The sequence below is a fragment of the Alosa sapidissima genome, chromosome 17, assembly GCF_018492685.1.
Source record: "Alosa sapidissima isolate fAloSap1 chromosome 17, fAloSap1.pri, whole genome shotgun sequence".
Taxonomy (NCBI): domain Eukaryota; kingdom Metazoa; phylum Chordata; class Actinopteri; order Clupeiformes; family Clupeidae; genus Alosa; species Alosa sapidissima.
This window is the reverse complement of record NC_055973.1, coordinates 29,853,871-29,925,959: the sequence shown is the minus strand read 5'-3', so window position 1 is coordinate 29,925,959 and position 72,089 is coordinate 29,853,871. Positions and strand designations below refer to the sequence as shown.

Below are 72,089 nucleotides of genomic sequence, written 5' to 3'. Positions count from 1 at the left end.
GTCAGGCGAATTGTAAGTGATAAATATATCGCAAAGGAACTGAAAGGGAAAAGCCAAGCCACTGCAATGAAAATTGTAACTTTTCTTGGAGACATTTTGGTATGATAGTGTAAGGGGGTACATATTGCTGCATATCTGTCATATCCCATTATAGCAAGTGTCATCAGTTCAACAATAATAGAAGTGTGCAAACAAAATATCTGAATAAAACAGTTGACCAAAGAGATTGTGTGTGACTGTGTAGAAAGTTTAGTCATAATATGTGGCAATAAAGATGTGCTGCCGTATATTCCATTAAATGCTAAATTACAAATGAAAATGTACATAGGTTGATGTAGGGTTCTTTTCTTATACACTATTGCAAGTAAGCAAGTATTTAAGACAATAGTTACAATGTATGTTAGAAGAAAAATTGTGAAATACAAATATTTATGTTGGTTCATTGCTTCATAATTAGTAAGTGTGATGGATGTAAAAGATTTATTCTCCATCATTCCCTGCAATTAAGCAATGACATTCATTAGTGATAATTGTATGAGAGTTCTGTAAAACACCATTGTACAAGTCACATTGGTCATTTAATTTCAGCTTAAAATATCAGTACCTATTTTAAACGACCTTACCAACAGCAATCCTTTATAGTATTCCTTGAGAATTTACATTAACAGGTGTATATAGCACCTTTTAAGCACCAATAGGACATCACAGTTGTCTGTATCTGTCAAAGCAGTGCTCTGACCAGAGGGTAACAGCATTTGGTGAAAGCTAGGGAGGCCTATTTGTACTTGCCAAACTGGGAGGCAGTGGCGCAAAAAGTGGTTATGCGCCATATGCACCATGGGGGCGCCAAAGCGATGGTAAAAAATGTAAATTATTTATATATATATATATATATATATATATATATATATATATATGGTATTTTCTATATCTACTGTTGTGCGTTTCTAAATCATTTCAATATTTTTTCAATGTTATATAACATTTTAGAGGACTAACGGGCTAGAGTAGGCACCCTATTCTTTCACACAAACTCCGTATGATTCCATCATCGAATTTTGACATAGAAGAGGGAGTGGGGGTGCCGTGAGCGCAGAGCGTAGGCCTACGAGTAGTGAGTTGCCGTCTATGAAAAAAGATGGATACAGCAAAAAAAAGCTGTCGGTGGCTAAAAATAGAAAAAAGAGGGAAAAGGAGATGGCATGTCAAGGGATACAACAGCAGTTAAATAAGTTGATGGTGAAAAAGCAACAGGTAAGATTTAAAGTGCGACGTCTGTGCTTGGAGGCTTGCAAATATTCATGTTAACAGACTAACTAGTGTTTGCTAAACATAGGCCGATTGAAACATAGCCTATTCCATTCAGATAGCTAGGTGGCTACTATGCTCATACTGCACTTTTAATGGCAAACTGCTAACAGAAATGTCACGCTATCAACAATCATTACATGTTTCCATATCCTAACAATGAAGGCTCCTAATAACTTAATATTGTGTTGTCAATGTGGTCAAACTACCATACTATGGAGCCCAGTAAGTGTCATTGCAAGACAATGTTTTTTGTGTATCGAGAGAATGTGCGCTCATTTTACTAAATCATGCACACGTTTTACTGAATTGTGCGCACGTTTTACTAAATAGTGCGCACGTTTTATTATATTGTGCGCTCAATTTACAAAAAATAAAATGAGAGCACAATTTAGTCAAATAAGGGCACTATTTACTAAATTGTGCGAATGTTTTACAAAATCGTGAGCACAATTTACTAAATTGAGACCACAATTTAGTAAAATGAGTGCATGATTTAGTAAAATGTTGCCACGATTTAGTAAAATGAGCGCACATTTTCTGGATATATACCAAAAAATATGTTGCAATGACCCCTCTAGGGTTCCATATCAAAGAAACAAGGCTAGAGTTAGATCAGCCTTATCCTTTGTGAGCAACAGCTGGCAAAATGACATTATGAGAATCGTTTAGACTCTCTTAGTGACAATGCACCATTTATCAATACTTCATCAAGTTAAACATCAAATTGACAGCATTTCTTTTGGTGAAACTGCAGACTGCTTGCTGTAAGAGAAAAGAATGGCAAGTTGTGCTTCTCCGTCATATGCATTTACTGGAGGGTCAGAGGAAAAGTGGGAGAAGTGCAAAATGCACTTAAAAATGTATTCCATGGTTCCATGGGGGTCGCTGTGGCACAACAGGCTACAGCGCTCATACCATATACGTATAAGTATAAGTATAAGTATACTCTTTTGATCCCGTGAGGGAAATTTGGTCTCTGCATTTATCCCAATCCATGAATTAGTGAAACACACTCAGCACACAGTGAACGCACAGTGAGGTGAAGCACACACTAATCTCAGTGAGTGAGCTGCCTGCAACAACAGCGGCGCTCGGGGAGCAGTGAAGGGTTAGGTGCCTTGCTCAAGGGCACTTCAGCCACACCTACTGGTCGGGGTTCGAACATGTCCGAAGCGCTAACCAGTAGGCCACGGCTGCCCCTTATACGGGTCCAAGTGCCCACGGGGACCCAGGTTCGAATCTGACCTGCGGTCATATCCCGATCCCACCCCATCTCTCTCTGCCACTTACTTCCTGTCTCACTCTCCACTGCCCTATACGAATAAAGGCAAAAAGCCAAAAAAAAAAAAAAGTACGAATCTCGATTAGTGGGTTAGCGAGGTATGTTGCGCTCAAAGCCAGGGTATGCTGTGACACGAAAGTAGATCTGTTTTAGCGTCGCTGTATCACCATGGTGTCTTATGCTGTCAACCAAACCTGGTCGGGAGGAGGTTATGTGCTAAGTTACAGCTCAAATTGTGTAATCTACCGCTCACTGACCAATCAATTGTCTTAAAAGCGAAGTTCTCACGTGTAGGATTCTGTCATATATCTTACAGGTGGAGCTCCGCCTCTACTAACATTTTGAATCTCGAATGCGCTTTAATAATGCTGTGCGTGCAAATATCCCACTATGGACGTGTATACCATACAACAACTGATGACAATTGATTTATTCGATGTTATAGGTTGGACACAAAAAATGACCGCAGTGTAGATTAAGTTATCACTCATTAATGCGGAAGTAATTGTTTTTAAATAGAGGCGGTCTTGTGCGTCTCCACGTTTCACGATTGGCCAACGTCATCCCAACACCGAGAACGCGCACAGATCTGAGCTGAAAGCCTAGTTTGACAAATATATCACATAACTGCTATAGTAGTATCACTTAACGTATACCCCTGAGTCAAGGCTTTGTGAGGCCCCGATATGTCTACATAGACTAGATATGTCTAATGGCGGCCTTACATTGTACGATTTTGGTCTGTTTTCACAGTCGGCGACTAAATTTCCAAAGTCGGACAGAAATCATGGGAGTTGTACTGGAGTTCTGGAGAAATCATGGGAGTTGACGGCGCGCTCCCGTCAACTAGATCGTTAAGTGTAAGTTGCCAATCTTAGCGGTTTTAAGTCAGTCGGAGTCAGTCCTTTTCTAGTTTTGCCGTTACGACAATATCAAACATGTTTGATATTATCGCAGGTCTTTCTAGTCGTGGCTCATGCAAATAGTGACATGAACTATAAAAACCAATAGTGACCTCTCTCCAACACCAAACAGGAAGGGGCAAAGTAGGCGACAGCTGTAGCCTATATGATTATTTGTTATTCTTATAATATTTGTCATTTCTTATACATATTTAGTCGGCTCTTCCACGTGACAGAACAACTCTATATCGGTTAGGGATGTCACGCATGAAACAATGCTGCAGAAACACGAAAATATGACTTTGAGTTTAGTAGGCCATCATTTCAGTTCCTGTTTATCTATTGCACGATGGGTAATAATTTAAAGGAATCTAGTTGCAGTCTTGTAATTAGTGACCCTGCAAGATCCCTAGTCATTGCAAAATCATAGTCTGTGACTTAAAACTCTACTAGGCCTACTTGTCTTTAGATGTTAGAGGGTCTGAGACTGTAGTCTTTCAAAAATCTTTTCCAAATCTTGGCAAATCTTTCCAAAGTCTGTCAGTGTAAGGAGGGCTTAACGTGCTTCGTAGTATAACCGACAGTTTTGCTTATTTGTACTATGTCAAAAACAACGTAACTTTACCGTAGCAACTTAACTTTACTCAACCTTAAAAGTTGTATCAGCTATAGCGGGGATACGTCACTTCTGTTGATGTTCAAACAAAACAGAGCGCTAGCTCGCTACTCCCTCCCCCTCCCTCCCGTGCAATTAAAACTCTCCTAAACGCGCATCTCGTCGGTTATTGGTTGAAACACTTTATTTTGCCTTTGAGTGGGTTGCCAAGCCTTGTTGGTAGCAATTGTTTTTGTGTACAGATCTCGGAGCCGGGACGGCCTGATTTTTTATGTTTTTAATATGGTTTTATTATCTCACCACATAAACAGGAAATGTGTCATAAAGTCACAGTGCATTGAATGAATGGTTAATGTATAACGTTACAAACTAGGGAAGGGATTTTATCAAATTCATGTTAGCTGATGTGATGCTTGGTGTAACGTTAGCAAAGTCGCTGTTCTTAGCTTCTAGCTTAATGCGCATTTCTTCAGATAACTCATTACGTGATGCATGTAACATGCTCTAAGTAGGCAGTGGTTTATTTAACGTAGTCACGTACTTATTATCTGTTTTATTTTCAGAAACACACACACGGCCGCATTGGGACTGAACCGACTTTTGGAGCTGAATATGATCAAATAAAACTAGAGAAATGTTAAAAACAGACCACGTAGCATTTGTTTAGGGTTGTCTAGCAACAGAAGTGACTACTTAATTTGTAAAGCAAAACGATCTAGCCCTACATTGCAGAAGAATTAAGGATACTGCTTCTTCATGACGAGATCCGCTCATCGCTGGACGGATCCGAGACGGGGCCTACGCCAAAGACCGTTACCTATTCAGGACTCTTTATCATGCTTGTATCCAAGCCGTTCCTTTACTAATTAAATTGTTAACTGATTCTATTCTGTCTACTGAGTCTTTCTGGTAGAATGATATTTCTTAAAGGTGCGATTTGTAGGATTTTTACTGAATGTTCTGTAGGCCAAAATCAAAACACTGGTGAACGTTCTCAAGACTACCAGACGCGAGCCTCTTCTGAGTTGCCAGATGTAATGAAGACTTAGCTAACGTTAGTTGACCTGCAGCTGCTTTAACGTTTCTCCAACCATGACCCAGCTACACATTACGGTCAAAACAAAAAATACCCCTCTAACCAACGAAACATATTTAGCTGAAGTTAGCGATGCAGATGAAGTTTAGCATAGGCTACCTGTTGTGGAGAAATATGGCCAGCTCTGCGTCAGACTTGATATTCTTCGTTTCACAAAGACGTCACCATCTCAGGAAGCAAATCCGATGTCCACTTAATTTGTTTCTTGTTTTAATTTTGGAAATTTGCCTGCCTCTTGTAGGCGTTCATGACTACAACTGACAGCTGTTGACAGTTGGCCGTTGCTAATTTGGCAACCCAAATAGGAGGACGCGCTAGCCCATTATTAATACGCTATTCTAGAATTAATCGTTCAAAACATAAACGAAAATTCCAAGAGATTCCGCCCCGTAACTCATTTTTTTGATTTTACAGGTTAGAGTAATGTTGTCAAATAAGCCATTACTTCAATTCATCGTGTTTCCTTACTCTCTGACAACATATGGTGATCATTTTTGGAATGGTTACAGTTTATTTTCCATTATTATGACCGCCGCGCAGCGAAGCGGCGGTCATATAGGTTTAGTCAGATTTTTTTTTTTTTTTTCGCATGCCCAAATTTCCGTCAATGATTCCCGGGACACTGAAAGACCGGGGTACACGAAACTTGGTGGGCATGTAACCCCATATGGATAGCATGGAACCATCGTTTTTCGTTTTGATCTGTAGCCCCCCCGCTGGACTGGACCCCCCGAAAGGAGGGTAGGGCAGACACAGTTTTCTGTGAATATCTCAAAAACCGTAGGGTTTAGGAGGACCATTTTTTTTGTATGTTGATCTCAAGGGGCCATGTCAACCCATTCCATAACCACTCATTTCATGTATAGCGCCACCTAGTTAAACACAAAAAAGTAAAAATGAGGTGTTGTAATCGAAGGTATCTGTGACCTAACATAGTCAAAACTGCACGAAATTGGAAGTGTAGGATCATTTTGACACCCTCTGTATGCACGCCAAGTTTTGTGGAATTCCGTTCATGGGGGGCCACTCAATAAACACAGAGACAGTTTTCTGTGAATATCTCGAGAACCGTAGGGCCTAGGAGGTCCACCTTTTTTATGTATGTTGGTCTTAAGGGGGCATGTCAACCCATCCCATTACCACTTATTTCATGTATAGCGCCACCTAGTTAAAAATTAAAAAGCAAAAAATTAGGTGTTTTCATCACAATATCTTACAATAAAATAATTTATGTGTACATTTAGTGACGTACACCAACAAGGATTCCCGGGACACTGAAAGACCAGGGTACACAAAACTTGGTGGGCATGTACCCCCACATGGATAGCATGGAACCGTCATTTTTCGTTTTGATCTGTAGCCCCCCCGCTGGACTGGACCCCCCGAAAGGAGGGTAGGGCAGACACAGTTCTCTGTGAATATCTTGAGAACTGTAGGGCCTAGGATGACCATTTTTTCCGTGTGTTTGCCTCCAGGGGTCATGTTAACCCATTTCATGTGCACACATGTGCACAAACAGATACACACACACACACATTCACAGTAATCATACATATGACACATACTCACACAGTAGACATATGTACGCTTGCATGCACTGGCACATACGCAGGCACACACACATAACATAAACAACACAAACAATCAAGAATTTCTCAGAATTATGAACAGGCAAGATGGGGGTGGGGTTGTATAAAATCAATTTTACATGTGAAATCTATGAACTAATCATGTTTTGGTACTTGTTGTCTAGCAGATACCAGTGAGAGTTGAGTGCGGATAATGCAATTTAGTGAGACAGTTAGAATCGCAAAATATTTGTTCGTCGCTTTTACAAAACACCAGTAATTGTCCATTTCTTAATATTTTTGCACTCCTTACCTCTCCAATTTCTTTACTTAGACCTTTTGTAAGTTGTATCGGATTCCACTCTCTGAACGTAGTACCTTCTTGTCCCAACTTAACAAATACCTTATATTGTTCCCCACCATCCTTTAAGGAAGCACTTTCACCACAATCAGATGTATTATTATTTTTCTTTTTACATGGAGACACAGAGTCAGTTTCCGTTTGCGCTGACGTCCACCTGCCATTCTCCTACCGAGATCCTCGAGCAATCGACGCCTCAAGCGCCACTCTCGGCAGACCTGCTTCTCACAAAAACTGGCTTTTATACCCCTTAACCAGGGCATGGCCAGTGTTAGGCCATTAGCTGCTAATTACAACCAGGTTGAGGCAATGATCTATGAACACACAATTACAGGAAGTACTGTCCAAATATGAGCAGAGAGGTGGAGCATAGCATTTGAGTTCAATTGGAATAGTTGAGTCACAATAGCAGGGGAGGAGATACAGTCCAAATATGGGCATGGGGTAAAACAGGAAGTAGGTTGCCAGGTTTGTTCATGAGCAGATGTCCAAAAGTCAATAGGACAGAAGAAAAGTAATAATAACAGAGTCTAATGAGGAGACACAGCACTCAAAAAATCCTCCTTAGAAATGCATGGGGTTCAGGCTCGGACTGGTAATCTGTACAACCGGTCAAATGCCCGGTGGGCCGGTGACCTCCGGGATTTTTTTTAATTTAAAGTTATTTAGCCTATTTGCAGCCCGTCATGTAGGCCTAGGCCTAGCCTATAAATGCAGTTGCATCCATTTGGCTTGGGGGGTGACAGGTCAATCATTTTGGCCTCTTTATGACAGGTTCAGTGTGTGTTACAATCGCGCCCCCCTGCCCCACCCCTCAAGTGGATTTGTCCAAGCAGCCGCTAGTTCGAGTGCATGGTATAGGCTGTATAAGTGCCCTCCGCTGGCTGGTGATCACAATATCGCAGTTTAACCGTAAACAGCAATCAGAGGTCTAGTTTTATTCCATAAATATATTGTTTTTATATACGTTAGTTGCAGTTAATGTGAATCGCGGACTATAACCAAAGTAAAGGAGAAGATTTGCACCAAATAAAGGCTGTGTTTGTGTTTCTACAACATGTTGGCACAAAACGTAATTTCTGTCAACTATGACGATGTCCATAAGTAGCCTATATTTTTCATTTAGTCAAGCAGTGACATGTGGTTTAATGCATGGGGTAACATGGTGTGAGACAGACAGAAGATGAGCCTGTCTTTAGTAGCCTATCCCTGAATCCTGTCCCTCTCAATTTAAAATCACTTGTAGCAACCATAATTAAAAAATAAAAAACATCCCGGAGAGACACCCCGGACCCCCGTGTTATTGTGATTAGGCTATAGGTCCAAATCTAAATGTTTGGGTTCAGTTTATGAAGTGTTGCTACAGTATAACACTGTGTGTTTGTTATTTATGGGGGGAATCGGGGGGGCGGGGGTCGTCGGTCCAGTGGTGGGCCGGTCCAGGAGAAAATTGCCAGGGCCGAATTTTGCTCCCAGTCCGACCCATGAAAAGTGGGTACAAGTGTCTTTGAAAATTAATTTTAATATGCAAATGAGCTATGTACACTAACCGAATATGCCCAAAATACACCCAAAAGTAACTTTTTTGTATTACAAGTTTCTTTTTAAATGAATTTAAATATGCACATGAGATTATTGAATTTGCATAGGCAGAAACACCATTTATATGTATGATAAATATATCGGCCCAATCTTCATCCAATCATCCTGCTGCTTTTAGACTGGCCTCTAACCTAAAAACTGCCTGGCTTGGTACAGTAGTACCTGCCAGGGGTATAACCCCTGCCGGTATAGTCTTCAGGGTCACAGAGGAACACAAGCCTCCCCACCACGACAAGGTAGCAACAAAAGGGGAGGTTTTTTTTGTGGTGTTTTTGTTTTGTTTTTAATTTAAAAAAAATGTTTTTGTAGCTGTCGCTGATAACAGCTGGGTATTTTTCTTTCTTTAAGCCTTTAAAGTAGTTGTTTATGTTGTTATTTGTTATTACAATAATGTAATGTAAATTTTAATAATAATTTGCCTACATGCGTTACAAAGGTTGCAGAAATAGTGACACCTACAGGTCAAACTAGTAAGCTGCATTTCATTTAAGTTACTGTGGTCACATGATCAGCCTAACTAATAGCAGTGCAAAATGAGCATGTAGTCCTTTTGGTGCTACGCTGCACACAGAGTTAGGTGTGCTAGAGAAAGAGGGAGAGATTAAGCAGTTTATCGTGATAGCAACTAAATTTCTGGTCAGAAGGCGCACACGGTATGTTTGTTTGTGATGTTGTGCATTTCATGTGTGTATTGTAATGTAATAGTGCAATGTTTCTTAAGGCCATTAATAGGCTACTAATTTAATGCGTGAACAAGATGAATGAATACTCGTGGACTCTTAAGAACATGCTTATGTGTTATATACTCATGTGAGCATATATTGTGTACTTTATTGTTTGACGGTGTTTGATGGTGACTGAATGTGTTTGAAGTTGTGAAGAAATGCAATAAAAAGAAACAACAAACATCAGTTGAAGTGTACGTTTTAATCTGACCAGAAGAATAAGTTTGGGAGCAGCTACAGTTTTTGTTTTTATATCCAGCCTGGATCCTGACCCCATTCTCCGCAAATGTTAGTGCAAGGGAGTCCATGTTTTTTGCATGTGCATCTCTTTGTGCTGCAGTCTTTCTTGCAACTACAGCAGACTACATCTAATATTTCTGGTGGTGCCGCAGGCTGATCGGTCATTATTGGCATAAATCTCCCATCCAAAATATGCCACCCCCAGTCTTTTGGGTCCATACCTTCACTTCCCCCTTTCCACTCCATCATTTGGTAAAAGACCCGAAGACTATGGAACTTTGCTGCTGTTGGAGGGAGAGATTGAGGTTCCGCTGGAGATGAGTTTTGAGTTACTTTAAAGGCACACTATGCAGGTTTTTTAGCTTAATATGCTAGTTTTTTAGCTTAATTTACCTTCATTTAACAGCTTCAGAGTCTTTGGAATGGTTATATGACTTTTTTCGGGTTGAATGGTGGCTGTCTCGCTTCCCCCTAGCGCCTGTGAGTGGAAAAACCACCCTTGCAACTGTGGGCCGGCGGGCCGACAGACTCAGTGTCAGGAAGTATAACTAGTGTAACGAATTGCTTTACTGCATTCAAATACACATACACACCAGGCACCGGCTAGAAAAAGGTAGTGATGGAGTTTCTCAGACATTCGTCATGACAGAGCCAGCGAAAAAAAAGCAAAAACCAAGAAAACAGTAAGGAAATTGCCAATACTGCATAGTTTACCTTAAATACAGAATCGCGTGTATCTTAGCATATCCAGTGAGTCATCCTTTAATACAGAATCGCGTGTATCTTAGCATATCCAGTGATTCATCCTTTAATACAGAATCGCGTGTATCTTAGCATATCCAGTGATTCATCGCCCCCATAAAGTGATACTAGAGCTTTTTCACCTGCTGCAATGATGATGCCTTTTCCCACATGTTCCTGTGACTGGCTGAACACCTTAGCTTGTTTGAGAAAGCTAGTGTCATTCTTTACTTTTTTCAGTGCCATTCCCTTTCCTATGCCAAATAGATGAGATGTAGAATCACAGCCTAAAATGGCATGGATAAAGAGGAGATTGTCACACACCTTGGGACCCAGTAAAACCTTCATCTGCTTTATGCACCATATCCGTCTTGTGTTTGTTGCTTTCTTTGGTTCTGGTGCCAGAAACAGCTCCTGTGCATTCAGATCAGCATGATGCAACAAGAGTACTAACAAGTCTGTGTCATCACCTACTAAGACTGTGTCTTTTGTTCTTGCAGAGGCAATGGCAGTTTGGACAATGAGCACATCTGCATCGTGCTTTGCATGGTCTGTGATACACCCAGCCCTCCCAAGTTTATCACAGAGATAAACCAAGAACCGCTGTTTGTTTTCCTTATTGTTAAGAAAATGGTCCTTTTTGGATTGGATGATCATGTCACCAGAGAAGTGTACAGTCACACCGGGAGTAATACCTGTTCGACGCAGTTGAGTGGCGTCCTTTATTGTTGGTTCTTCTTTGTAGCCATCAAAGACTATGACAGTAGCCGTACCATATTTCTGTGTGACATATCTGACATACATTTCACACACACGGTCATATGTGGACCCTTGTGGCCATGGTAGACGATGTAGTAATGCACCCCCATCAAGGACATGCTGGACATCACTGCTGGGTTGTCTTTGCTGCTGCTCAATAGATTTCCAGAGGACATCAGCAAGAATTGCCTTGTTTGCCTGTAGGGGGAGGTACAGTAGGATGATTCAAACAAAGCAGGCGGGTGACTGCAGAGTTCATACTTGAACAGTGATGGCATATCTTCACAACGGTCTCTCACTGCTACAAGCAGCTGGAATAACAGCTGTGGATCCACTACCACTGTCTCTCCTTTGATCTTGACAGATGATCAAGTGTCACTGCTTGGTCAGCTTTCCTGAAGGTGAATTCCTCCACTGGTTTCCCTACCATAGACTCCAAAATCTTGCACCCAATTTCCCTTGATTTCTCAACATTGACTCCCTGCTGGGCTGTCATACCATTAGCAATGTTGTGCAGGGAAAGGTTATCAGTGAATGGGTCTTTCTCTTTGAGATAGGTGACCAGGGCAAGAGTGTCACTGACATCTCTAGTCTTCCTGGCCAGGTCAGGTCTTTATGTTGGTCGCTGGTCTCATATGAGACACCCATGAAGGACTGCTTAGCATTGTTGATGTTTGCACATGCTGGCATTGAGAGGACCCACACCAAGCGTTGAGTCTCTGTAAATCCTTTCCCTCTTGTTAAGCCTCCATGTGTTTTTATACTTCTCATGAGCACCTGCTCAATAATGAGATCAGTAGACAGTCCAGCCCTGTTGCTCCGCCTCACTACGTGAAATCCCTCAAATTTCTTGTGGACATCTGGATGTGTTTCAGGTAGGGTTGTCATCATTTGCAAGTATACATAGGCTGACTTTGCATATTGTCTTTGTCCAGAAGCGGCAAAGTAGGGTAGCATATCATGAACACACTGAAGGTGCAATCTCCAGTTGCTTGTCCTCTCAGCTTTGATGAAGTTTCTCAGAATATCAATCATGTCCATGTACTGCAGCCAAAGCTGTGCTGTTCTCATATGCATTGTTTCCTTCTTGTTGTTGAGTGCACTCTGGATTCTCTCTAAAACCTCAGCAGAACAAAGTTATTCTATCGGCATAATAGAGGACATGACTTGGTCATATAGCTCACTTACAATACGTAAGTCAGTTGTACAATAAGTCAGTTGTGACTGTTTCTTGGGGATCGGGAACTTCCTCATCTGGCTCAGTATCAGCGACAGGCGTCATCTCAACTGGAGGTTGTTCTACTGTGTCTTTGGTTGGTAGTGGCACATTGTAAGCATCAGCCAGCAACATGGTGTTGGCATCCACTAGCATGTGACCACGAACTGCCCTGGACACAGCCTTGCCAGACATCATGTGGCACACTGTATTTCCAGCATACACCACCTCTAGTAGCTCCTCCAGTCCAGACCCTACCATTAAATGTCCAATGCTATCCAAGAAGATCATTTGCATGTGAAATCCCCCAAGCCTGAGGACTATTCGCTTGAGTTCATTGTTGCTTGGCTGAGACTGGATAATGGTCAAGGCTTTCCAGAAAAGGGGTTGGTCGAACATCAGAACGGGTCACATCATACTGCAGAGCTTGAGTTACCATAAACCTCAATGTTGAGTATATGCAGGATTCATCACTGGGATCAAGATCAATCATTGGAAGGAATGTTACTGAAGCTCTCCCAGGGTGTTCACCTAGATGCAGTATCTGGATCATACCAGACCATGATAGCCTTTGAGAGTGAAGGAGTAGGGATGTCTTCCACAAAATATCCAGCTGTGATGTTTTGTTATCTGCTGGCAACAGAGCCAGTGGCTGATACACAATAGGTTCACGTATAGGAGGAATCTTAAAGTACTGAATGTCACTTGAGTCTGGGTAAGAATCGTTTAGGACTCCCATGAATTTGACATCACTTCCAATTAACTTTGCAGCTGTTTTTAATTATATTCAGCTTCTCGTCTTCTGGATTATTCGATTTTTGTTGCTTGTGACATTCACAAAGAATTGAGTGGGCTGTGTCTCACAAAGTGACCACGCATTGATTTTCCAGGGCAGTCATCATTGCTCTATCTCCAAAGTGTTCCTTTATTTTAATTTTCATCCACTTTGCACAATATGGTTCACAATCTGTGTCTTGTAAGTACTCTGTCATCTTTACCATAAGGTCTTGAATAGTAATTTGTTCATCATCGTATTCTTCTAAAAAGTTTGCCACCTTTAGGAATGCTGTTGTTCTCTCATAATCTTTTGGTCTTCCGACTTTGAATCTTTTGGGTTTGTTGCCTGGGTTTGCAGAGAATTGACTCGGAATATTCTTCATATCTCGAAAGTTACTGTTGCATGTGTTCTGGTACATTGCATCGGCTGCATGAAGGTCATGGACAGATGATATTCTCCCCAAAACTGCATTAGACCATTCATCGTTCCTTAAGAAGCAAACCTGCACAATCCATTCCTGGAAGTCTCCTGTTCTTACTTGGTAGATATACATTTTCCCTCTGTGCTTATTTTTGTTATCTATTTCAGTTGGTTGTCCACAGAACAAGCAATGCTCTTGAAAATTGAAGTTCTGTTCTGAGCGGAGATTATGTTTGATTTGTGGTTGTTGCAAAGATGGTAATACATCATTACGTACAATATTTTCTTCTTTTTTTTTTTTTTTCTTCTACAATAGTTGCGGCGGCATTCGATGTGTACTCTGTCTCCAGGAATTGTCACTATAGCTACTGGCACGGTTCACACACCATTGCTGCCTTTTGCTCGTAGAACAACCGGTGTGTTTTCATCACTGATTGACTCATTACATATTTTACACTTCTCCATTTCCCCTGTTTACATACATTACACACTGCATAAACAAAAAAAGAAAATAAAACAGTGTTGTCTAGCAATAAAATTAGGCCCAATAGAATTTGCTAGTGCTAGCAAGCTAACGTTAGTTCATTTCAGTAGGATACTACTACTACTAGTAGACTGCTACTTCAAGATGAAAAGTAGTTTTGGCCTTAAGCAAAATGTGTCTACAGTAAATTGTCTAGTTAGAAAGCAGTTGGTAACTTAAAATGTTCCGATTAGGTTTCTAGCCTATATTGCTGTCGCTAGCTTCTCACTGCAAAGCTACTTTACAAACGGTGGAAGTCTGATGTGTGGCCCGCCTGGTCTGAAATACTTGTTTACTACAGAAAAGAGAAGCAGTTTTGGTGTCTGGCAAAATTATTTAAAGAGCTGGAATGTCTGGAAAGTGTGTCTATCTGGTTTTCATCTGTCTTCTGTGAGAGTGAATCGTTTAGGTGGTAAGAATGACTTCTGCCTGTTATCTCGTAATCTTACTAACAATACCAATCATTTGTAAATCTACCAGCACAAAATGTAATCTCACCACGTTACTAATGAATAAGATGGCTTTTCTGACTTTCTGTCATGTCATTAGGTTAGGCTTGTTCACAAATAAAAAAAATTAGAAAGCAACTGGAGGCAAGATTGTGCAATCAATTCTTAAGGTCAATTTTCTTAGGTCTTTTTGTAGCAAGTGACCCAGAAGAGTGTGGCAAGTGACTTCAAAGTTATCGTGTTTATGCATAGGTTAACTTAATGAATGGACATGAATGTGTTAGTCATTTGGCCCCTGTTTTACTTGTGACTTTATGGCTTTAGTCAATTAGGCCTAGTGTTGAGCTCATTTGCATATTTAAAATAGATTTCTCCAAGAAACTTGTAAAACAAAAAAGTTCATTTTCATGTATACTTTAACTGTGTGAGGTTTGATTGTGATAGGAGTAAAGGAATTAAGCCTATGCCGGTATATTTTGGGTAGCCTATATTTGATTAGTGTATAGCTCATTTGCATATTAAAATTAATTTTCAAAGAAACTTGTGCATTCCCTTTTTAATTCCTTGGTGTGACGGGGCGATTAGCCACCGTCACGGCAGCATTACGCTGCCTTCATTTAAAACACTGCATGTATGTCTGCTTGAATGTATATATTTGTTGAATGTGTCTGTGTTTTCGGTTTACACTTATACCGTCTATGTTCATCAGTCAAACATGTCATTCATCATACCTTTCCTCCGTTGCTCCCGTAGTTGCTATATATAGGCCTATAGTTAAACACTACGGCGAGCTATGCGCTAAAATCTAAACTACACCACAACTCCCTACAGTTTAAAACATTCACCATTCAATCACGTTACGTCTGTTAAAATAATCACACGGTCATGTCTTAAATGTTCCGTTTATTTAGTTTTAGTCATTACATAGAATGTCATTATCACGTCATTACATGTTTGTCCTACCGGTGTCCACTGTCGTGTCTTCTTCTGTTTGTAAAGGAGTGAATGCCGCGTTTACACCGTTTAAAAACATATTGTGACTTCCTGGGTTAACCGGAAGTTCATCCGTGTTGTAATTAGAATGTAATAAAATATTATTTAGCTGTTGGGTACTGTTTGGTTATGCCAAACATTAGCAATTAAGTTTAAATGTATTCATTTATTTTCTAGTTAGTTAGAATGTGTTATTTTGTGCTGTTTTTAGCTTAGTTATATTTAGCTTTTTATTATATTGGTTTGGCCCAATTGTAAGGGAATGTTCAGGCCTATTTATCATGGGGGATTCAGTCTATTGGGAGAGAAATGGTGAAGAGACGTAAGTCTTGTATGCTCAGACATTTATTGACTGCAAATAGTCTTATCTTGACAGAATTTGATATTGATGTATTGTTTTGACTATCATGTCAGTTTGCTTTGTTTATTGAAAGTATTTTTTTTTTATTATTATTTTGTTTTGGTTAAACCTTTTATTAATTATTTTTGCCCAGTGGGTCATAATTGGGAAAAATAAATACCCATCTTGCTACTTGAGATCTCTGAGTACTTAACATCCACCTCACAACGCCTCGACCACGTCTACCCTTAACACTTGGTTTCTGTGTTTCTGCGCTCAGTCATGATGGATTCACGTGGACAGTAACCACCTCATGCTCTTGCTGCCTCTGCCTTTTTGGAGTCATATTTTGTACCGCTATGCGGTACATCTAGTTTCCCCAATAATGACCAGTGTTCTGTAAAAAAACGAAAAGTCAGGACTTTCCAATTTATCAAACCATATTACCTTACAATTACATAAAACTTCAAAAGAACTTTATTGTGTTCAAATAGTATTCCAATTGAGTAATTCATTTTTCTAATTGAACCATGTAAAGTAAGTGTAGGGGTGGGGAAAAGACAAGTTGAAAAGAGTTTGTCACAGTTACTAAACCACAAAACATGAAACTCATATTTTTCTTTCTGACACAATGTTATTACATGGAACTCACATATTTTTCCACAGCCATGAATTTAACAGAATCGTGTAAGATTAATATGAAGCACCTAAGTTCATTATTATTTCATTGTGTTCCCATGAGCCTTTGCAAGAACACTGAGATAATCACACAGCTACAGTGTTGCCAGTGTTTTCTTAAAGAGGGTTAGTTTAGAGACCAGTAGAATTTGGAGCCAAGTTGTATCTTATGCTATGCTTTGAGATGAACCATGCTTCCTGATAGAGAAGACAAACCATTTTGTGGAATAATACATCATTGTGTATATTAATTTACAACAATGTGCCTCAACCCCAGAGTTACCCTTAATATTTCAGTTGTGTTGGATGAAAAACGGATAAGTAACTGTTGATTCCCATTGCTTTCAGAATATGGGCCTTTGCCATGTTTTGCTGTGAAGAGACTGAGTATTACTCCTGGATTGGTGCTTACATGACTTTAAAAGGACAACAACACTATTTATCATGATACTGGGGATAACTTCCTCCTCTGAAAAAACTGATGAATATATACTTTAAGTGCACTAGAACCATATATCACAGGATTTAACAGTGGTGACAAAATCAAAAAAAAAAGAGACATAAATACAGACATTCCATATGGAATCTGGGTTGCCTTCATACGCGCTTGGGTCATTTCAAAAACAACGCCAACAACATAGTTTATAAGTGTCAACAAATGTGGTATGCACGTTTGAAGTGCTTTCTTTTGACACTCTTTGGATGCATGTAAACAGATTCTCAGAATCTGAACATATGAAAAGAAAATAACAAAAAACTGGGGGGCCACATACACAACCGTGAGAAAGAGCCCAATCATGCTCTGTACAGTAATATCTTGGCAGGAAAGTTTAAGGACTTCATAACTTAGGCAATGAGTTTTGTGGATGACATTGTCACAAAAAGTCCGCTGAATTGTAAGTGATAAATACATTGCAAAGGAACCGAAAGGAAAAAGCCAAGCCACTGCAATGAGAATTTTAACTTTTCTTGGAGACATTTTAGCATGATAGTGTAAGGGGGTACATATTGCTGCATATCTGTCATATCCCATTATAGCAAGTATCATCAGTTCAACAACACCATAAGTGTGCAAACAAAATATCTGAATTAAACAGTTGACCAAAGAGATTGTGTGTGACTGTGTAGCAAGTTTAGTCATAATATGTGGCCATACAGATGTGCTGCCATATATTCCATTAAATGCTAAATTACTAATGAAAATGTACATAGGTTCATGTAGGGTTTTTTTCTTATACAATATAAGTAAGCAAGTATTTAAGACAATAGTTACAATGTATGTTAGTAGAAAAATTGTAAAATACAAATATTTATGTTGGTCCATTAGCTCATAATTAATAAATATGAATGATGTAAAAGAAGATTTATTCTCCATGATTCCCTGCAAATAAGTAATGACATTCATTAGTGATAGTTATATGAGAAATTCTGTAATATGTACAATTTAAGTCACATCTGTCATTTAATTTCAGTGTAAAATATTTGTACCCATTATAACTTACCTTACCAACAGCAATCCTGTGTAGTATTCTTTGAGAAAGTACAATTAATAGGTTTCTAGCACCTTTAAAGCATCAGTAAGACATAACAATTACAATTGTTTAATTTTTCTGCATGTGTCAAAGCAGTGCTCTGATCATAGTCTCTGACAAACAGCATTTGGTGAAAGCTTGGGCTGTCTATAAATATTTGCAAAACTGGGAGGAACAGGTAATGAGACGTGCAGCATGAATCCCTGTGGGCTAAGTCTAAAATAAGATGTTTAATGACTTTCCGGACATAGATTTTAGATACTCTGTGCCTATGTTAAATTTCTGTCATTTGAAAATAGGAACACAATTAAACAAACTAGATGTACCGCATAGCGGTACAAAATATGACCGCTGCTTAGTCCTGTACATAGCCTTGCTTCCTTTTACTTATGTTTTTTGTAAAGCGCATTGTCACTCGTCAAAAGCTTATTCAAATTTAGTAGGATGTCCAGTCCACATTGGGACGGTTTTCGTTATGAAACGTCGAGCGCATGGCGCAACAAGGTGTTCCTAGGTTTTTTTTTTTGGGAGGGGGGCTTTTTATGCCTTTAATTTGATAGGACAGTGGAGATTGACAGTTAGCGAGTGGAAGAGAGAGTCGGGTGGGATCCGGAAAGGACCAAGGGGCGGGAATCGAACCCGGGTCGCCGGTGTATGGTGCAGGTGCCCCAGCCAGTTGCGCCACGGCTGAGGCCGTTCCTAGGTTTTTTAATCAGTCATGGGTGTGTTTGGGGCGTAACATCATTTAAAGGGACACCAGGCAAGCCTGATGCTTTTTCTCTACGAAACTCCCCCTCGCTTGGTCTGAAGCTCTTTTCCTTTTCTTTGCGTCTTCCGTCAAGGGTTTTCGCTGCTTCTTCGCCGGCTCTGCCATTATACACACGTTTGCAACAATCTCTAGCGTTTCGTTAGCCTGCCTCTGTGCTGTAAACTGATCCTGCTTCGGTCGGCGGGTAGGATACACTGAACTTGCAAGTGGGATATTCTTCCTACAGGCAGTAGGGGCGGGCGAGAGAGCCTTCATTCTCCCCGTAATGAGTCATTTAACTATATACCGACTTACGAAGATGATTAATTAACACGAAAACGTTGCCTGGTGTCCCTTTAAACCAATGAGAATGACATCTGTCATTCTCTTTAACGGCGCAAAGTGTGATGTCAAATAAATGCATTGGTAATTTGACATTCAACGGCGCATTTGAAGGAGGCTGCTTGCGAGACCGTATGGATTAGTCATTCCACTAAACCATGCTTTACTAAAGCCTAGCATAGCCTTCACGCATTTGCACTCCTCCATTATTTGAAACTGTGGGTCGCGACCTACTACTGGGTCGCGGAGACATGCCAGGTGGGCCGCGAACTGACGTGAAAAACAGGAGTTTTTTTAATTTATTTTTTATCTGTAGCCTGGGCCCAGGTAGCACCCGATGCGCAATGGATGCACTGTGTTATTCACAGGGAAGCGCTCGTGTCAAGGCAGCTTAGTTAGTCCCGACCTACATGAGATTTTGAACGTTGTTGTGAGTGGTGAATTTCATCAAAACCCGGCCCTTAAAAGCGCGTCTATTCTCCACACTTTGCGAAGAGATGGTAGGTAGCTGACCAAAAGGCTGTACTGTTTCACAGCGAGGCAAGGTGGCTTTCCCGAAAAAGTGGTGTCGCGCGTGTTTGAGCTCCGAGTCGCCACTTCTTGGAGGAAGAGCGCATGTTTGAATCTGCAAGCACATTCACTAATGAACATTTCTTGACAAAGCTGGCCTATCTTAGCGATATATTTGATATATCTTAGCGATACATTTGAGTTAAATGTCCGGTTACAAGGCAAAGACAAGCACCTACCTCACCTAGCAAATAAGATTACTGCATTCACCAAAAAAACTTGAGTATGGGACAGGCGCCTCGATCACGACAGTATTATGCCTTTGAGATTTCTGAGCGAAATCGCTGAAACGTCTGATTGGTAGGGACTCTTGTGATCCCATGTATTAAACAGTAGGCCTACATCACATCCCTGCAAAGTTTATTTCAAAAATATTTCCCAACCAGCAGTGCTCAGTATGACTGGATTATGGATCCATTTAATTCAGCATGTTGGCATTTCATTGAATATATTGTACAATGCTGTAAAATGGCCTTTGCTTCCTAATATGTTGCTGGAAAACAGAAATATGTGTGTTATATATTTATTTATTATTATATCTGCAGCACCAGCACCAGATTTTAACTCTGTTGAAGAGGATATATTTAGAACTTGTCATTATTTCAATAAATTTGACAATTTTAAGCTTGCCTACCACTTTCTTAGAGCGATGAGGGATAGGTGGGGCTCGAAAATGCCCCCTTGATCAAAGTGGGGAATGAAAGAAAAAGTTTGAGAACCACTGATCTAGTTTGTTAACTACCACATTCACGAGTTGGGTCGCGATAGTCTGTCATTTTTAAAAACTTAAACACACGTGGGGAAACTGAACAGAACCAGTAGACTTACTATGATAAACTAGCAAATTACTTTGTTTACAATATTTCCAGGCTTCAACCAGTGCTGCTCATTCAGACTTATGTGCACAATTATTTATTTAAGTGTTTTTCATGATTGTGTTGCTATTTCTTCTCCCTGCTTTGATTGATCCTTGAGGAAGGTTAAGTTTAAAATAAAAGTGTTTAAATGTAACTTTTTTTCCCTTCTGGTCCTTATCTGAAATATATAAAATAAAAAAAAATAAAAATCAATAATTATCGATATCGACCGATATGAAATACTTATATCGTGATACAGTTTTCAGCCATATCACCCAGCCCTAGTGTCAGTCAACGACAAGACAATTACAATATATGCAGTTACTTTCACTATAGACTGACAATGGGTTACCATCGAAAACATAGGCTGAAAAAAGCAACACACCCTAATATTGCTCAAATGACTGAATAAAACAGCAATTATCCTGCAGAGGAGTTGCTTATATCTTGTGACAGTGTGTATTCAGCTGTGCTCCATGCGTGTCGCCTCTCCCCTAATCACTTTTAACCGTCATTACCAATTTGCAAATGATAGTGAATAACTACTAATCATGAAATGTACAGTATTTCGTAATATCTTATTCTAATTATGTTTCCTATTGTAATCGTGCAATTTGTAATGTTTTGCTTGGACGTGTGCTGGTGTGCAGTGTTGTATAAAGTACTAGAAAGCAATACTTGAGTAAAAGTACAAGTATCGTACTAGAAAAAGACTTTGGTAGAAGTGAAAGTTACCTTTTAGAATATTACTTAAGTAAAAGTCTTAAAATATCTGATATATACTGTACTTAAGTATCAAAAGTAATTTTCTGATATTTAATGTACTTTGTATTAATGCATTTGAAGTAAAAGTAAAAAGTAAAAAGCAAGCGGTATTATTTTGAATTTTTATTGTGAACTTTATTTTGGCTTTTTTATAGTAAAGCATAAAGCATATTCAGGGTTCCCAGGTTAGGTTAATCTCACTCATCAAGAAATTTCACTTTTGTATGAACTTCAGGTAAAAATGAAAAATAAATAACTTATTTCTTTTTTTTTTTTTTAAATGACCTGCTTGTAGGGGGAACATTTTGGTCATGTGGTATGAGCATTTCTAGGGCTTACTCCCCAGGTCACCATCTCACTCTCACACACACACAGGCCACCTATGTCCAGCAGCTACTAATATGCCAGTCATTAGTTGAAACTGAAAAGATGTCTGTTCATCTTTAAAAGAAGCTGGTTTTCAAAGTTGCCAGAATTCAGTGCCTGGGAGTTTCAGGCCCAAGACCGGCCCACGTTTTCCATAGTGGTGGAAATTGGATAAATGAAGCAACATTTCAGCTATTACTATCCTGTAGTTTTTATTAGTACCATGGTTCAACAAATGTGTAAAGGTTATATAATAATTCACTTCAACTGAGAAGTTAACAAAAAATATTCCACTATTCCACAAGTTAACAAAAACAGAAAGAAAGAAAGAAAGAAAGAAAGAAAGAAAGAAAGCCTTTGAAATGTAGCCTATCCCACGCTTCCACAAAGAGGCATATTGAACTAATGTTTAGGCTACATGTTTTTTGCAGGCTATATTGTTGTTTGGTGATTTAGCCTACTCCTTTACTACACCCTCTTCTGAGCAAACAAGGCATATAGGTTAATCATGTAGGGTAATTGCTCTTTCTTACATTAAATAACTTTAATTTATCCTCTCTACTTGTCCCTGTAATCATGGCCTTCTCATCACTAATTTCGGGCTCATCATTTTCAGTGGTCGACTGGTTGATCTTCTGCTCAGTCTCTCCTGGCCACTTTCTACCATCCATTCTTCCTGACGCTTGTGTCTAGCCTACTGTAGGGCCGGCTCAGCTATCCGTATCTGAGAAAACTTTTTGGAAAAGAGGGGCTATATGGACCCAACCAACTCTTTTTGGGAGGGGAGAACTACCTCGCGTAGGCTACAACCCATGCAGAGGCATTGGTGTCATGCACAGAATGCGGAACGTGTCATACTTTAAGAAAAGATAGACTAACGTGACAAATGTCAATATTTTTTCCTCGACCAGCCCAAAAGTGAAGCGGCCCACCGGGAATTCTCCCGATTACCCGCCCCGGGCCTGATTCAGTCTTACTCTTCCTGGACTGAAGACAAGTCCTGCGATGCTAAATAGCCTTTCACAGGCCGCTGAGGCAGGTAGCGGGGTGTTCAGCTTCACAGAAGCTGCCAATGTACAGAAACATTTCTTGCAAATACGGCCACGGGTGTATGACGTTATCTTCACCCTTACCCTGTTCACCACTATTGTCGAGGTGGTCGTCTATGATAACGGGAGATCCTCCAGTAGATGCTCGTGCTCATGGCGGTTTCAGTTGTACGTCTTCCTCTTTAGCAACAAACACGCGCTGAAATAGATCGCGCAGCGTGCGTAATGCAATCTAGGAGCAGTGATTCGCCAAACCTCCCTTATTGCAGTCGCACACATTTCTTCTAATTTTATGTTTTAGTAACGAGTAACGAAGATGCTTAGTGGAAATATAACAGAGTAAAAGTATACATTTTATCTAGGAAATGTAGTGGAGTAAAAGTGAAAGTTGACATAAATTTAAATAGCGAAGTAAAGTACAGATACGTGAAATGTCTACTTAAGTACAGTAACAAAGTATTTGTACTCCGTTACATTACAACACTGCTGGTGTGCGTTCATGGATGATAGGTGCACCAATATGACTGTTGACAATGCGCTCTTAAAATAACTTATAAACAACTCGCCATAGACATCTGACCAGGTGTACAATAGCGATTTTTAGACACTGTGCTAAGCCACTCCCTAAGTTGTTAATTGGCACACCCCTGGGCGCATTGTTTAAAAATTAAACGTGCAAAATAAGGAATTAAACTTCGCACTGGATGGAAAACAAGTTTTACGCCAGGGTGCAAAATATGGCCCCCTATGAACCTTGATTACATTTATTGGATGTGCTATACCATCTATCCTTCCTCTACTGTAGATTCTAAACTTCTTTATATTTGGAGGCGGACTCAACTTCAGGTTGGTGGTTTAAACTTTTGCTAAGGCTTTACTGGGGAATATTTTCAATTTACCTTGGCCAGTTGTACTTTGTGTTAATTATATAATAATAATAATAAAGCTTTATTTGTATAGCACCTTTCATACACAGAATGCAGCTCAAAGTGCTTTACATTTGAAGCATGTAACACAATAGTAGTCAGTCAGTCATTATCAATCACTTTTCTTTGCTGTTTATGATATGCTCAGCAACATATCAAAAATATAGAAAATGACGTCATAAGACTGGCAGCCTTAACCCTCTTACCCCCCACAAGCACGCCATATGGCAACTGTGGCAAGGAAAAACTCCCATATTCCAGGAAGAAACCTTGAGCAGAACCTGACTTAATAGGGGGAGCCCATCTGCTTCTGGCTGGCTGCGCCCTCCAATAGTAGCAGATGTAGAATAATCTGAAAATGTAGTCTACAGGATAAGATGAGTTAACTAAAAGCTTTCCTGTACAGGTATGTTTTCAGATCTTTTTTAAAAATATTTACTGAACTCGCCTGCTTGATGTACAGAGGCAGGGTGTTCCATAGTTTGGGGGCATAATGGATAAACGCAGCTTCTCCACTTTGTTTGTGGAGCACTTTGGGTACGATTAAAAGATTAGAATTGGATGATCTAAGTTTCCTTTGTGGTTGATAAGATATTAAAAGCTCAGAGATATATGAAGGTGCTATGCCATTCAGAGCTTTGTAAGTAATTAACATAACCTTAAAATCAATTCTATAGGAAATAGGGAGCCAGTGCAGTTCAGCCAACACAGGGGTGATGTGTTCTCTCTTCTTAGTCTTAGTTAAAAGTCTAGCCGCAGAGTTCTGTATGAGTGCCAATTTCTTTAGATGTTTTTTGGGAAGACCAGTGAAAAGTGCATTGCAGTAGTCTAACCTGCTAGTGATAAAGGCGTGAATTAGTTTTTCTGCATCTTGTTGAGTTAAAAAGGGCCGCACTTTGGCAATGTTTCTCAAGTGGAAATAGGCTGTCTGAGTAACTTTACTGATATGGGGCTTAAAACTTAACTCTGCATCTAAGATGACACCGAGGCTTGTTACTTTTGGTTTGACCTGGTGTGCCAAGTTCCCCAGATTACTAAGAATAATATCTCGCTTTAGTTTTGGTCCAACCAGAAGTACCTCTGTTTTGTCATCATTTAGTTTCAAAAAGTTTTTGCTCATCCACTGATTAATGGAGGTTAGGCATGCAGTGAGGGAGCAAAGGCCATCTGGGTTAGTTGGCTCAACAGAAAGATACAATTGGGTATCATCTGCGTAGCTGTGGAAGTTTACATTATGTTGACTTATGACGTTTCCCAATGGAAGCATATATAGAGAAAATAGCAGGGGACCAAGGCAGCTCCCCTGGGCCACACCAAAAGGCAAGTCATGTTTTTCAGATACATGATCTCCTAGACTGATATAAAAATCTCTGCCAGTAATGTAGGTTTGAAACCAGTTTAGAGCATTATCAGAGAGACCCACCCACTTCGCAAGGCGGTGAATTAGGATGCTATGATCAATGGTGTCAAATGCCGCACTCAAATCCAGAAGAATAAGGATTGAGACTTTGTTTGAGTCGGTAGCTAGTCTGAGATCATTGACTATTTTTACTAGAGCCGTTTCTGTGCTGTGATTTGATCTAAAACCTGATTGGAATTTTTCAAGGATACTGTTTTCGTTGAGGAAGGTATTTAACTGATTACAAACAACTTTTTCAAGTACTTTGCTCAAAAACGATAGATTTGATATAGGCCTGTAGTTGCTCAGATTGGTATGGTCAAGATTTGACTTTTTAAGTAAAGGTTTCACAACAGCGGTTTTAAAAGCAGTTGGAAATATACCTGTTTCTAATGAGGTATTTATTACCTTGAGAAAAAAGGGAGCTAAGCCATCATATACTTTTTTGAGGAATGTAGTAGGGATTGGATCTAAAACACATGTTGAGGAGCCGGTTTGAGTTATAATTTTACCAAGCTCAGATTGAGTAATAGTGCTAAAGGACCTTAATTTTGGGGGGCTGTTTTTGGGTGTACTATCAAACATATTACTTGTGTTACCAATAGCCTCCCTTATAGAAATGACTTTGTTTTTGAAGAAGTCTGCAAATTCTTCGCATCTTAGAGAGGATGCCTGACTGAGTGTATCAAAAGGTGTTTGATGCAATAGCCTATCAATGGTAGAGAACAACACCCTAGAGTTTCCACTGTTTTCAGCAATTACCTTAGAGAAGTGGTTCCTCCTCTCATTCCGAATAGCTCTATTATAATTTGCAATTTTTTCTTTTAGAATGGCACGGTGAACCTGTAACTTAGTTTTTCTCCATGTTCTCTCAGCTTTCCTACATGATCTTTTTAGATCATGGATATTTTCGTTCATCCAAGGTGTCAGTTTGCTACAGGGCCTTTTTTTAGTCTTTAAGGGTGCCACTCTGTCAAGCAGAGCGCCTAATTCACGATTGAGAGCCTCTACCATTTGATCAATGGGATGATGTAAAATATCTAAATTTATGGAGTCTATAAGAGCTATGAACTGCTGTTCTGCTCTAATGTCCAAGAGTCGCGATTTGATTGCAATTTCGGGATGAATTTTTGGAGTATGTAGTACAATATTAAAAGATACACAATGATGATCAGACATATTTATATCATTTACTGATAAGTCTGTGACTTCTATCCCTCTGGAAATGACTAGATCGAGGGTGTTGCCAAGGTTGTGGGTGGGTCCTGTAACATGCTGCTTTAGCTCTAAACTGTCCAACACATTAAGGAACTTACTGGCTTTAGCATCAGTTGTCTTATTGACATGAATATTGAAGTCGCCATTTACAATTATCCGATCATAGCTAGTGATGATGAGCGACATAAGTTCAGAAAACTGGTCGAGAAAGCCAGTCCATAGTTTAGGAGGGCGGTATAAGGTTAATAGAAGTACAGCTGGGTCAGCCTTCAGAGTGAGGGCAATATACTCAAAGGAAGCGAATTCGCCAAAGTTGACTCGTGTGCAACTATATTTGTTTGAGAGAATGGAGGCAATTCCACCACCTCGTTTGCCTTGTCTAATTGAGTGGAAGAAATTATAATTTGGGGGACAAGTCTCAACAAGAACAGCTTCGCTGTCTGAAGTCAGCCAGGTTTCAACAAGAAACAGAAAATCCAATTTTTTTTCACTAATAAAATCATTGATTGCAAAGGTTTTGGTAGTAAGTGCACCTATATTTAGTAAACCCATGTTAGCTGAAAATGCCTCTGGCTTTTGAGGAATATGCTGAGGTATGGAAAGAATATTTGTTAGGTTTCTAGTTTTAAATTTGTCTTTTCTTTTTACTATACGTTGGGTAGAAATCAACGTTGGAATAGAACTATAAGCATAAGTCATGCTATTGCATGAAGCAGCTTGATCTATGGTAGTAGTATTGTATGTTACCCTGCAGAAAACATTCTCAGACTCATCCACATGTATAATGCCATTCGAATCAATACCTGGGGGGCGTGAATCTGTAATATTTTCTACAGAATGTCAATGTCTCAGTGTGGACGCTATGTTGTCAGAGAGTAGCCTGGCTCCATGTTGGTTTGGGTGGAGACCATCACGCTTCAGCATACTGGGCCTCTCCCAGAACAAGCCCCAGTTGTTGACATAGGGGATGCTTAGGGAAGCGCAGTAGCGTTTGAGCCAGGTGTGGAGATCGAACAGTCTGGACCATCTCTCAGCACCTTTTCTGTAGGTAGGGAGAGGCCCAGAGATGACAAAGCGTTTTTCTGTGCCCATCAGAGTGGTGATGAGAGTTTTGTAGTTTTCCTGCAGTGCTACTGACTGCTTATCTCTGATGTCGTTCGTGCCCACGTGTACGATGATGTTGTTGACCTTGGTGTGGCGGGCCAGGATGCTTGGGAGTTTCTGCTGGATGTCAAGGACCTTGGCACCAGGGAAGCAGTAGACCTTGGAGGGACCGCTACATGATGGGGGAATGCAGAGGTCTCTGACCATGGAACTGCCGATGACCAGGGTGGAGGTTGATGAGGTCCGGGGAGGAGGGGGTCGGGGGGGCGCCGACTTTGAGGAGGGACCAGGATGGTTGTCTCGGGGCTGGAGGGGCTCCTCATCCTCGGTCAGAATGGCATAGCGATTTTCCAGTCGTATAGGTTGGGCTGGGCCTGGGTGCCGTCCGGACCGTCTGCCGTGCTTGTGATGCTTGCTTCTACGCCATGGCTCAGGCTGGTGTGGAGTGGAGCTGGCCAGCAGAGCAGGCTTGGTTCTCAGCAGAGGCCGGGGAGAGGCAACAGGGACAGAAGTTGCATTAGTGCATGGCATGGTTAAAGTATTGGAGGACAGAGTGAAATCAGGGCATCTGGCATTTGTGTGTGCAAGAGAGGTAACGTTACTTACGGAGAGAATGGTGTCGAGGAACTGTTCATCCTTCTCAATCTGATGGAGGGTCGCTATTCTGGCTTCGAGTTCCACTATCTTTTCGCTGAGAAGGACGCATGAGTCGCAGCCTGGTGCACAGCTGAGGGGAGGCATCGTGTCGCGGCGAGGGCTCGCCGGTGTCAACTGTTTTTTAAACGTTTGTTTGCTAGTTGACTAGCAACAGCGATATCGTGCAGTTCCTTGATAACTCGAACACAGGTAGCAGGTAAGTAATCTGAGAAGATCTCACTTTTATATTGAGTCACTAGTTTTGAGAGACGTTAGAAGGAATTTGATGCTTTCTTCTTCCAGATATCGTTTCCTTGGCCCGGTATTATTTGCAGCCCACGTTTAACGTTAACGTTTGACAGAAAAGTTTGACGATCAAGGTTATAGAGTCCGATAATCCAAAGCCTCGAGCAACAACAGTTTATGCAAGAGTTTGTTCACGAGATATAATCGGTAGCCAGTAAATCCGTAGAAAGTAGATGGTAACAAGGAGATTTAAGATAGATAAGTTTGGAAGTTTAGGTAGTTACATACGGAGCACGCCGACCGGAACCGGAAAAGGATTGTGTTCGGCCACAGGCTAGCCTATGTCAAACACAAACACGGAGCGGTTTACCTTGAGCCCAGCTCAGTAACCGCTAGTCCCAGTCAAGCACAATCACAGCAGCCTTGCCTTAAGCTCCGCTCGGTAACCAGCTAGCTCACGTCAAGACACACCACCCTGCCTTGAGCCCCGCTCGGTAGGGTAGCTAGTAGCTAACATTCCATTCCTTAAGTAGGCCTATGCCGCATTGATTTTGTTAAGGTAATTTGAGAGTAGAGGGGAGAATAACGAGCAGCAAACGTTTATTTGAAAACATGATAAGTAGTGATGCATGTAGTACACTTGTGCGTTTAGGTTTAGCTATCACCATCTGATAAATCAAACTTTTCCGCAGTTGGAAGGAGAGTTATACGTCCATTTATAAAATTGACAAGACAAGCCTCTTGCTCCTGCTTTAATTGCGTGATGCCCTCGAGAGTTGCGACAACTTCGTGGATAGCTTCTAGCGTCTCTTCCTCCGTCGCCATTGTTGCTGTGCTGTTGAACTACAAGCTTCGCTGGACTACAAGCAACTTGGCAGGCAAGTTCCGCGTCATCACTCAACTGTTCGCTGATTGGCGCGGTCGTACGCGAACCGCATACTGTGGGTTGGGCCAGACTACGTGCGAGGCTGAAATCAAATTTTGGCCGGAAGTACGTAGGATGGTAACACCAGGCTACTTCCAGATCAATGACAGGGACAAAATTCACTGGTTGAAAAAGACGGCGGGGTGATGTTTGACTTTTGGTTTGGTCATTTAAACCAGGGGGTCAGGATTTGAAGGGTTAGATTCAGCCACTTAGCATGGCATTTGGGCGTTCATTTTCGTTGGATAGCCTATTGCGTAATAGAACCTGTCCAAATATAGCATTTAGGGATCATTATTTGTGTAGCCTAAAGTGACTCAATATTGATTTGCATTGTTTATTATCACATATGAACATCACATTAAATAACCCAGGACTTCAGAGACAGGGCAAACTTCTACCACCATTCCCAAAATGTTATTCCAACCAATTAAATAAATTTGCGCTTATAACGAGGTGAAGCGCGTTCCCGAACAACTTCTTTGCCTCTGAGGGAATGTCCAATCTTCATCAACGACATACTGTTGTACCTTAAGTTAGGCGTGTTCAGATCTGCATGAAGACGAACACGCCTATGGTCTCTGTCTGTAACTTGGAATCTAATAGGCTAATTCTAGCTGGTGCCGGAAACGAACACCCATGAAACGCCATTTTCGTAAAGATGGCTGCGGTCAATTTCAAACTTTTTTGGCTGAAGTAGCTAGCATGGTCCATTGAAATGAATTGGGGCGGGACTTAGTCACTCTCTCCAGTTATAATACCTCCACGGTTTAATCTCCTCCAGGGGCCAGTGTTTTCTACAAGCCCACTGATTGATAACGTCTTAAATCCCTCTCGACATTTTCAATTGACTCCCACTCAAACTGAGTCTCCAAGGGCCTAATGTTTGTTCCAACACTTCCGCTCCAACAATTGGACAAAAAAGACTTCTCAAAGATTTTCACTCTTATCACAGGAGGCTCAACAGTTTAGATACAGACACAATTCCAGGGAGCTTACTCTTTTCCAATTCCCTTCAAATTGACACAATTCCAGGGAGCCCACTCTTTTCCAATTCCCTTCAAATTGAGAGCCCTTTATGACAAAGATTTTGCAGCCGTCTCCCGAATCAACTCTCTTTTTATATAGAGTTACCACAGTGCCACCTGTGGTTGTATAGAGTAACCTGTGGTAACTCTATACAAAACATATTGATCTCAATGGTGCATCTTGCCCATGTTCAGGGTGGAAAGTAAAAAAGAAAGATTTGCATAAGACAAGTTGAATTGGTGTTTTTTTTTAAAAAAAAGGAAGGACCATGGAGAATAAATAAAAAAATATAAAAGAAATCTTTGTATATTCCCACAAGGTGTTTGGGTGCTCTGAAAATGAGAACCAAAATGATTTCTCAGACTTGTGAGGTCTGCTGTTCAGACCCTGAAGGAATTTATTTTCTGTTCATTGCTTTTTGTTTACATTACATTACATTACATTTGGCTGACGCTTTTTAACCAAAGCGACTCTTTTGTGAGAGTGTTTCCACTTCTCAGTAAGGAACATAAATCAAGAGCCTATGCTGAGTACAAATATGTCTTCTGAAGGCCTAAACAGAGCCCAGCCAAAAACTCCAATACAATTTTGATCAACTTTGAGAGACAGCTATGACCATGCAGGATCATCCAGACCACATGTTACGATTCTGTTACATACTATTCCTTTTTATGTACCAGCATGCAAAATGTGAGCCTCCTACATGGTTTAGTTCTTGCGCTATGGGCTTGTGAACTTTGACAAAAAAAAGAGGCCGAACAAAATCGACACCCCATCCTCCTGTAAAACTGGCTGTATCTTGGAAAGTATTGATCTTACATAAAAGTAATTTTACAGTGTGTCTCCTGGGTAACATAGGTACACCTGGTAATTTTTTCAGAATTTTTTGAGACCTAAGTGCGTGGGCCCTGGTTGAATTGACCTGTCGCTAAGCGCCACCCTTAGAACGCTGATGAGCCAATGACAGTCCAGCCTCAACGGGACTCAGACATCAGCTCGGACAACTCCATAGGAAACAACCGGGAGGAGGCATAAAATGACAAATTAATGGTTATTTATGGAGTTTATTAACTCAAAAAACTCTGACGGATAACCATGGTCAAAGGGGGGACGTGTAATACTGATAGCAGGTACCCCGAGAGGCTAGAAAACGGGGTATATTTTCATCAACAGTAGCCTACAGGACGTCTCTCGCGTTTGCAGCAGCTCGACGTAATGTAGGCTACTAAGCCAACAACGTGGGCACAGGTTCCCTGTTAAATCCCAAGATGAAAATTCTCATTAACCAACTACTATATTCTTACTACATCAAATATTAACGTAACCTAACATATCTTCGTATCAATCTTCCACTAGCTACCTAGCATTAACGTCAGTGGTTTTTGCACAGTGATTTGCACGGCATTTGCCAACTCCTCCTCCTATATCCGCGCTTGCACCCTACCGAACATTGACGTGATACTGTAGGTGGCAGTAATGCACGGAAGGTCGCCTAATCTGCCAATAAACACTCACAAGATGAAGATGACTTTGCATACTCTTGTACAATCACTACATGTTATGTCCCAACAAAATATGGTTTTAAGCACTTTGAAGAAGTACTGCATAATTGTTAGCTAACCAAAACAGCAGAAGTGAACACACATTTGAATTATGTATGAAACATGTTAAAAATATGACATGGATGTATGTATTCATTGATATTAATAAGTCTACTTTACAAAATTGTTAAATGAACTTATTTTAATCCTCGGTTGGCCAGCGCTGAACCAAATCCATAGCAACAAGCTAACAACCCCAAAACTATATTCAGACATATCCGACTCCACCCATTGAACCCAAATTCAGTGTCAGTGTTAAAAAATATCTGTTTTAATTGGTCGAAAACAGAGTTTTTGTATAGATGAAAGGCAAAAATGCATGAAAATACATTTTCCGTAATTTGGAGCCCAGATAGTAATATTGGTATTCCGGCAGTCCAGCACATTTTTTCCACAAAAATAAGTCATGCTGAAAGGCATATATGATTCTAATAATAACTGTCTTATTGAATTGCATTATGCACACTCAATTCTCACTGGTATCTGCTAGACAACAAGTACCAAAACATGATTAGTTCATAGATTTCACATGTAAAATACATTTTATACAACCCCACCCCCATCTTGCCTGTTCATAATTCTGAGAAATTCTTGAATTGTGTGCATGTGTGCGTGTACATGTTTATGTTTATGTGTTGGTGTGTGTGTGTGTGTGTGTGTGCCTGTGTATGTGCCTACAGTATGTGTGTGCATGTGCATGCTTGCGTACATATGTCTACTGTGTGAGTATGTGTCATATGAATGTGAATGGATGTGTGTTAACATGACCCCTGGAGGCAAACATACGCAAAAAATATACAAAAAAAAAAACATACAACATATAAAAACATACAAAAAAAGGTGGTCCTCCTAAACCCTACGGTTCTCGAAATATTCACAGAAAACTGTGTCTGCCCTACCCTCCTTTCAGGGGGTCCAGTCCAGCAGGGGGGCTACAGATCAAAACGAAAAACGATGGTTCCATGCTATCCATGTGGGGCTACATACCCACCAAGTTTCGTGTACCCTGGTCTTTCAGTGTCCCGGGAATCCTTGATGGAAAATTGGCCATGCGAAAAAAAAAAGAAAAAAAAATCTGACTAAACCTATATGACCGCTACTTCGCTGCACGGCGGTCATAATAACTAAGAGTTGGTACCACAGTGTGTCAAAACAATGAATAGAGCTTTTCATGAGTAAATCAACATATCATTTAATTTAAGAGTGAGATATCCACCAATTACCAAACCCAGGACATGGATAACAATTTTAATTAACAATTAAAGATTAAGATTAAAGACAAAGATTTTTTTTTTACATTGTAGGTTTGTACTTTAACTTTGCTACTCCACAACAACTCTGCACAGTATCCCATTAACTGCATGACAGTAGGCATTTACATTTTTCTGTGAAGTAAAAATCATGATGGGTGTGCGTACCTACCATAAACATTCATTCCTCCAGGCGCCTCTTGGTAATGCTTATTAATGACTAAGACAATCATCTCTGGTGACACATTTTATGTTTACAACCTTGTCTGAATACTGCTTTCCGGATCTGTGGAAGTTGAAGCCCATAAGTTATTGGATTTGATAGTGGAGGGAGAATCAAAAACTGTATAGCCAATGCATTGCGTACACTAATTGGCAGGTTTTCTGAACCAACCCAACTGTATGATACGTCAAACAGTGTTGTCATGATGAAGATGGCTATAACCAAAATATGGGGCACACAAGTTTTGGCAAACTTTGTTCTGCCCTCACTGGATGATATGCAAACCTGTACAATACGAGCATATGAAATTAAAATTAAAACAAACTGTATACAGTAAGCCGTAATAAGTAACATGCTCCAAACCTGGTTGGCTATGGCTAGAGAACAACCCAGCTTTAGTATTGAAGGATTATCACAGAATAGTTTACGAATGTGAGATCCACAAATGGGTATTCTGAGAGTAAGAATAACAGATGCTACTGATGTCAAAAGTGGATAAGCCCAGGCCACTACAAGCAGTTTAAGCACAGCATGTGGAGTCAAAATACTGTGGTATTGCAGTGGTCTGCAAATTGCCACGTAGCGGTCATAAGACATCACTGTTAAAAGAGTGATTTCACACATTACTGAGGTATAAATCACATAAGCTTGTGTTATGCACCAACTGTATGTTATTGTGTGAGTATCAGCTTGCAAGTCCAGCAAAAATTTAGGGTAAAAACCAATAGTTCCGTAAAGGCTATTCACACATAGATTAGAGAGGAAAATATACATGGGCTCATGGAGGCTTTTTTCCATGATCACTGTTAAGATCAAAGTTAAGTTGACTGTAATGATTAGGATATAAAGGACAAATGCCAACAAGAAGCACATAGGCTTATAAACAGATCCCTGCAGTCCAGAATAAACAAACAATTTAAAATCAGACAAGTTGTCCATCATCTCAAGCATAATTCACATGTATCTTAATAATAGTCTAGAGGTAGCATTTGAACATATCCACATAGAATCACACACCAAGTAACATCATATTGCAGTATTATGGTCATTAGGCTATATCAAAGACCATTTACAGGTACATTAATGATATAGAAACATGTTGTATTTGAAATGGTGTCATACAGCTATTATATGCACTGCCTGTTTTCTGTTTTGTTGTGAACTCAGGGACTAGATGGATTACTCATTTATAGCTTAACCTCTACCTTTGGGACCGATCATATGAATAGCCTACCTGATTAACTCCAAGGTAATAGGGACTTCACATTGCACGTGACATGTGCTGTGCTCGCCGCTAGGTTGCTCTTGGTTGAGTAATGTCCCATGTTTTTTTTTGTAGTGCTTGCCGTCAAACTCAGCACAAAATACCAATGACTTACAGCGCGCCACAGTCTAAGTTCAACATGATTGAACTTCCACCGCGGCAAGAGCGGCATAAGAGGCAAAATGCTGCTTGCTGTGTGCTTTGCTCGGCGCAGTGGCAGGCCAGTTCTTGTGCGCGCAAGCCATCACATGAAAATAACGTGTTTCATAGCGCAGCACTGCCACTTGAATGTGCAATGTGAACCCCGCTTAAGAGTGTTTTTAAACTACACTCCCAGTGAATCAGTCCGAGTAACAACAGTTTAATGTTTTAATGAACAGGATTTTTTGTATTAACCAGGAAGCCAGATGTAGTAACACAATCTAAACTAGATCGTAGAGTCCTGCACATTCTCTCCGCAAAAATAAATCACGTGTGGGTGTGTGTGCGCATATTGTGTGTTTGTTTTTGTGTATATCTGTGCTTCTTTGTGCATGTGTGTGTTTATGTGTATGTTTATCTGTGTGTGTGTGCGTGTGCCTGCATGTGTGTTTTTATTTGTGTGCGTGTGGGGGTGTTTGTGCGTGTGGGGGTGTTTGTGTGTGTGGGTGTGTTAATGTGAGTGTGCATGTGTGTGCGTGTGCCTGCATGTGTGTTTTTATTTGTGTGCGTGTGGGGGTGTTTGTGTGTGTGGGTGTGTTAATGTGAGTGTGCATGTGTGTGCATGTGTGATCATTAACATCAGTGCTATAAGTGTGTAGGTGGACTCTATGACCCCAAAGTCTGCCATGACCGGGCCTCAGGTCAAAGATGTTTGAGAAAGGCTGGCCTTTGTCATAGGTTTCTATTTCATATTTTGGAATTAATATAAACTTTATATATTTTGTTAAGAATTTATAGTATTTTATTATCTGCATAATTACTAATAGCTAAACATAATTAGTAATTTGAATACATCATATTGATATTGAAATTATTAGGCTACACTTGGATATACAGTAGTTGCTTATAGTGTAGGGATATGTGGATTGAATTCATCATGTTTTCTATGTCATTAGATAAAATAAATGTTCGTTTTTTGAACATTTATTTTATCTAATGACATAGAAAACATAATGAATTGAATCCACATATCCTTAAGATCCAAGAACATCTTTCTGGGATCATAGATGAGATAAGTCTCTCGCAATATTCATTTTTATGAGTATGGAAGCGTCGACCCAGCGGTAGTGGTAGCAGCAGAGAGTAGAAACCATCCAGCAAGTGTTATTTAAATAAACTCCTGGTGTACTTACAAACTTTCCAATGCCTCGAGTATAGAACATATTTGTACTACTGTAGAAGTTTAGTATCATTCCGGGCATTATTAGTGGGGTAATTTACGAGATACACCGTTGGTTCTGTTAGCACCTGCACTAAGCCATGCGCCTGATATCGCTAACTCAACCAATGTTCGACCAAGGGAAAGAAGCTTCTGGGGGGGTGTTTGGCTCAAGTTCATGATGCAAAGGACCCTAGGGTGAAATTACTCCGAACCATCGTTTTAAGTTTAATGTTAAAAAGAGTAATATGATGAAAGTCAGAAGCAAAGAGGACTAGATGTACCGCATAGCGGTACAAAATATGACCGCCGCTCAGTCCTGTACATCCGTTCCACGAACATAAATCACACTAATCAATTTGTATCCATCTTCTACTCCACCCCCACAAACTTTTGTGTGAGCTTGTTTGGCATGCCTGTGTGTGTGTGTGCAGGCTGCACAGCAAGTAGCCTGCTGGCGCTGCGAAGGTGAATAGATTTGTAGCACTAGCCCAAAAATTTGAAACATTATTATTAGGGCTGGCAATCGTTTAAAAAAAATAATCTAATTAATTACATACTCTGTGATTAATCTAAATTAATCGCATATATAATTTTTGCTGTGAAAGTATTTTAAATATTTAAATTCAAATGAATCATTGATTAATTTTAAAACTTTAATGTCAGCATTAGTGACATTAAAGTTCAAAAACTCTTTTATTATTATTTTAATAATGCCCATAATAATCTATGATATGACCTAATATGCTTAGGTAATCCACACATATATAAAAATCCAAACATTAATGTCTAAAAGTAGTGTTATGAGTAAAAAAGTGGAATGGCACAGGGGAAAAAGTATTGAACACGCTACAAAAAGTACCAGAAAAAGCAGTACACAAACGCAAGGAATGGCAAGGAACAAACTGGAATCTATAAGTAGTTAGAGAAAGTATCCCTCCTATCTGTGCAAATTGATATAACCTGGTTTAGTACATACTGGTGGGCTATAAAAAGTTTTTTTGTTAGCAAGGTGTCACACAAGAAACATTTCATGATGGGTAAAAGCAAAGAGCTCTCCCAAGATCTTTGCAACCTTATTGTTGCAAAACATATCAATGGAACTGGTTACAGATGCACTTCAAAACTTCAGAATCATCCAGCAAGCAGTACTGGAGCCATTATCTGCAAGTGGAAGGAACATCACTACATCATCAACTGGCCATGCACAGGATCTCCTTGCATGATTTCTGACCAGGAAGTCAGAAGGATAGTCAGAAGAGTAGCCCAAGAGCCAAGGACCACTCTGAGAAAGCTCCAGAAAGATTTGTAGGCAGCAGGTACAATTGTTACAGAGAAAATCATAGGTAATGCACTCCACCGCCATGGCCTCTATGCACGCTCATCCAGCATGATTCTATTGCTGAAGAAAAACATGTCGAAGCTCGTTGAAAGTTTGCTATTTGAACAATCCTATGAAATACTGAGAAAATGTATTCTGGTTAAAAATGTAACTTACTTACATTTGGAGGAGAAATGGCACTGTGCATCACACTAAAAATACCATACCAACAATGAGGTTTGGAGGTGGTGGCATCATGGTGTGGGCTGTTTTTCATCTCATGGTACTAGCAGACTTCATACAGTTGAAGGAATGATGAATGGAGTCATTTTGTTCTGGGAGAATCTTTACATCCACCAGGATGATGAGGATGAGACATGGCTAGACTTTCCAGCAGGACAATGATCCAAAGCATTCAGCAAAGGAAACTCTCAATTGGTTTCAGAGAAAGGAAATCAAGGCCCTGACTTCAATTCAATTGAACAGTTTTGGAAGTTAACTAAAGATCAGGATTCACAAGAGGGACCCCTGAAATCTTCAATATAAAGGACTATCTGTTTAAAAGAATGGGCCAAACTCACACCAGAATACTGACTGATTAGTGTCATCATACAGGAAATGCCTTGAAGCTGTCATTACGAATAAAGGCTTTTCCAAAGTATTTAAGAAATTTCAGCAGGCGTGTTCATTACTTTTTTCCTGTGTCATTCCACTTTATTGCACATAACTCGACCTATGGACTTTAATGTTTGGATTTTTTTATATGGGTGGATTATCTGAGTTAATACTAATGTCTGGTGAAAATTTCATGCAAATAGCCTCATTGGAAGTATACTTACTGACAAAAATGTTGACGTGTTCAATACTTATTTTCCCCGCTGTAAATGCAAAAGTGCTTCGGGAAGTTGTTTTTCACATACAAGGTATTTCAGGCCACAGATATAACCTAGGGGACACAATGAAAATAAATTAACACTCCGCTCAATGTCAACACAATTTCTTTGCATTGATGTGCGACTTTAGAGTTGATGAACTCCGGTGATATGCAAATTCCTTGCTGCAGACATTGCAGAGGACTTTATTTTAATCAACACTTTTAATCACCCCAGACGATCGGGTTAAAAATGTTCTGCCTGGCCCTCCCCCCTGGTCAAAATTCTTTTTCCAGGGGCCTCCCCCCGGCTCAAAAAAATTCTCCTAGGCCCTCCCCCCTACGTGAAAACTGGTTGAAAAATGACGTTTACAAGGTTAAAACGACCAGCAAATGTCATAAGCACACATACACACACACGTGTACACACGCAGTGCTGATCTCTACAATACTACGCCTCTCATGCTTCAGAATTAGGGTTGCAAAGGGGCGGAAAATTTCCGGCAAATTTCCGGAAACTTACCATGGGAACTTAACTTAGCTTGAATGCCAAGCTGTTTTCGGAAGCTTTGTCCTAGACTGCCAGCAATCTAGACCATTGTTGATGATTTTTGTACAGCCACAGCATATTCTGTGTTATAGCTATGAACACATACAATGGCTCGTTTGAAAGGTGAGACTTTAAGCTCTCAGTGGGTGCAAACTGTGTATTTCTACACGCCTCTGTTCCTGAGCAATCCCAAGCTAAACAGTGGCTAATTTTCATCAAAATCTTTTTTTTCTAGAAATGGAGATATTGCGTCTTTTATGAGTCACTATCACCGACATATTCGGCACTCTGCCAAGGGCGTGCCCTCTTGCAAGCGCGACTCGGCCTACCACCCACTTCGCTAGGCCCGGCTCGTGGTGGTGATGGAACTCCCTCCTCAGCACGGTGTTCAGTCACTCCTTATAATGTTTTTGACCTGTTGTGGTCAGAGTCATCTTGTCTTAGTAGAAAGGTGGACTCATCCAGCGTTGTCTGGCGAAAACGCACCTGCTGCAATATCTTTTTCTTCGACTTTTTCATTTCTCCCTTCAGCACCTAAGAAGTGTTGCCTGCAAAGTTTCTGGGAAGAGATCTAACGAGACCTGCCACCTAGTGATAAACCCACGAAAATAAATGACCTGATTTTGACCTGGCGTGCATGTCACTGATAGACTAATCAGTGACTGATTCGAAAACAAAGCGGCAACCATCAAAAGCCGAGTTAAGATCAAACGTCCAGATAAAATGTCCAGATCTTGCGTTTTCATGAGTTTTATCATCATATATTTCATTTTCATTCCTCACAGAGTTCCCAAAATCACATAAGGTGTGTTAGAGTGTCTAGTTTCGTAATAAAAAAAAAGCTAGACTAAAAAAAGCTAAAAAACACACCCACGAATAATTAAAACGTGTGCTCGAATAAATTGTGTGCACAAAAAGGCTATTAGTCAACAATCCAGGAGATAGTGGAAACTGGTCGAGTAGCTTACATTTCCATTTCGTAGCCCTTGAGATGGATCTGGTCAGGGTATACCATGGTTTGGGCATGGCGTATAAGGAAATATTGAGAACTCTAGCCACCCAGCATGGCATGGTTATGAGTTTAAGCACATTAAAAAGGATGCTGAGGACGAACTGTCTCCGCCGTCGTGAGTATGACGATTTAGGTCATATTATAGAGTTCATTTTGAACGAACTCCAAGGCTCTGAGGTTACATGGGTACTGCTGGATGTACTATAAATGTATAGAACATGGTTTGCGCGTGAGAAAAGAAGATGTGCGCATCATTCTCAGCGCAGTTGACCCTGAAAGCACCCAGTGCCGCCGCAGACGACGACTGAAACCCAGGCAATACTTTTCCTAATTTCATATGGCACATCGATTCTTATGACAAGCTCAAGCCTTATGGCATATGCATAAATGGTTGCATTGATGGATATAGCAGAAAGATTATTTGGCTCAGGGCTGCCTTCACAAATAGTGATCCACGTGTGTTTGGGGGCTACTATACAGAGGCGATAGAAAGGGTGGGGGGCTATCCAAGACTTTTGCGCACCGACATGGGAACCGAGAATGTGGTCTTGAGAGACATGCAGGTGTACTTGAGACGAAATGATGAAGACAATAGAGCAGGATAATGAAGTTTTTTAACAGGAGTAAGCACTGCTAACCAAAGAATAGAAAGTTGGTGGGGAGTGATGAGAAGACAAGGAATGGAACACTGGATCCAGATGTTTAGCGAGCTGAAGGTCTTTTCACAGGGGACTATCTGGACAAGGCGTTAATCCAGCTGTGTTTCATGGGACCCATTAAGCTAAGTAGGCTAATGCATGCACACTAATATATTAGATAACCTCTAATATAAATAGAGGGACGGAATAGCCTAGAGATAGAGAGCGTCTTCATTGTTTGTAAAGGAAAGTTTTCACCATCCGAAGTGATTTTGTTTTACTGCACATCTTAAATACAATAAATTTCTTTCATCCAAACATTCAGGGTTTTCTTGGGATTCTAAATATCACTGACCTATGTGTATTTCCTTTTTTCAGGACGAGTTAAACAGCATCATGAAAATCTGGAATGCACATCGCATCCGCCCCTCTACAAACGTGAGTGTGCCGTCTGGCGTACCTGATCTGATGTATGTGGAATCACATTTGTGGGGAGCTGATGATCTTCTCGTGCCTGTTAATGCGGATGATTTAGCTGTATGTAGAGAAAACTGCACATTCTTAAGTTCTGTTCCATGCGATCCTGAAATATTTGATTTTTGCGCGAATGTGATGTTGGAGAGGGGATTGGAGTTTTCTTCAAACTGTCCACAGGCACAGGAACTGTACATTACTTTGAGGGACTTTGTTCATCCACTACTAATTGAGTAGGTGTCTGTAGAGAGAGACTAACAAACAAACAGACATCCCTTTCACCTGTGTTTACAGTAAATCTGAAGGAAAATAGCCTAGGATCTGAATTTATTTTGAACACATGATGTATGCCCCAGCTTAAATACAGTAATAAAAAGTACAGTACACATAAGATGACTTCTGCAAAAACACTACATTATTTATTGTTTAAATGGCACTGCTTTTCAGTTGAACAAGTAACAGCTCCTCAGCATAACAAGGAATACAGGGCATATATAAAGAACCCTGTTAAAAATGTTTGCTCTTAATCTAAAAAACATCTGCCCATATGTAAAACATTGCACATGGTTCAGAAAAAAAAAAATATTTTTATGCATAATAAAACAAAATAAGATTTGTTGTTTCTTTGCTACACTAAAACCTGTAAAATGTGTTATTCACAACTGCTTGTTTTAAACACTTGTGCAAGAATTTAAAAAGAAAGTTAACACCTGTTTTATCCAGGAATGTTTACAAAATGTGTCATTCAAAATTAAAATGTTTTGCACATATTCACAGTTTACTTAACATTATTATTTAACAACTAAATAACCTGAGTTGTTTAGTATCAGAACAGCTTGTCACCTTTTTTGAGGCATGGCAGTTTTTCATAAAGCTAACCAAACTATTGAGAACTGCAAACTGACCCTATGTAGCTGATGAGACAATCTACACTATATCCATTACCCAGACAGAACTAGTCAGCACACTATCATTTCTGAGGTCTGGGTAATTGTAGTAACCAACAGGCAATTCACTAGTTCGCCCGTCGGCATGATTGCTACAGTATACTGAGTGAATAAGCTAAGCGCGTGTTTGGCATGGTAGCTGGCCGTGGTCATGGAATGCCTGAAGCGGAGATCGTGATAGAGCGATGGCCGCTTGCACCCCCCAATGTAAGGAGGATGCGTAACCGGGCTATCAGTGAAATGGAGGAGTAGGGGGAGGAGGAGGGATAATTTTGCAAGCGCCGCGGCGTATTGATAAGGAGGCCAGCTTAAATACCCTGGCGGCGGAAGACAGGTGAGTTAATTGCTGTCAATCATCCCTAAGGGCTCCTCCCGAACTTTGTTTAGAAAACATCATTCTCACATGTGTGAGCCTGAGGCCTGGGCTGAAAATCAGATGTTTCAGTGAACTCAACCTTAATGGAATGCCCAACCAAATTTGAGCCAGTGCAAAACCTCAGGAAGTTTTGAAAAGTTTGATGGTCAGCTTCCACAATGTAACGTTTCAGATGGCGAGCAACTGCATGCTGTATTGCGGTCATCGCATCTGGGAACTGGAGAAGCTCCTTCACGGCCTTCGAAGTTGTTTTTTTTTTTGCTCTAACAGTTGATGCAGCACATCGATCGGGAGAGTGCGGGCTAAGGTATCAACTACGGGGGGCCAGCATTCAATGATGTACATTGGTGCTTGGATTATAGACTTATGACCCATTTGTGAGAGTAATGGGACTAGATTATCTTTATTTGGCACCTGGTGACACTCATGGACATCAAGGAGATCAAGCAGAGTCTCCATTTCGACTGAATCAATGTCATCCAAGGCCCTGAGAAGAATCTGTCTCTCCTGATCTGACACATACTGTAGAAATCCATCCTTGCAGCTGCTAACTGCTGATCCATACAGCACCTCCTCCAAGAATGGGGCTGCTAGCTGCACTGGGAAGTATCCAGCACGTTTCCATACCAAAACAAGCACTCTAGCAACAGCCTTCCATTCTTCAATTTGAAAATCGTGCCTGATAAAAGGCACTTTGGCATCACGGCCCATTGTGTATCTCTCATAGAACTCTGTCCAGAATTCTGTGATGCAATCACGGAACAATCCTATTCCTTCTCCCTCTTCAAGCTGACCATTAGGCAATCACATCTTAATGTAGATCTCTGACTCTAAAACATGAGGATCTTTAAATGCCTTGATAAGATCAGAGAGACAGTGTCCTCTACGTATGATTTACGTGACACTGGGCGCAAGGTCACTGTCTGACTCAGGGAAAGAGTCTACAACAGAAGGCTGCAACATCCAGAGTCTTGGGGAGGAGATTCAGTAGTGGTCAGGTCAACAACTGAGGAATACACAGTTTTACATGGCAAGGATTCACTGGCTGTTGAAGAGGTAGTGTGCTGTAGGCCTATTCCTGCAACAGTGGGTTCCACCCCTGTAACTAATGGTTGGCTTAGAGGCGGTTCAGGATCACTGACGGGCTTTGCAAATGGAGATGAATCAGCAGGGGTCATATTATCTAGAACAAGAGACACTGTAACAGGGGAAGCTTAATTTCCTGCCAATGTGTACTGGCCAGTCCAAACCTCTGTGTCGTCCATGTTATTGTCTGTGGGAATCTCGATGTTGACAACATAGTCATTATCTGGTTCTGGTAAGTACTGCCTGATCTCAAAAGAACTTTCTGCAACATCTGCAACTGAAGTTGAGCTCTGGGGGGTTTTGGGATGCATGTCTTCCTCTATCTCTACATCCCTTAACTTGGTGCAGAGATACAGTCGTAGTATTCGAACACGACTGAGGTTGTACAGTTGCTCAATAGTGCTTGAAATCTCCACTTCAATCTGTGAAGACTGAATTTCAGAATGGTAGCATGAGAGTTTTTTGTTTTTTGTGGAAAAAAAAACATTTTCTGCCATGACCCTTACTTCCTCCACTGTTAGGTTTTTATCAATGGTCTAATGCAGGGGTCCCCAAACTTTTATGTACCATGGACCGGTTTGATTCCCTTTTTTTTTTCACGGACCGGTGGGGGGGTTTGATGTTCCGTGTTGTGCATGCATTACTTGAAAAGAACTAGCTCCAGTTATGTATGAACAGTGAAGGTAACAAACTCTTAAAAATGTGAAAAACGTGAACTTGAAGAAGTGAAAATTGAACAATATGAACTATGAAAATTGAACAACTTGAAGCTACATATATCATGTGTGAACATGCTTAACAAAATATGGTAACAAAACATGGGAACTAAACGTGCATTACGAATATAATCAGTGGGAGCTCATATACGAATATAATCAGTGGGAGCAACAAGAAGGTTCCATCTGGGGGTGATGGAAGACAGTGACACCCTCAGTGTGTTTGAAATGTCCAGTCGATTGCGCAATTTGGTCTTAGTTGCAGTCATTGCCGAAAACCTGGCCTCACATAGATACGTGGTGGGAAATGGTAGCAGCGTTTTCAGCGCTTTTACGGCTATCTCGGGATATTCTGCTTTGGTTTTCATCCAAAAACCCGCCAGAAAGGTTTCCTCATAGCCTACACACTCTTAAGACCACCGTCATTTGCAATTTCGATCAACTGCTCTTCCTCCTGCGCTGACAAGTTAGGACTATTCGGGATATTGACAAATGGGTTGCGGACCCACCCACTCATTGGTTTGCCGTGGATCTTTGGAGGATGGGAAGTAACGCTCAAACTCATTTGAAAGCGCAACAAGGTGATCGCGCACCAGCTGCGAGAGAAAGGGCCCTGCCTCAGTCTCTCCCAAAACCCCCACTACTGTTTGGAACATATCAAATGCACCCCGATCCACTCGTCATACCCACAAATCAAGCTTGGCTTTAAATGCAGCGACTTTATCTGCCAGTTTAAAGACAGTCGTCATTCTCCCCTGCAGTGACAGGTTGAGGTCATTAAGCAACCCCGAATATGTCACACTGGTAAGCGAGTTTTGACACCCAGCCCTCATCACTAAAATATGCAGCTAATGGTGACTTTTTTTTTCTGTAAATCTCTGCAGCGGCTCTCGCAACTCAAACACTCTGGCCAGTGACCTGCAACCAACCAACTTGGATAGCGTACCACGGTGACCCATTCACCTTTTCTAACAACTGTGCCTCAATATCCTCTGACATATCATCAATTTGCCTATGGACAGTGCTTGCAGAAAGCGGTACCTGAGCTATTTTTTTTAGCTGCAGCCTCCCCAAGTTCATTGCACATGCCTTTACCAGCAGGCAGAATTAATTCTTCCCCAATAGTAAAGGGCTTCTTAGATTTAGCAATCTGACTAGCCACTATGAGGCTTTTAGTGCAGCCACGTTCACCGATGTGGTTGCTTTACGCACTAGTTTTTTGTCCTTCTTGCTCGCGTTTCTTACGCTCAAAGAACTCAAGGGGTTTGTCTTTAAGTGTAGGATGCTTGGACTCTAGATGTCGAATTAGCTTTGATGGTTTCATTGCTTCGCTTGACAACTTATCGCCAAATACCACACATAAAGGACTTGGTGCATGCAAGTACCGGTCTCTGCAAAACCATATTTTAAATATGACTAGTCATATTTCTATTATTGAATGACCCCTTCTTTTTCTTTGAGGTATCTGGCTCACCATCGTCAGTGGGTATTATTGCGAATGTGACATTATTGCGAATTAAATTGAGTTTATTTAGTTTGCATGCATTTTTTTTTTAAACTCTTGTCGTAGGCTGCGGCCCGGTGGTTGGGGACCGCTGGTCTAATGTCTGGTTCCTCCATTTTTAATTGCCTTCACCTGCTTGTATTGCTGTTGTTTAGAATCAAGTGACCAGCGCAGTGACCATGCGCCCTAATTCAATCTGCCTCTCTCTTTTTTCTGCACTCTTATTCCCAATCCAAGTTGGATTTTTTGAAGGCTTCGCACCTGGTGTAGCTGATAGTCTTCGATTAGCCTTACAGTATGTGTGGCTCCTTTAAGTGAACCTGACGTCAGTGAATTGCAAGTGAGTGGCTAGAGAGTATGAATCGTTTTCATTTAGGACTAAACACTCATAAACGGCTCAACTGGGAATAAGCTACAGTATAGCGACCAAATCAGAGTTTGTGAGGGAAACTTCAGGTTTAGTTTCAACTGCGGGTAACTGAATAAAGCTGCAACTCCTCAGACTGTATCTTATGTCCGTCTACTCTGTTGCGCACAACCTGCTGCAGCAGAAATGAAAGGGGTTAGCCCCGAAGGTTTTAATAACTTATTATGATGACCTGTCTGGAACTGAAGCAGGAATGGTTAGCATATTTCTAGTTAATATTACAAAACCCAAGCTAAAGTAATGCAAATATAATACTAAAACACAACTTAGAACTAGGCCTACTTATGTACTCGTCCCACTAACGAGTTTGTTTATTTGTCAAGACGACTCTAGATAGGGCTGAGCTCCGCTCTGGTAAGGTTAAATGGCGGATCATTCACGAGAGGATTTTGAGATGCACAGATTCCCAAATTAACGCATATCCACAGATTTTGTTAGAGTGGTGAAATACATTCACACCGCTGACATTATATTGAGGAAAAAGTATAGCCAACCAAGCTCAAGTAGCTCAGTGTAGCCAGATGGACCTTACGTAGGCCTAAATTAGGACTTTAAAAAATATCGGCGCAAATTATCGGCCAGAATTCTGTTATCGGACCGATAATAATATTTTCATTTTTTCACTTATCGGCCAATAATACATCGGCCGCCGATATAGTGCATCCCTACTAGGAACGCAACCAGTAGGTGGCGATGAGATTACGTTCCCTCCCTGTAGGCTAGGCTAGGCCAAGACCTAACAGTCCAGCACAACAGACCTAGGCTACCCGACAGATTACCCGTTATAACCCTCTCTGCAAGGCTTTGGATATGGTTCATGCCTACTGTAATGGCATAAACATGTTGCATTGATCTATGTTAACACCGCAAACGACATGACATCAACAAAACACATTAGCAGGGTTAGCCTATTTCTAACCCAGTCAGTCAGACCACCTGTTACTCGAATACAAATAACGTTAATGAAGTTAAACATGTTCTTGCACCCCACATCACATAGCCTACCTTTTCGTTATCGAGTTTCTGAATAAACCCTTCGCTGACACCTCTATCCTTCAAGAAGTCCCTCAGGCTATCGGCTGTCGGCTCCATAGCTGGCGGTTAACACCGCAGGTGACCCTGCTACAAAGAGTAGAAGTCCGCTATAGTCATCACCTAATGGTGAAAACTAAAAAGGCTTTAATTAACTACGGTTATCATCACTTACCAATATTGAACTGTAATGTTACATCTTAATAGGCCAATCTCAACAGCTTGAGTAACACGAAGTTGCGACAGGCAGCCAGCAGTGAGAACATGTGAAATGACTAAATGTGAGCACGAAATACATATTTCGAGAACTCAATTTAGGCCTTCAACGGGGTCACGTTTTATTAATTCGAGGGTTCAATTACATTAAGAGAAAACATGCTCACGTTTTATTAATTCGAGGGCTCAATTAAAGGAAAACGTGCTCACAAATTATCACGACCAGAAAAAATATCACTTAAAGTGACCTCTCCCGGGCTCCGTATATTCCCGTTAATTCCCATGGAAAGTTTCCAACTTTGTAAATTCCAGGAATTTTGCAACCCTATTCAGAATCATACAGAACAACAAGGGCAAAAACATGCAGTTTTATGTGTGGTTAAGAATAATATCAGAGTGGGCCTTTTTCTACCAGTTTTTGCTACATAAAAATAATAAAGATTGCTTGAACTCACATACCGGTATGCCTGACTTGTGTGATCTTCATCTTGCAAAAGTTCTACCTAGGCTAAGTACAAATGAGCATACAGTCTCATATTAAGATATAAATGCTAATTTTTCATGACCGGATATCCACAAAGATGCTGCCAATTTGTTTACTACGTTCCCAAACTTTATTGCAGCTCATGTGACTTCATCAAGGGCTACGATTCGACAGTAAAGTGAAACAAGCGGTGCATCTTTCCCATGTTCAGGGTGGAAAGTAAAAAAAACAAGATTTGCATAAGTTGAATTGGTGTTTTTTAAAAAGGAGGGACCATGGATAATAAAGAAAAAAAATATAAAAGAAATCTTTGTATATTCCCACAAGGTGTTTGGGTGCACTGAAAATGAGAACCAAAATGATTTCTCAGACTTGTGAGGTCTGCTGTTCAGACTCTGAAGGAATGTGGAGGAGTGTTTCCACTTCTCAGTAAGGAACATAAATCAAGAGCCTATGCTGAGTACAAATATGTCTTCTGAAGGCCTAAACAGAGCCCTGCCAAAAACTCCAATACAATTTTGATCAACTTTGAGAGACAGCTATGACCATGCAGGATCATCCAGACCAAATGTTACGATTATGTTACATACTATTCCTATTTATGTACCAGCATGCAAAATGTGAGCCTCCTACATGGTTTAGTTCTTGCGCTATGGGCTTGTGAACTTTGACAAAAAAAAGAGGCCGAACAAAATCGACACCCCATCCTCCTGTAAAACTGGCTGTACCTTGGAAAGTATTGATCTTACATAAAAGTAATTTTACAGTGTGTCTCCTGGGTAACATAGGTACACCTCGTAATTTTTTCACAATTTTTTGAGACCTAAGTGCGTGGGCCCTGGTTAAATTGACCTGTCGCTAAGCACCACCCTTAGAACGCTGATAAGCCAATGACAGTCCAGCCTCAACGGGACTCGGACATCAGCTCGGACAACTTCCAGGAAACAACGGGGAGGAGGCATAAAATGACAAATTAATGGTTATTTATGGAGTTTATTAACTCAAAAAACTCTGACGGATAACCATGGTCAAAGGGGGGACGTGTAATACTGATAGCCGGTACCCCGAGAGGCTAGAAAACGGGGTATATTTTCATCAACAGTAGCCTACAGGACGTCTCTCGCGTTTGCAGCAGCTCGACGTAATGTAGGCTACTAAGCCAACAACGTGGGCACAGGTTCCCTGTTAAATCCCAAGATGAAAATGCTCATTAACCAACTACTATATTCTTACTACATCAAATATTAACGTAACCCAACATATCTTCGTATCAATCTTCCACTAGCTACCTAGCATTAACGTCAGTGGTTTTTGCACAGTGATTTGCACGGCTACTCGCCACAACTGCTGGTCACCTTACGTATTCTAAAGTTTTGAATACACCCCTCCATAGCATAATTAAGTCCCTTTTGATAGCTTCTGGAGGAAAGTAAATCCTTTTTCGACCAAAACGTCCCCAAAGCCTGCTTTCATATACTGTCAGCTGACATTGTCCACAATGTATTTCTAATCAAGTCTGGTTTGTTTGTCCGAGTTTTCACACGGTAACAATGGGGGGCGGGGCTTAGCGACAGGTCAATTGACGTGGAATGACCCAACAGCAAATAATGCTGATGAAGAAAGCAGAAAAAATAACCATATTTGTATTACGTTGTGTCTTACCTTCGTCTTTATAACTATATATCTATTTATTAAATAAATAAATTGACATTGACATTGATTTTTAAAAGTTTTTCTTGCAAATTGGAAAATAATTTTGTACACAGGATGCACTAAAACAGCCATTGAAGGCTGTCAAGAACATGTCAATCAAACAGATGGTGATACTGGCCAATCGGGGAACCGACAACTCCCTTTTTTCGAGATGGGCCTTGCTGCAGAACACAAAATCCAAGGGGTGGAGCTGGACCTAAATCCAACTCCTCCTACTATATCCGCGCTTGCACCCTACCGAACATTGACCTGATACTGTAGGTGGCGGTAATGCACGGAAGGGCCTAATCTGCCAATAAACACTCACAAGATGAAGATGACTTTGCATACTCTTGTACAATCACTACATGTTATGTCCCAACAAAATATGGTTTTAAGCGCAAGTTGCTTTAAAGAAGACACAAAATTGAAAACACACATTTGAATTATGTATGAAACATGTGAAATATGACATGGACATATGTATTCATTGATATTAATAAGTCTACTTTACATAATTGTTTAATGAACTTATTTTAAAGGAGAATTCCGGTGTGATATTGACCTAAAGTGTATTGAAACATGATACCGAGTGTGAACGTATGTCTCATAGCCCATCTCGGCTTGTCCCCTGCACTCCAAAATCTGGCGCTAGTCAGCCGATGCTACCAACAGCTTTTTCAATAGTGGTGCTTCGGCATCGGGCTAGCCATGCAAATAAATCACTGTTTTACACCCATTTACGAGGCTCAATGTATCTCCACACTTCATTGGTAGACTTCCGAGGGCCCTGACATAAGTCGAGCAACGAGTAAGAATGAACAGGTATGATAAGGGATCAGATTCCAAAAATAATTCAGTGGAAATGCCTCGGTTGGCCAGCGCTGAACCAAATCCATAGCAACAAGCTAACAACCCCAAAACTATATTCAGACATATCCGACTCCACCCATTGAACCCAAATTCAGTGTTTTAAAAAATATCTGTTTTAATTGGTCGAAAACAGAGTTTTTGTACAGATGAAAGGCAAAAATGCATGAAAATACATTTTCCGTAATTTGGAGCCCAGATAGCTACTAATATGGGTAGGTATTCAGATAGCTACTAATATGGGTAGGTATTCAGATAGCTACTAATATGGGTAGGTATTCAGATAGCTACTAATATGGGTAGGTATTCAGATAGCTACTAATATGGGTAGGTATTCAGATAGCCTACTAATATGGGTAGGTATTCCGGCAGTCCAGCACATTTTTTCCACAAAAATAAGTCATGCTGAAAGGCATATATGATTCTAACTGTCTTATTGAATTGCATTATGCACACTCAATTCTCACTGGTATCTGCTAGACAACAAGTACCAAAACATGATTAGTTCATAGATTTCACATGTAAAATACATTTTATACAACCCCACCCCCATCTTGCCTGTTCATAATTCTGAGAAATTCTTGTATTCAGCATGTTTGAAATAATTAATTCGATAATATTTTTCATCTTTGCAAAGGAAAAGATTTGTGTGAAAGGGATTAAAGGCCCGTCTCATACTGTAGGCCTGTCTGAAAATACAAGCTGGTGCTGCAGTTAGCCGTCTTTGAAAAAAAAAAGCACTGGTCTAGCCAGGGAATACACATACGATTTTTTGGCAAATTTGGGATTCAATGAAAGGAAGTCAATTAACCTTTTCCCGACCCACTCCCAATTGTACAGTTGTGAAGGTCTGGGTTGTTTGAAGTTTTACGGGTAAGCTTATTTTCCAAAATGTTGGCATGTTCCTTTTAAAGAAATGAGAAATGTCTGCACTTTGCATGAGTTAGTTTATCACACAATACACAGATGGTTTTCCTGTGGTATTAAGACTAATAAGTGATGGACTGTTTAAAGTAGGCCAAGTGGGGATGACAATGGTTTTTGTTCTTGCCATTTGAGGCTCATGTCATCATTAACAATTGTAAGCCAGATATCCCTGCCTCACATTGGCTCTCATTGGATTGGAATTACAGCTATCAAGTATGGTTTCCAAGATACAGGTGGTAGCTCAGCTTACCCACGGGCTCTAACTATCTCTTCTACGTGGTATGGATCAGTTATTGCTGTGGTTAATTTATATTTATATATATATATATATATATGTATAATAATCAGTACTGACATGGTAATCACTCATGGTATACAACTTAGTCTGCATAGTACCTTACTAAACTGTGGAAGTTAACCCCCATAAACTATTGGTAAGGGGAGGGAGACTCAGAAATGGTAATGCCAGTGTAGTCTAGAAATTCCTCACTGGATGATACTTGACGATATGAGAATTCATACATAATGCAGGCAAATCATTATTTTGTTTGTCTACTTATTTCTATATATCTCTATGGTTGTGACAAATAAAATCCTTGTATCTTTGTAATTGTAAATGTCAGTGAATGCAGACCGACATGAGCTCAATTTGTCAACATTACATTATATAAGCTTTTGTAAATGTTTAATTAATACAGCCTTGTGCTTTACCACAATTTATGACTTATATTGGGAAAGACCATAGACTGTATATTATATTGGGAAAGACAGGTAAAGTTCAGTATCATTCGCATAACCGTGATAGATGAATCAGTGGGAGCGAATAATCTAACCTAAGGAAGTGGTGTAAATGGAAAACTAATTTACATTGTGAGTAGAAACTAAGCTCAAAACAAGATTAAGTAAAATAACTAAGAGTTGGTATTACAGTGTGTCAAAACAATGAATAGAGCTTTTCATGAGTAAATCATCATATCATTTAATTTAAGAGTGAGATATCCACCAGTTACTAAATCCAGGACATGGATAACAATTAGATTTTTTTTTTTTTAGACATCGTAGGTTTGTACTCTCACTTTGCTACTCCACAACGATAGTGTGTGTGTGTATTCTTCACACCAAGTTGGCAGTATCCCATTAACTGCATGACAGTACGCAATTACATTTTTATGTGAAGTAAAAATCATGATCGGTGTGCGTACCATAACATTCATTCCTCCAGGCGCCTCTTGGTAATGCTTATTAATGACTAAGACAATCATCTCTGGTGACACATTTTATGTTTACAACCTTGTCTGAATACTGCTTTTCGGATCTGTGGAAGTTGAAGCCCATAAGTTATTGGATTTGATAGTGGAGGGAGAATCAAAAACTGTATAGCCAATGCATTGCGTACACTAATTGGCAGGTTTTCTGAACCAACCCAACTGTATGATACGTCAAACAGTGTTGTCATGATGAAGATGGCTATAACCAAAATATGGGGCACACAAGTTTTGGCAAACTTTGTTCTGCCCTCACTGGATGATATGCAAACCCGTACAATACGAGCATATGAAATTAAAATTAAAACAAACTGTATACACTGACCTGTAATAAGTATCATGCCCCATACCTGGTTGGCTGTGACTAGAGAACAACCCAGCTTTAGTATTGAAGGATTATCACAGAATAGTTTACGAATGTGAGATCCACAAATGGGTATTCTGAGAGTAAGAATAAGAGATGCTACTGCTGTCAAAAGTGGATAAGTCCAGGCCACTACAAGCAGTTTAAGCACAGCATGTGGAGTCAAAATACTGTGGTATTGCAGTGGTCTGCAAATTGCCACATAGCGGTCATAAGACATCACTGTTAAAAGAGTGATTTCACACATTACTGAGGTATAAATCACATAAGCTTGTGTTATGCACCAACTGTATGTTATTGTGTGAGTATCAGCTTGCAAGTCCAGCAAAAATTTAGGGTAAAAACCAATAGTTCCGTAAAGGCTATTCACACATAGATTAGAGAGAAAAATATACATGGGCTCATGGAGGCTTTTTTCCATGATCACTGTTAAGATCAAAGTTAAGTTAACTGTAATGATTAGGATATAAAGGACAAATACCAACAAGAAGTACATAGGCTTATAAACAGATCCCTGCAGTCCAGAATAAACAAACAATTTAAAATCAGACAAGTTGTCCATCATCTCAAGCATAATTCACATGTATCTTAATAATAGTCTAGAGGTAGCATTTGAACATATCCACATAGAATCACACACCAAGTAACATCATATTGCAGTATTATGGTCATTATATCAAAGACCATTTACAGGTACATTAATAATATAGAAATATTTTGTATTTTAAATGGTGTCATACAGCTATTATATGCACTGCCTGTTTTCTGTTTTGTTGTGAACTCAGGGACTAGATGGATGGCTCATTTATAGCTTAACCTCTACCTTAGGGATCATATGAATAGCCTACCTGATTAACTCCAAGGTAATAGGGACTTCACATTGCACGTGACATGTGCTGTGCTCGCCGCTAGGTTGCTCTTGGTTGAGTAATGTCCCATGGTCTTTTTTTGTAGTGCTTGCCGTCAAGCTCAGCACAAAATACCAATGACTTACAGCGCGCCACAGTCTAAGTTCAACATGATTGAACTTCCACCGCGGCAAGAGCGGCATAAGAGGCATAAGAGGCAAAATGCTGCTTGCTGTGTGCTTTGCTCGGCAAGAGCGGCATAAGAGGCAAAATGCTGCTTGCTGTGTGCTTTGCTCGGCGCAGTGGCAGGCCAGTTCTTGTGCGCGCAAGCTATTAAAAATAATGTTTCATAGTGCAGCACTGCCGCTTGAATGTGCAATGTGAACCCCGCTTAAGAGTGTTTTTAAACTACACTCCCAGTGAATCAGTCCGAGTAACAACAGCTTAATGTTTTAATGCACACACTCCTCCTGCTCAAGTGAGTAGGACGCATTTCACACTGCTCATGCTTCAACTATCCTTTTAGCAATTTCCACTCTTTTTCATTCTTTTATTTCATTTACAAGCTAGTTTAGCAAAGACAGTGAAACCAGTACATTTAAATCTGAAAGGTTAGTGGTTAGTTTTTTTTTATTTTAAATGAGCCAGCCAAGTCAATGAGCAAAAACTGAACGACAATTCACCTTGAAGTTGGATTAAAACAAAATGCGCTCCTCCGGCCAGAGACCCAGGCCTAGAAATCTAGACGCACCCTAGCGGCGGCAAATTCATTTGCTCAGCCTGTACGTCTAGTATCAAACCATAGGGATTTTTATTGGCTGACGCCGTGGACTTCATCCAATCACAGCGCTCTATTTTGTTAGAGAGTCTTAAGGCGGGCTTAACAAGATAATGACAGTCCTGCGACTGTGAACAACAAGAAAGGTGGCTATGGCGAACGAAGAGCGGTTGTTTGAATCGGCGTTGCCGGCAACTTTGGAGGAGTTGGACTTGTGCTTTTCTTTGAAAGTTGAGCAACACAATGCACTTAAGTCATTACTTTCGAAGAAGGATGTATTTGCCGTTTTGCCGACCGGATATGAACCGCAAATAAAAGAGGTGGATAGCGAGAGGATAGCCAGAATTTTCAAGACGTCTTTTCAGTGCAATCAGTCGTCATTCAGTGACTTTACTTCATTTGAATATCTGTGTGCACGCATTAAAGTCTCAAGCTCAAGTCGAGCAACGAGTAAGAATGAACAGGTATGATAAGGGATCAGATTCCAAAAATAATTCAGTGGAAATGCATGGATTCCAGTTTCTTCCAGTAGCAGCAACTGGAATCCATGCATTTCCACTGAATTATTTTTGGAATCTGATCCCTTATCATACCTGTTCATTCTTACTCGTTGCTCGACTTATCGTGACTAAATTCAAGATGGCTGCAAACGCTAAACTTCGTGAAGATACTGTCTGTATAAATCGTCTTGTAAGTAAACTACCAGTGCTTTTTCAAAGTTCTCAATGTCTCGTTTTAAATGTCAGGGCCCTCGGAAGTCTACCAATGAAGTGTGGAGATACATTGAGCCTCGTAAATGGGTGTAAAACAGTGATTTATTTGCATGGCTAGCCCGATGCCGAAGCACCACTATTGAAAAAGCTGTTGGTAGCATCGGCTAACTAGTGCCAGATTTTGGAGTGCAGGGGACAAGCCGAGATGGGCTATGAGACATACGTTCACACTCGGTATCATGTTTCAATACACTTTAGGTCAATATCACACCGGAATTCTCCTTTAAACTGTTGCACAAAAGACCTTAGTAGTCTAACTAAGGGGAAACCCCTAAGGACTGACTCTACCTTAACCATATTATTAACTGAATTGATGCTGATAAATGAAGTTTATTAACTACTTTTGACCATTCAAAATAAAACCTCTCTGTTAGGCTAATATGCTTCCTCTGTCAAATAAATAGGCCTATCAGAAACATGCCGTATTGTTATTGTTTGGTTTACGTAGGCTAACGTTAACAATTCATGTGGATGTCTTGTTAGCCTATGAGCTTCGGTTCGGTTCGCTAGGCAAAACGTTGGTGCACTGATGACAGTCAGGATCATTTCTAACTTGCCAACTAGTATTGTTCAGTTCATGTATATAACATGTTTGACTTGCTACCTGGATAATTTCCGCTAATATTATTAAGGTACGATGAATGATAAGATATAAGCACTGTGTTCGGTGTTTTAACTAACGGCATCGCGGCAAAGGCAGTTAGCTAGGCTAGCATCTACAGCTGTTGAACAATTTCCGTGGAAACTATAGAATTTTCATGCCGGAAAATCCCTTTCAGTGCAGTAAATCCCTTGACGTTTCTCCTTCACTAAGGAAACATTTTAAGGTATTCTGTGCAACACCCTTAAGTAAATCCCTTACCTGAGGAGAAATTAAGTCTTAAGGGTCATACTTAAGGGAAAAAACTTAAGGTGCTTTGTGCAACCGGCCACTGGCCTTATCTGATCATTTCTGCGTGTTCTTTGATGTGTCTATGTCCCCACACATTCAAAACACAGCTATGATTGTAAAAAGGAGAATCATAAATGATCAGACAAGTGCTCTCTTTGAGCAAGCACTTTCACTGAAGTCAAGTCAACTGTCAGACTCTGTAGAAGACCTATTTGATCACTTTAATGCAAAAATGGCAAACATTATGGATGACATTGCTCCATTACAATTGAAGAAAGTTAAGGACAAACAGAAAGCACCATGGAGGCTAAATCCAGCAGTTAAACTTCTAAAAAGAGAGTGTAGGAAGACTGAAAGAAAACGGCGTAAATACAAACTTCAAATCCATTGTGAAATCATTACAATTATCATTATCAATAGAAGTTCAAATAACACTCGTATTCTATTTTCAACTGTTGATAAGTTAACAAATCCCCCCTCACAATTAGCGCCTGAACTTCTCTCAACTAATAAATGCAATGAGTTTTCATCTTTTTTTTAAAGGTAAAATTGACAAAATCAGACTCAACATATCTGCTCAATTACAAATTCAACAACCTGAACTTCCAGCAACAAACAGAGGGAAACTAAACTTGATGTCAGTATTCAGCTTGATAGACACTTGACGGACACAAACACTTGAAAAAACGGTACAGAATCTTAGCTCTTCCACATGTGTCTTAGACACTCTGCCTACCAATTTCTTCAAAACTGTTTTTCACCTCATAGCGGCATAGCGGATGTCCTTCAAATTGTAAATGTATCACTGCTGTCTGGCACTTTTCCTAAGTCACTGAAAACAGCTGTTGTAAAGCCACTTCTCAAGAAGAATAACCTGGATGCCTCCATGCTAAACAATTGACCGATCCCAAGCCCCTCCTCCCATTGTCAGTCCCATAGTTACTGTTGCTAAGTCGGACAAGTTTGCAGGAAAGTGTGCGAGAACATGTGTTCAACATGGGGACGCAGCACCCCCATTTAGCCGAGTGCAACAGTGTATGCTGGATTTCTGGGCGTCAAGTAATCTTGATATATTCAAAAAACAGAGGCCAGAAAGGCCTTCAGTATGCAGATGGACACATTCACAATGTCTGCTGTTATCAACGAGGTGGAACACCACAAATTGAGGACAAACAAATCCGGTGTCGTGGATCTTAATGGGATGCATGTTAACTGGGGATAAACAATTAGCACGTTATCACGAGCAGGTAGTTTACCTTATTTGCTGCAGATGTGACTGATTCAATAAACAGGTCTGTGCAAAAATATGGTGTTGACGTGTCTATAACAAAATCTAACCATATTTCGAGGATTAATAGAAGAGGGGACCAAGTGCTGCAGATCCAAGTTCCCACGCAACTTGGGAGAGTGACTAGCCAAGCAGCTCATGTTGGGGAGGTGGAGAGATAGCTTCTCTTCGGTAGGCCGATAGCCTACTTATTATTTTGAATGGCTGCTTTAGAAGGAAGAGTTCAAATAAACATGATACAAGTGTATTGAAAAGAAACCACTCCGAGTTCACGTTTGACATATCTGCAGTTTGCAATCGTGACTTGTCTTGCACTAGACTTGCCCGCTTATGCTTAATTAATTAATAATGATTTATTATCTTATTAAATTATTAAATTTATTTATAATTAATTTAAACGTGGGCAATGTAGTAGCCTAGGTCTAATATGGGCGATTTCGAGACTGCATAGTTTTGAGTCTGCACATGATTCGATCTTTAGAAGACATTGGCTATCTCTCGTTCAGCCATCAATAATGCATCGCAGTATAGGCTATTATTGCGTTTGTTGAAAAAATGATCATTAGCTTATTTCTGTGAACAGTCTTCTATCCCAAGTTAAACATGGCAAGGTAGCAAAGCTGAAAGTATTCTTGTTGTGTGTAAGGCGATACGTGATTGAAGGTGTATTCTTTTGCACGTCTTCCAATATGCGAGTTCAGTTCCTGCAAGGTAGGTATAATTTTTTGCGTAGGCTTATGTTGTCGTTTCATCAGTGGAAACCAGATTTAGTTATGTTTTTGTGTGTAGTCTAGTTATGAACACAAATAAAGGGAACATTTTCGTACACACTCAGATTTCTTTACTGAAAAGTAGCAGCCTATCCAAAGTTATGAGTTAGGCCTATGTGTGTTAACGTTTCACACTGTCAGGATATCGGATGTCACTTCTACAAGTATCCCAGGCTTATCTTTGAACCTTTTTGAGCTCTTTAGTTATTTAGTTACTTAAGCTACTCGCAAAAGAAGCATTATAGCATTCGCATAACTGGCGTATTGTCATACCGAATGGCCACTAGAAAATTCAAAATTGACCGAGGTTGACCGAGGTCCTCCGAAGTCCTCATTGTGACATAGCAAAAGGGGGCGGGGCTTGGGATCGGTCAATTACAGGCCCATATCCAATCTACATTTTATTGGCAAAATTATTGAAAAAATAGTCTTTAATCAATTAACCACCTTCCTAACATCAAATGGGTATTTTGATTACTTTAAGTCTGGTTTTCGGGCAAATCACAGCACTGAAACAGCTCTCATTAAAGTTTCCAATGACATACGCCTCAACACAGATTCAGGTAAAACATCAGTCCTAGTGCTACTGGACCTTAGTGCAGCATTTGACACTGTTGATCACAATATTTTACTACACAGACTAGAACACTGGGTTGGATTTACAGGCATAGTTATCAGCTGGCTAAAATCATATCTACAAGAAAGGAGCTTCTTTGTTGCCATCGGAAACTGTACCTCAACACCAACGTCCTTGACCTATAGTGTTCCCCAGGGGTCGATCTTGGGGCCACTATTATTCAATCTCTATATGCTCCCACTTGGACAAATCATCCAAAATAATTTGATTTCATATCATAGCTATGCAGATGACACACAAATTTACTTAGCTCTGTCACCAAACGACTATGGTCCTCTTGAGTCTATGTGTCAGTGTATAGAACAAATCAACACCTGGATGTCTCAAAATTTTCTTCAGCTGAACAAAGAAAAAACTGAAGTAATTATATTTGGTAAAAAGGAAGAAAGACTTAGGGTTGCCACTCTCCTTGACACAAAAGGGTTGAAGGCAAAGGATACAGTTAGAAAATCTTGGTAAGTAAGTACATTACATTACATTACATTTGGCTGACGCTTTTTAGCCAAAACGACTAACAACATAGTAAACAGTTTAAGTTTTAGAGCAGTTCTCAAAAATTACAGTAAGAATAAGTGCATCAGTGAGTGCTGTTTTTAACAGTTACTTGTCAGTTTGAGACGACTGGTGAGTGCTAGGATCAGTAAGACTTGTTGTAAGTGTTGCTATAAGAGGAGATGTTCTCTAAAGAGCTGGGTCTTCAGGAGTTTTCTGAAAATGGAGAAGGATGTCTCTGCCCTTGTAGGAGCTGGCAGTGTGTTCCACCAACGAGGAACAACAGATGAGAAAAGTTTGGATTGGCTTGAGCGTACCGGTGGTAGAGCTAGACGTCGTTCGTCTGAGGAGCGCAGCGGTCTGGAGGTAGCGTATGTCTGTATGAGGGCATTCAAGTAGGTGGGAGCAGAACCGGAGACTACTTTGTAGGCAAGCGTTAGAGCCTTGAATTTGATGCGGGCCGCCATAGGTAGCCAGTGTAGCTGGTTGAGCAGCGGAGTAACATGTGCCCTTTTAGGATGGTTGTAGACCAGGTACGCTGCCGTGTTCTGGATCATCTGAAGTGGTTTCACTGCGCAGGCTGGGAGACCTGTCAGGAGGGCATTGCAGTAGTCGAGTCGTGAGATGACTATTGCCTGAACCAGAAGTTGGGTAGCATCTTGAGTCAAGTAAGTCCTGATTTTCCGTATGTTGTAGAGTGCGAAACGGCATGACCGGGCGACTGAGGCAACATGATCTGAGAAGTTTAGTTGGTTGTCGAGAACAACCTAGATTTTTTGCAGTCCTGGTAGGTGAAACAGACAGGCAGTCAAATTTGATGTTGATGTTGTGATGTATGGTAGGTTTAGCTGGGAGGACCAGCAGTTCAGTCTTTGAGAGGTTCAGCTGGAGGTGGTGTGCCTTCATCCATGTAGCTATGTCTGAGAGGCAATCCGAGATCCGTGCTGAAACCAAGGGGTCATCAGGTGGAAAGGACAGATAGAGCTGTGTGTCGTCTGCATAGCAGTGGTATGAGAAGCCATGCGAACGGATAATCTGTCCCAAGGAGGTGGTGTAGATAGCAAAGAGAAGGGGGCCCAGCACTGAGCCCTGGGGGACCCCTGTGGTGAGATGGTGAGGTGCAGATAGCTGACCAAGCCATGATACGTTAAACGAGCGTCCTGTGAGGTAGGATTCAAACCAGGAGAGAGCAGAACCGGAGATTCCCATGTTAGCGAGTATAGAGAGAAGAATGCGGTGATTAACCGTGTCAAAGGCAGCTGATAAGTCAAGCAGAATGAGTACTGATGACCGAGCGGTCACCCTGGCTTCTTTTAAGGCTTCTGTTACAGACAACAGACAGCCGTTTCGGTAGAGTGGCCGCTTTTGAACCCAGACTGATTTGGATCCAGAAGGTTGTTCTGTGAAAGGAAGTCAGAGACCTGTTTGGAGACTGCTCGTTCAATGCCTTTGGATAGGAAAGGCAGGAGTGAGACAGGGCGGTAGTTCTCGACTTGAGCAGGGTTGAGAGAAGCTTTCTTAATTAACGGTGTTACCCGGGCCATTTTGAACGCTGTTGGAAATGTGCCGGAGGTTAGCGAGGCATTGATCACATGTGTGATAGCTGGAGCGATGGTCGGGCTGATGGACTGAAGTAGGCTCGTAGGTATAGGGTCCAGCGAGCATGTGGTAGGACGGCTGCATGTCAGGAGTCTAGATACTTCACTCTCGGAGAGAGGCGTGAATGCTGAAAAAGATGTTCCAGCAGTCCCTAGAGGTTGTAGGAGTGCGGTATCTGAGTCAGATGCGTTGAGTGGGCATGTAGAGAATTGACTGCTGATTGCCGCCACTTTGTTTGTAAAAAATGAGGCGAGGGTATCTGCAGTAAGGCTGGATGGAGGAGGAGGCAGCTGAGGGTTGAGTAGCGATTTGAAGGTTGAGAAAAGTTTTCGAGTGTCTGTAGTGCTGTTGATTTTGTCATTGTAGAAAGCCGTCTTAGCAGCAGTGATGCTGGCTGAGAAGGAGGTCAGGAGTGTCTGGTAGTTTTTGAGGTCATCAGTTAGTTTGGATTTGTGCCATTTCCTCTCCGCGGCTCTGAGTTTGGTGCGCTGCGATCGGAGGGTATCATTTAGCCATGGATGAGAGTGTTTGGATCGAGCTGGCCTTGTGGTAAGAGGGCACAGCTCGTCTAGACACGAGGTCAGTGTGGAGCAGAGCGAGTCTGTGGCCTCATTAACCTCCAGAGAGGAGAAGGTGTTGAGTGGAGGTAGACCGGAGGCAACCACAGAGGAGAAGTGCGTTGGAGACAGGTTCCGGATGTTGCGGCGGAACGTGACCATCGGCTGAGGAGCCGGAGGCTGTTCTGTCAGGCTGACGTTGAACTGGATGAACAAGGAATTCGAATGAGACATATTTGTTTGAAGGCAGTAGCGGGGTGAATTTCCATTTGTTAGAGATCAGCAGGCCCGTCCCGCCTCCTCGTCCAGATAGGCGAGGGGTGTGGAATAGTGTAAGGTTAGTGGAGAGTGCAGCCGGGGTGGCAGTGTTCTCTGGTTTGATCCAAGTCTCAGTGAGAGCAAGGAGTTCCAATGAAAGGTGGTTGGCATAGCCAGCTATGAAGTCCGTTTTGTTGACTGCGGATTGACAGTTCCACAAGCCCATGGAGAAGGAGGTTTCTGTCGGTGAGGATCGTTTAAGTTCCTGGAGGTGAAGGGGATTTCTGCCCCTTTTGGCATGATGCCGTTTTCTGCGATGGCCGGTGATAATAGATATGGTGGAATGGCACATTTTTGCCTTTGTCGGCGCCTGTGCTCGGTGAACTTGCACAGGTAAATTTAATTTACACAGGTAAACTAAGTAAGTAAATTTAATTTATAGAGCGCATTTAAAACAGTTTCCACTGACCAAAGTGCTGTACAGAGGATATGGCTAAAAATAGAAAATAAAAGCAAATCAGAACAAGCAAAATATAAAAGGCAAGCACAGAGAAAGTAAGCAAGACAAATACAGAAATACAATAGACAAATAGACGGCCCTAAACAAATAAATAGCAACAGTACAGAAGACACTTTAATATGAAGAAGACCCTTATCGGCAGATCTAAGGGACCTGGATGCTGAGAGGGGATGGAGGAGGTCTGAAATATATGAGGGAGCCAACCCATGCAGTGCCTTATAAACAATCAGAAGGACTTTGAAGTGGACTCTAAAACTAAAGGGGAGCCAGAGTAAGGAGGCCAGTACAGGGGTGATGTGTTGGTATTTCTTGGTGCCAGTAAGCAACCTAGCAGCTGCATTTTGTACTACTGCAGACGAGAAAGTTGGGAGTGGGGGAGACGAAGATAGAGGGAGTTGCAATAATCTAACCGGGATGTAACAAATGCATGAATTACTGTTTCTAAGTCCTTGGGAGACAAAGAGGGTTTGAGATGGGAAATAATTCTCAGCTGATGGAAGCTACTCTTGATAACAGCGCTAATCTGCCTTTTAAAACAGAGCTCTGAATCAAGAATGACACCTAGATTTTTGGCATGTGGCTTGACAAAAGAGGAGAGGTGGGCTAATTTTCCTTCAATCAGGGGTCTAGCTTTAAAAAGGACCAAAAATGATGACCTCTGTCTTATCATCATTTAGCTGAAGGAAGTTATTATTCATCCAGCACTTAATATCCTGGAGACAATTCAGAAGAGGCTGAATGGAGCTTTTTTGGAGATTTTAAGGGCAGGTATAACTGGTTATCAGCATAGAAGTGAAAAAGTTTGATCCAAGATGGCGGCACGTGCACACGCAGCGACCTCTCTCTGTCCCAACCGAACGGTGTTTTGTTCGTTTAAAAAGTGTTTGTCCGAAAGTTTTACGTGTTCGTCTCGTCTTACTACATCGTACTACAAGTACAGCAGGCAGTTTCTACTGGACATCTGCAAAAGCAAGTTTTGTAGCGTTCTGGACTTTGCAACAGAGACGCTGAAGGAACTCTGACTACTCCGGCCTGCAACAACACCCGACTCGCCTGCTACTCCTCCCCCGGAAAGAAAGCGTCGGAAGCGGTGTGCGAGGAAGCAGAAGAGGGGCAAGCGTGGAGGCGTCCGGGCCAGGCTAGCGGCCAACCCAACTCGCCCAGCCATACCATCCATTCTCCTGGCAAATGTACGATCACTGGACAACAAAATGGATTACATACGACTGCTGAGATCAACGAACCGGACAGCGAGTAACTGCTGTGTGCTCGTCTTCACTGAGACTTGGTTAAATGACAACATTCCAGACTCTGCTGTACAACTGGAGCAGCTAGCATGCTATCGAGCAGACAGGGCCATTGTAAAGGGAGGAAAATCACGAGGAGGAGGAATCTGTGTTTACATCCGTGACGAATGGTGCCGGGACACTGTAGTAGTATGCAGACACTGCTCACCACTGGCGGAGTTTATGATCATAAAGTGCCGTCCTTTTTACCTGCCAAGGGAAATTACTGTGATTCTGCTAGTCGCAGTATACATCCCGCCTACCAACAATAACAGCGATTGGAACACAGCTCTTAGTGAACTGTACCAGGCTGTCAGTGAACAACAGACGGCACACCCAGACAGTTACACTATATTCGCTGGAGATTTTAACCATGCAGATCTTAAAACTGTTCTTCCAAAGCTACACCAGCATGTTGATTTCCCAACAAGAGGAGACAACATCCTGGACCTGGTCTACACTACACACAAAGGAGCATAAAAAAGCCACCCCCCTCCCCCACATTGGACTTTCTGACCAGATCACTGTTATGCTAATGCCCGCATACAGACAAAGAATAAAAGCAAACAAACCGGTTCGTAAGCAGGTAAAAGTGTGGCCTGAGGGAGCCTCCGATGCTCTTCAAGACTGCTTTGACACAACAGACTGGGAAATGTTTAAGCAGGTAGCCACTTACAACAACCAGACAGACATAGAGGAGTATACAGACATTGTAACCTCTTACATCACCGATGATGTGCATCGATGATGTGACCCACACAAAAGACATAATCACTCGGGCTAACTGGAAGCCATGGCTGACACGGGATGTCCTCAGGCTGCTGAGGGCCAGAGACAAAGCCTACAGAGCTGGGGATGAAGCTGGCATGAGAACAGCGAGAGCCAACCTGTCCCGTGGCATCAAGGAAGCAAAAAAGGAATACGCTCACAAGATAACCACCCACTTCAAAGACAGCAGGAACGCACAAAGCCTATGGCAGGGCATTCAGGCCATCACAGACTACAAGCCCGTGCCACAGATCTGTGAGAGCAACATCCCTCTGCTCAACAATCTGAACCGCTTCTTTGCTCGCTTTGAAGCACAAAACAGCACTTGCCCACAGAAGACCCCTCCCCCTCCACACGAGCAGCCCCTGTGCCTTACTGCTGACAGCGTGAAGAGGACACTTGCTGCTATCAACACCCGTAAGGCAGCAGGCCCAGACAACATCCCAGGTCGTGCGCTGAAGGACTGCGCTGAGGAGCTTAAGGATGTCTTTACAGACATCTTTAACACTTCCCTGAAGCAAGCCATCGTCCCATCATGTTTCAAAGCTGCATTCATTCTGGACTTTCTATCCGACCACATAAAGACCTCGGGATACTTCGGTTTGGCTTTAGGGACCCTCTACTCACTACCACGTAAGTGCAATGTTGTTTGGAACTGTAGAAGAGGTATAAAAATAGTGTTTTGTAGCGGCGAAATAATATGCCCTTCTCACTTCCACGCTAACGAGCTTTGACTAAAAACGGTAACATCGAACTTTCTCAAAACACATCCTAATGACATGATTTGGATGTCAACTCAACGTATGTACTCCCAATCATCCGTAAATTGATCTAAAGTGCATTTTACTCCAGATAATTCCTTTAAAGCAGGCAGGGACAGCACCAGATGTCAAACAGGAGTTGATAACTAGCTGTATGGAAGGGCCCAACACATCAAAAGCATCTTTCAAGATGGGAGAGGGGCCAACATCACCAGGGGAAGATGTGGGTTTCATACAGAGGACTATGTCCTTGAGATCTGCTAGCGATACATCAGCAAAGTGACTGAAAGTAGATAAAGGGCCTGAAGACACCTTAACTGGGGGGGAAAGCAGAGGAGGGGGAGAGAACAGTGCAGTAGTAGAACAGAGAAGTATTTAGCTCTGGCTGCTTTGGCAGCTGCCTGGAAGGATGCTAAAGTAGATTTAAAAATGTCATGGGAGACTAAGACGGCCTTTTAGCAATTTCCTTTCAGCTCTCCGGCAGGCCTGCCTGAGTGAGCGGGAGGCATTATCTAACCAGAGTTGAGATTTAAATGTCGGACGCTTGTGAAAAAGGGGAGCCATCATATCAAGAATGGCTGAGCACCTCCTAGAGCCTCAAACAGTAAGTTGGCCTAAATGAACTGAAGCAAAGAATGCTGTCTGAACGTTACTGTATAGCACACAAGCCCAACATGTTCCCCGTCTCTCACTCTTGTCACAGGCCAGTCCATAAGGACCCCCTCTCTCTCATCCAGTCATTCCAGGAACAACATTCCAGGAACCTTCTCGAAGTTCAAACAGTAAGTTGACCTAAATGAATTGAAGGAAAGAATGCCGTTTGAACCTTATTGTCTAGCACAGTGGCACAGTGGTTCTCAAAGTGCGGTCCAGGGACCACTGGTTGCTTAAGATGTTGTTCTTTGAATACAAAGAGGCTCCCGTTCTGGTGGTTCTCCTCGAGCCTCAAACAGTAAGTAAATGAACTGAAGCAAAAGATGCTGTCTGAACGTTACTGTCTAGAACACAACCCCAATATGTTCCCTGTCTCTCACTCTTGTCACAGGCCAGTCCATGAGGAGTCCCTCTCCCTCACCCAGGAACCACAGAGGCTCCCGTCCTGGTGGTTCTCCTTTAGCTTCAAACAGTAAGTTGATCTAAAAGTAATGAATGTGTCTGTATAGCACATAACACTTAATCTAACATTTTCAATGTCTGATGTTCTTGTCACAGGCATCAGGGCCCGCTCCCCCAGAGAGAGGAACAGTGTATTCCCCATGGAAAATGACAGTGAGTTTTAAATATTCTTGCTACAACCAGATGTTTGAGCAATCTAGAGCTCTAACCACATTTTTATTGTTGATTTTCATCAGTTCAAATTGTTAATGTGTCAATCTTTTGCATTAAAGTGTAATTCCGGCGAAAATTGACCCACGGGTGTTTTTTTGCATTAAAACACATCAAATAAGCCGTGGAGACAGTAATTTTCGTTGATCAACCACTACAGAGCTTGGCCATAGCCCCATATAGTGGTTGATCAACTATATTGATGCCCTACTGGATATATGTTGTCCAGTAGGGCACATTGGCCTGAAAACATGCCATTTTTAAAGGGGCAGGTATGGCTCCAAGGAACTGACTTGAATGTTATACAATTTTATCTTTGAAAAGATGGAATGTTCATATTGCACAATTTAATACAAAACACTGCAGTTAACCTGAGTGAAGATATTCTGGAATACCAGTGTCATGCAGTAATCGTATGTTTACACATATCAGACATGATCCTGAAAGATAGTCTTTGAATTCTATGAATATGGCACTAAATCTAGATGCTAGATTTATCTTACATGTATAACCAAATCACTAGGCTATAGGAAGAGATTGAATAGATGAGAAGATAACTAATCCGAAAATGTCACATTTCAGAATTCCAGAGATGTGTGATGAAAAAATTGGTGGAGATCATGGAGGTGGTGAAAAAAATTGAGGCGGACCACCAAAGGGGAGGGACATACCTATTAAAAACCATGTCGACCATGGACGAGGTCCTCATGTTAGAAGACAAGCTCAATCAGGAGGAGGAGAGACAGGCTCTGGTAAGATATCATATACCACTTACCACAACCAATGCAAACTGATGAGGGCATTGATGAGGTGTTGTTGTCTTATGCCCTCATCAGTAGGTTATTGACTTAATAATTGGCTTAAGATTCTATATTTACTGTCTATTTACTTCTTTCACAGTTGGCACAGTTAAGCAAGGTCGGTAGGAAGGACATAAAAGACTGTGTTCCAAAAATTTTGAACAGGTATGTTCAGATACAGGGTACAGTACTTCTTGAAAATGTATTTTTTGCTGTTTAACCTTTATGCTGACCTTATTTGGCCTGTGGCCTCTTATGTTTCAGTCTCTCTTGTGTGCCTTGGTCTATTGCATTGTCTCTTTCCTATTTAATGAAATCCGGATCGGTTTTAAGTATAAAGTATAAATACTCTTTTGATCCCGTGAGGGAAATTTGGTCTCTGCATTTATCCCAATCTGTGAAACACACTCAGCACACAGTGAACACACAGTGAGGTGAAGCACACACTAACGGTGTGTTTCCACACAGCGATACATTTTCGGTCAGCGAAATTTCGCCTCGGGGGCGTGACGGCGAAACCGCTAACCTTTTGACTGCAGTGTCTAGCCAGTGGTGGCAAGCGAGCTAATGAGGCTAATCAGCTAATTCAAACGTTTAAGTACTTAATGAAGATATCCAGGGGTCTTTATGACTCGACTAAGACTATGTTGCCTATAAACAACAATTCATGTTCATAGAAACAACAAGGTCAATAAGACATAATATATTTCATACCTGTGTTGCAGCATGTAGCCTAGCTGTCTAGCTAGGTTTACAATGCAATCCAATGTCCTAAAATACTAGCATTTCGCCTGTCAGCTAGCTAAAAAGATCGAGTGCTTAAACTAACATATATAGTGGTCTATTTAGTGGTGTATGTGCTCTGACTAAGTTCGTGTGGCATATAAACCACAATTCGTGTTGATACAAGTGCCAATGTTCGTGTAGAAACATTTTAATCACATACAAATGTTTGTGTTACAGCTCAGGTAGTCTCCGCCATCTTGGTCAGACTTTTTTGTAACTCCCGCCTCCAAACACAAAGACGTGGACCTGATTGGTTCTCGAATGGTCCTCATTTAAATAAAGTTAAACCAACTTTGTTTCGCCTGCCTCGGCGATTCGCTTTCATTTCGCCCAACTAGGGCGAATTTCGTCTCCATTCAACCTCAATGAGAGTGGCGTGAAATTTCGTTGTGTGGAAACACACCGTAATCCCGGCGCAGTGAGCTGCCTGCTACAACAGTCTGGAATGGCAGGAGACTTGTCATGGTTGCTACAACAGCGGCGCTCGGGGAGCAGTGAGGGGTTAGGAGCCTTGCTCAAGGGCACTTCAGCCATTCCTACTGGTCGGGGTTTGAACCGGTAACCCTCCAGTTACAAGTCTGAAGCGCTAACCAGTAGGCCATGGCTGCCCCTAATTTTAGTTTTATTGTAGAAAGAATGAACATGAAGTTGTAATCCGATTAGCGGGAGTGCACTGCACACATTATAGAGACCCCACAACAGTCTTAAAAAATTAAGTGGAAAAAGTAATCTCATTTTGAATTTGTATATACAAATGTAACTTTATGTGCTAATCTTTTCAGATTGATGACGAATGGCCTGATGTCCCATTTCAATATGATGGGCCATGGTGGGAAGACAGCTTTTAAAGCAATGACTCTCTATGGCGTCCTAACAGGTATGGATTTCTGATACTGGGTTATTTAGCTTTCATTTGTTTGTTCAACTTGCACAAACATATTTTGAACAAGGAAGAGCACAGCACAGGCTACACTCTGCATTAAAAACATTTGTTCATTGTCCATTCATTTCTCAAGTTTGTTAAAGTCTCGATTAGAGCAGTTCAAGTGCTGAATCTGCTATCTGAGTTGTCTTTGCAATATGAATTGTTCACTGCATCCATGAATTGTTCTCCCAGGCGCTTAAAGCGCCAGTTGATCTCTTCTTTCTTTTCTTGGCCTGAGCCCCGCTAGTCTGGCTCTTCACCAGGACCTTGGGAAGCACAGTTGTACTATTTACATTTTTGCTTGCGTTATCACTTTTAATCATTGCAATGTCCGGTACCGGGATGTACTCGTTACTCCCCGATGCTTCTGGTTCTGGTGTGGACATATCATCTCCTGATCCTCCTATGTACAGAATATTGCCCGTCTAGGGCACTGTCGTCGAGCAGCTCCTCTCCGTCCCCTCGCAGAGCGTCATTGGGGGTGACGGTCTGCACTCCTTCAGTCGCTTTCGTCGTCCTCTGGGAAGCTGGCACACATTGTGGGCATAGGCGCTGTCTGTGTGTACGGTTGCGTCCTGTCCTTCCGCTAAAGAGCATGCTGCTGTCAGCGCTTTTAATTCAGCTAGTTGCACTGAACATGGTTGTGTGCACAGCTCACTCATAACTGTCACAAAAGTTTCTGGGCCGGTCATCTGCACTACGCTAAACCCTGCATGCGTCTTGTTATCATAGTTGTGGCTAGAGCCGTCCACAAAGTAGGTGACTCCTTGTCCTAATGGCTCACTCTGCAGGTCTTCTCTCAGCTTGGAGAAGGCGATTGAGTTCGCCACACAGTCGTGTTGGTTCGCCCTCATAATCAAGTGGGATGAGATCCGCCAGGTTTCCTGCTGTGTCACATGCCTTTATAGTGACATCCGGACAGAGTGACAGATTGTAATACCTCAACTGCCTCGGAGGCGTCACGCAGAACTTCCCTTGTTCCACCAGCTGCGCTATTGCGTGACTCGTGTGCATCACCACTGGCCATCCCATGGTGATGTTGGAAGCTTTGACGTAGGCCGAATATACTGCTTCAAGACCCTGAAAGCATGGAGGGTAGCCCTGGGCCACCGCGTCCAGCTTTGAGCTGTAGTAGGCAATTGCCTGTTTGCCACGTCCATGGCACTGTGTCTGTGCCACAATTGCGGTTATGTACGCAACTCTTCCTATTTCTTTCCTGACCGACACGTACAGATAGAATGGACTTCCGTAGTCGGGCAGTGCAAGTGTAGGTGCTTGCTGCAATTCTCCTTTGATGCATTCAAACGCCTCATTTCCGTCCATTGTCCATGTGACGGTTCTTCAGGTGGCTGGCCCCAGCCTGCACCATCATGGCTCGTAGTGGGGCTATCTTCTGCTCATAGCATTCCACCCAGTCGCTGCTGAAACCTTTGAGTTCATCTGCTTCACCGTGTTTGGCTTTGGTGCCTTGGTGATTGCCTCAATGTGTTCTGGGGCGATGCCCTTGTGCCCATGCGAGATTTGGCGACCTAAGTAGATCACCTGGGGCTGTGCAAATTGTGGCTTCTTCCTTGATGCCTTGTACCCCCCTTCGGCCAGAATAATCAGCACGTGGACTGTATCCTTCTCACATGTTTCCTTGTCCGGTGAGCATCGTCAACATACTGCAGAATCGTGCTCTGGCACACAATGTGCTTTAGGTCCTCCTTGAGCACCTGGTTAAAAATGTGGGGTGAGTGTTTGAACCCTTGTGGGAGCCTTGTCTACTGGAACGTCTTGCCTTGATATTTGAATGCAAAGAACTCCCTACTTGCGGGGGCCACTCGTATTGTAAAAAATGCTTGAACCAGATCAATGGCGGAGAACATCGTTGCGCTTGCCGGGATGTTGGTCATCAGTACGTTAGCATGTGGGACATCTGCTGGATAGTCCTCAATGCGTTCATTAACGGGTCTGAGATCCTGGACCATTCTCCATCGCACTCAGTCTGCCTTCAGTACAGGAAATATGGGTGTGTTGCACCTCGCACTTGGGACCTCCTCTAAGACCCCTGCTCCCAGTAGATCTTCAATTGTCCCTCTTATCCCTTCAGCTGCTTCTGCTGAAATTGGGTACTGTGGTTGGAAAGGCAGCGTCGCTCCTGGGAACAAACGATAGAGACAGAATTGATTCCCATATGGACATCCTTTAGCATAGGGTATCTCCTCCTTCTCCTGTGGTTCTGTGTCTATGATCTCGATCACTTGTGGGACTCCCCACACGGTGACCGGGTTGTCCAACTTTATCCTGAACATTGGCTCTCCTTCACAGCTTATGGCCATTTGAAGTCGGTCATTCCCTGTGTCTTTCCATTTGATGCACTTGGCCTCGAGCATCACTAGGCCCATTTCTCTTGCCCTGTGACCTCTGGCCACTCTCAGGGTGATGTGTGGCATTGTTCCGGGCATGTGGAAAACCACACCCAGATCCTATCCTTCCACAAATTTCACCTCAGCGGCCACTCCTTCTTTGGCCACTACTAGTGCGCGTATGTCAAGTGGGATGCGTCCCCACTTGCCCATTTCCTTATTCCATTTCTCCTCTCTCTCCTTGTTTGGCGTTTGGTCGAATTTTATCGTACAGTGAAAAGGGCACCTTGGCGCCCTCAACCGGGCATGAAGGCTGCTTATTTAAAAAACATGCTCGTTGTAGACCACTTGCTCTAAGTTTGGTTCCAATCGTCCAATCCAGTAGACCTGGTGAGTTTCAGTTTGAGATGGGGCACTTATTTTCAGGGCCATTTGGGTTGCTAGTCCTGTTATCTGTACTCCTGTTGGGGAGCACTCAATTTGGAGTCTTAGGTTTCATAGCGCATCCCGTCCCAATAGGTTGACGGGCGTGTTCTGCTATTAAGACTGGTATCCTGATTTCCTTGTCTTCTATTTGGATTGACACTGCGGCTGTCATTGGAATTAGCTGCATTTTTCCCGAAAAAAACCCACCGTCTTCATAAATTTTCCTGAAGACCTGGAGAGGTGTTGGGCATCCTTTGGGTGAAGACAAGTATACGTTGCCCCTGTATCCACTAAACATTTGACTTCCATGCCCTCAATTAGAACCTGCAGCATCGGTTCTGCGTCAGCTCCCTTTGCCAGGGCGGGGAACTGACCCTCCCCTGGGTTTTCTGGGCCTCATCAATGCCAGTTTCCCCCGTAGGGTGAGACTGCGCCAGAGGGTGCCTGTATTTGCTGGGGGGCTCCCCCT

General features: G+C 41.5%; 2 protein-coding genes across 2 annotated transcripts; both read right to left on the bottom strand.

The window, feature by feature from the left end:
- Window positions 1-33,392: 33,392 nt before the first annotated feature.
- On the bottom strand, window positions 33,393-42,910 carry LOC121688048 (olfactory receptor 6N1-like). Its single transcript, XM_042067366.1, has 2 exons — window positions 42,614-42,910; window positions 33,393-34,277 (listed from the first exon to the last, which is right to left on the bottom strand). Exons 1-2 carry the CDS (start codon window positions 42,908-42,910, stop codon window positions 33,393-33,395), a joined length of 1,182 nt encoding a protein of 393 aa, XP_041923300.1.
- Window positions 42,911-43,413: 503 nt separating this feature from the next.
- On the bottom strand, window positions 43,414-53,278 carry LOC121688047 (olfactory receptor 4E1-like). The gene is made up of 2 exons (XM_042067365.1): window positions 52,769-53,278; window positions 43,414-43,716 (listed from the first exon to the last, which is right to left on the bottom strand). Exons 1-2 carry the CDS (start codon window positions 53,276-53,278, stop codon window positions 43,414-43,416), a joined length of 813 nt encoding a protein of 270 aa, XP_041923299.1.
- Window positions 53,279-72,089: the final 18,811 nt, after the last annotated feature.

Coding starts and splice junctions, on each gene's coding strand:
- LOC121688048 (XM_042067366.1), bottom strand. CDS start 42,910: ATGGGCCGTGATGCCAAAGTGCCTTTTATCAGGCACGATTTTCAAATT. Junction 34,278..42,613: donor ATGTCCATGAGTGTCACCAG/GTGCCAAATAAA, acceptor TCTGGACTGCAG/GGATCTGTTTATAAGCCTAT.
- LOC121688047 (XM_042067365.1), bottom strand. CDS start 53,278: ATGTACTTCTTGTTGGTATTTGTCCTTTATATCCTAATCATTACAGTT. Junction 43,717..52,768: donor CTCTAGTCACAGCCAACCAG/GTATGGGGCATG, acceptor TCTGAAATTCAG/TCTTCACAGATTGAAGTGGA.